The following is a 72,089-nucleotide window of genomic DNA, read 5'->3' as shown; positions in this document are numbered from 1 at the left end:
GTTTATTCTCATGTCTCCTTTCACTCAAGAATGCAATGAGGGCAACTGTTGAGAATCATGAAACGAGCAGGACGCTGCCATCAATTAAAGTCATCGTGGCCCTAGGCACAGAGGACCTGTCAATCAAGGTGAGTGAGCCAAGGTTTAAATACTTGCGATAGGATTTACATGGTGCCAATTTGTGCATTTCAGCACTTTGCTGCAGTACTTTTCATGTTCTCTTAACTTCTTAAAATTCCATCTTTTCATGATTTAAACTGAAATTTCGCCTAAAAAACCGACATTCTACAATCCTTTTCTATACACATAGTAACAAAACACACATTTGGCCACCTATCTCAACCTTTAACCTATAGAACTGTTAATTATGAGGTCATGCAACCACCGTTTGAGTCATACTTTCCAAACCCTTCTCTCCCTCTCATTCTACCTTTTCATTGTTCTCCTGCCCTAGATCCAGAGATCACTGATAATAATGTTATATAAACTGTTCTAAAGATTAATTCTTACCGCCCTTGATCAAGCATCAAATTAATCAGATTACTGCATCATTTGTTACCATAAATGGAAAACCAGCGTTGCCCTTGTATTACTACATTGTTAATCTTTGTCCTGCTGTGGGCAAGAGAGCACAACAAAGCAGCCATAATTACTGTATATCCATGCTACGGAGACCTGTTTCCCTGGGTTTTCTGTAAGAGAAAATTAAGCTTCTTATTCACAGGCCTATACAAGAGTCCTGGCCTTTTCACACAAAACAAGTTTTTTCAGTCACTGTCTGAATATTCTTTAAATATTCACTTTTGTGTGTTCCAGATTAGTGACAGGGGTGGTGGTGTTCCATTCAGGAAGATTGATAGACTTTTCAGCTACATGTATTCGACAGCGCCCAGACCAACTCTTGGTGACCATCAACGGACCCCAATGGTAAGATTATGACTCAACATTCTTAACATACACTCAACAAATTAAGGTCTATATTTTGGTCCGTAATGTAAAGTCAATTGTTCATATAAAGCTGCAAGTCAAACCACCACTATTGAATTATTTTTTTTTTATTCCTCTTTATTGCCTCAGGCTGGTTTTGGTTATGGTCTTCCCATCTCCCGTCTGTACGCACGCTACTTTCAAGGTGATCTCCAGCTTTATCCAATGGAGGGCTATGGAACAGATGCTGTAATTCAGCTCAAAGTAAGGAGATCCTTAATTTAGTGTTAGTTCTCCCAACAATGAAAAAAATTTGGTCATCCATTACTCACTTTTTAAGAGGAACACAAAAGGACAAGTTTAGCAGAATGTTAACGTAGCTCTTTTCCGTACAATGAAAGCATACAGTGACCTCATGCTGTCAAGCTCTCAAAGGCTTTGGAAGACTTAAGGCCAAAGTATACTTCGGTTTTCCGCATTGCTGATCGGAACGCACAGTATGCGTGACACAAATTTCATCATCGGCACATCCTGTGCTGGCTGTCCGCATGCGGGCCAGATTTTTCTCAACAAGCAGACAGTTCTCGTCTGTGCGCATTGTCAGTGCATGCACGTGCCGTTGATTTTACTAAAAGAGTGTCACAAAGAGTAATGCACCAAACGGTTTGTATTTGCTCATGGTCAAAAGAGTATACTTTGAAAGGCCGAGCGCTCGACTGTGAGTGAGACGACCCACAACGCGGAAAAATGAAATTATACCCGAGCCTTTAGAATTTTGTGTCATATTGACTATTTTTATGGTGCTTTTTGTCATTTTTGGATGCTTTTTTCACATGGAAAAAGCTGTGTCGACATTCTGCATTCTAGTGCCAAAATGTCTCCTTTTGAACTCCTCTGGATTATTCACACAAGCAAGTAAATAAATTGCTAATTTAAGAAAACTGCCAATGTAATTTCTTAGATGTCCAGACCAAAATATGCGGTCCAGCATGAAAAAGCATGCTAAAAAAAATCATCTGAAATATGTTATCGACTATTGATAGTGATGAAACCTGATACTTCTTTGAAAAGGGGAGGATGACACCCTGATTGAGTTTAGTCCACTCGGAGGCCTATATATTCTATGAAACAATGGGGGTGGCACGTGAACTTAAAATTAGATTGATTGTCTATAGACGGGCACATCTGTGAGGGCTAAAATGTGTTAGAGCGCCACCTACATTTCAGATCGCCATTTTGTGATGGAAGGTGATTTCTAGTACTTGCTGCCATCTATATATATATACATACAGGTGCTGGTCATATAATTAGAATATCATCAAAAAGTTGATTTATTTCACTAATTCCATTCAAAAAGTGAAACTTGTATATTATATTCATTCATTACACACAGACTGATATATTTCAAATGTTTATTTCTTTTAATTTTGATGATTATAACTGACAACTAAGGAAAATCCCAAATTCAGTATCTCAGAAAATTAGAATATTACTTAAGACCAATACAAAGAAAGGATTTTTAGAAATCTTGGCCAACTGAAAAGTATGAACATGAAAAGTATGAGCATGTACAGCACTCAATACTTAGTTGGGGCTCCTTTTGCCTGAATTACTGCAGCAATGCGGCGTGGCATGGAGTCGATCAGTCTGTGGCACTGTTCAGGTGTTATGAGAGCCCAGGTTGCTCTGATAGTGGCCTTCAGCTCTTCTGCATTGTTGGGTCTGGCATAATCGCATCTTCCTCTTCACAATACCCCATAGATTTTCTATGGGGTTAAGGTCAGGCAAGTTTGCTGGCCAATTAAGAACAGGAATACCATGGTCCTTAGACCAGATACTGGTTGCTTTGGCACTGTGTGCAGGTGCCAAGTCCTGTTGGAAAATGAAATCTGCATCTCCATAAAGTTGGTCAGCAGCAGGAAGCATGAAGTGCTCTAAAACTTCCTGGTATACGGCTGCGTTGACCTTGGACCTCAGAAAACAGTGGACCAACACCAGCAGATGACATGGCACCCCAAACCATCACTGACTGTGGAAACTTTACACTGGACCTCAAGCAACGTGGATTGTGTGCCTCTCCTCTCTTCCTCCAGACTCTGGGACCCTGATTTCCAAAGGAAATGCAAAATTTACTTTCATCAGAGAACATAACTTTGGACCACTCAGCAGCAGTCCAGTCCTTTTTGTCTTTAGCCCAGGCGAGACGCTTCTGACGCTGTCTGTTGTTCAAGAGTGGCTTGACACAAGGAATGCGACAGCTGAAACCCATGTCTTGCATACGTCTGTGCGTAGTGGTTCTTGAAGCACTGACTCCAGCTGCAGTCCACTCTTTGTGAATCTCCCCCACATTTTTGAATGGGTTTTGTTTCACAATCCTCTCCAGGGTGCGGTTATCCCTATTGCTTGTACACTTTTTTTCTACCACATCTTTTCCTTCCCTTCGCCTCTCTATTAATGTGCTTGGACACAGAGCTCTGTGAACAGCCAGCCTCTTTTGCAATGACCTTTTGTGTCTTGCCCTCCTTGTGCAACGTGTCAATGGTCGTCTTTTGGAGAACTGTCAAGTCAGCAGTCTTCCCCATGATTGTGTAGCATACAGAACTAGACTGAGAGACCATTTAAAGGCCTTTGCAGGTGTTTTGAGTTAATTAGCTGATTAGAGTGTGGCACCAGATGTCTTCAATATTGAACCTTTTCACAATATTCTAATTTTCTGAGATACTGAATTTGGGATTTTCCTTAGTTGTCAGTTATAATCATCAACATTAAAAGAAATAAACATTTGAAATATCAGTCTGTGTGTAATGAATGAATATAATATACAAGTTTCACTTTTTGAATGGAATTAGTGAAATCAACTTTTTGATGATATTCTAATTATATGACCAGCACCTGTGTGTGTGTGTGTATATGTGTGTGTATATATATATTCTGAAAAAAATAAATTTTTTGGCAATAAGTCCGCAGTATGTATAAATGGTGAGCTTTTAAACTTGAGTGTGAAAAATTGCAGGCGGCAGCCCAAAAATGCCCCAGAGGTTGAACAAGTTACAAGATCCCATATATTTTTTATTTATGGGTTTCACTTCCCTAACCTTATTTGTTAAGCTTGTTTGATAACTTTGGACATTACATCTGTCAGTCTTCAAATCATTACTTTTTTCTGTCCACAGGCCCTGTCCACAGACTCAATAGAGAAGCTTCCCGTCTTTAATAAGACTGCCCTGCGCCACTACAAAGTCAACCAGGAAGCCGATGACTGGTGTGTGCCTAGCAAGGAACCACTGAACTTAGCTGTGTACAAGGCTGCAAAATGAACCACCCGTCTTGGTTGCCTCAAAGATTTAAAGGCCACTGTCAAGAAATTGCCATTATAGGCCACCATAGTAAATGCTTGCATTCCTTGCTGGGCTGGGGTCCAACTACAGGATCTCCCAAGTATTTTGGGAGTATTGTTGTGTGGGAACAATTAATTTTGGCACTAACTTGTGGCCTGAATAAAATATGCCAAAGTGTAGGGTCCTTAGTGTAAAAGTAAGTAATTACTGTGGTGCTGCAGAAGTGTTTTTCAGGAAAGCTCGGGCTTGAAGAGAATCTCGGATGTGAGTGCATGACATGTTATTAGATGCATGTGACCCTGCTTGAAGCAGAGTTAATAGATGGAGGTCTAGAAACAGCGAAAGAGCTATGGAGTAGAGCTTTGTGTGTGTGCATGTTGACGAGGGAGTGAAACACTGAAGGTAGAAGAAATGTGTTGGAATCAGATATTTCAATTATGAGAAGACATTTAAGTGTCAAATGTGAATTGTTAAATGTGGTGTACATTTTTGTTTAGCCCTTAAAAGGGAGGTTGTGGCCAAAGATTTTTCCTCTTAAAAGAGGCTGGCAATTGTTTTCAAATCACACTTGAAGCAGGGTTTAAAGCATATTCAGGACTATAACAAAAGTGACTATGCCTTATTGTTTCAGTGCATTATAAATGACCACAAACTTTCCTATATTCACAATATTGTGTTCACAATATGTATCGCCATTGAAAGGACCTTGTTGTGTGTTTATTTTTTATTTATAAACAAAATAAATCTGACAGTTTTTCATCAAGCTGCATAATCTGCTGTTATTTCAAACAATTTGGGGGAGTATTGTAGTTGTAAGAACATATTAACTAATTCCTAGCAGGTTCCTCTTTCTGATTATGTAACCAGGAGTATGAAGTACATGTAAACAACTTTTGCACAGGGTTTTGCAAACTGTAAGAAACAAGCTAAAGTTATTGGTTTCAATTCAGAATACACATATCATAAAGAACAGATATAGAGCAATATTTGAACATGTGTCTTAGAATGCACAACACCTCAAACCCTGAGGCGGATGGCTTATAACAGCAGAAGACCATGTTGGGCACTTTATTAGGACCATAGTGTTTCTGATAAAGTGCTCAGTGAGTATATATGTACATATTAAAATTCCACTAGTATTCATGAAAATGGCCATTTTTGTAGTACTTTGATTATATGTTCCATATACATTATGAACAAGTATTTTACTTTTTGTTATATCAGTAAAAAACACGTTTTATAAATGTTGCCATGTACAGGTATTAGATTGCTGTATGGGTTGACTAAACTGGTTGAGACTACTAATCTATATACTTGTATAATCTATATATTTACACCATATATAAAGCAGCTAGACTCATGCAAAGGATTACTAGCCCTTCTTGCCCAAGCGTACAGTACACTACCAATCAAAAGTTTACACACAAATATATATATATATATATTTTGTATTATTCTTATATACCTTTTAAGAATGATAGTAAATTAATCAAAACATTTAAATAACACAACAGGAATAATTAAGAAAACAGGGTTTTTACAGCACTGTTTTCCCTTCACGGTTCAGCTAGCAACACAGTACATGTAGCCTACGTGCTGTTTTAGGTCTGACCTGACATTTGTTGGACTATGGTAAAATGTTTGAAAAAAAGATTAATCCAAGGTCAGTGCCAGCCCAGCACTCTAGGTGCTGATCTATCTAAAATAGGTACTTTGATAAGACTGATGCCCTCATTACCTGGTACATAATACCCGCCGTATACAATCAGACAAGCCTCTACGATAAAAAAAAAGTTGTATGGGACAAGAGAGGACTAATCACGACCTGACATGACCTGGCACTCATACACGCATCTTACATAAATGCTAACATTCAGCCTGCAGGACTAGACAGGACAAGGCCACAATCAGGCCTTCTTTTGTGTGCCAAAAAGTGAGACACAAAGTAGATAGATAAACAGGTTTTAGATGTTGTTTGTATTACTTTCCAAAGATTTTTTTTTTCCTTTGACTTTTGAGTTGTAGCCTAGTTAGTCTAAGTAGCAGTTTGAGCTAGTATAGTTTGGTTGGCCTACATTAATCTTGACTAAACTGATACCCATAGCCAAATTCTACGTTTATTTTCAACAAGGATATTCGCTTAAAGTTATCATTTTCTAATGTTTGCGGTTATGGGGAGCACTTTTCTGAAGTCTCCCTTTTCGCTGGAGGAAAATGCAGTTCCAGTGTGACAGAGAGACGTTAACGTACCGAAATAAATGCGTTTTCAAATGAAAACAGATTAGTGTGGACGTGCCTAAGATAGTATTTAGTGAATATTTACATAGCGGGTTAAATCGAGGCTCAGAGAGACTCGTTATGTTGACCTTTTTATGACTGATTGTTAAAGGAACGCTCCAGGTTCAATACAAGTTAAGCTCAATCAACAGCATTTGTGGCATAATGTTGATTACCATAAAAAATAATTTAGACTCGTCCATCCTTTTAAAAAAACAAAAAAACAAAAATGGAGTTTACAGTGAGGCACTTACAATGGAAGTGAATGGGGTTAATTATTGTTGGGTTTAAATGCAGAAATGTGAAGCTTATCATTTTATAAAAGCTCTTACATTAAATATTCTGTTAAAACTCATGTATTATTTGAGCTGTAAAGTTGTTTAAATTGTCATTTTTAGTCATTTTAGGGTTTGTTGACATTACATCGTTGTCATGTAAGTTGTACGAAGTTGCAAAATCGCCTATAACTTTAAACAGAAAAGGTTAGTAAGCGATTTCATCACACTAAAATCATGTTAACACACATATTGTTTACATCTTGCGTCTATACTTTTGAAACAGTGAGTACTTTAACGTTTACAGATTGGCCCCATTCACTTCCGTTGTAAGTGCCTCATTGGAACTCAGTTTTTTGCTTTTTTAAAGAAAAGGAGGGGCAAGTCAAAATTCATTTTTGTGGTATTCAGTATTATGCCACAAATGCTGTCGATTGAGTTTAACACATATTGAACCTGGAATATTCCTTTAAGGCTATGATTGAAGGAAGGATTTTATGATGCAAACTTTGAGATTCAGTGATTATTTATTAACATCATTGTGGGATTAAAGAGTTCACTTTTAGTATTAACATAGCCTATCAAAATCTACAAATCAAATATGAAAAGAGATAGAAAAAAAAAGGGGTTTGAATGGCCCATTCACACCTGTTGATGGTATCAATACTGACCGCTAGTGAATAAAAGAGGAATTACTGTCAGATGCCTGATTTTATTTAATTTATTTATTTGGCTGAAAATTTGTATTAATAAAATGTAATTTATAGTTAATATTACATTATTATTTTCCATTACAATAGTTATACTTGTTTAGAAAAAGAAGACACAAAAACTGTTTTACACAAAAACATGTTATTTTATGCAAACAGAGCCACATATTTGTCTGAATCAACAAGATCTGTAAGTAAGTTTTGTTTGTGATTACAAACTATATATATATTTTGTATAATATTCAAGTAGTAAAATAATTGTCTGAACAGAAAAAAAGCAGTATTGTTAACACATTACATCCAAAGATCCTGAAATGCATATATTGTTATTAGATTAAAAGAAACAGCTGACTGTTCTTGACCCACGACTGCTGCCACTTCATCAGTCAGTTGTGTTTTTTTTTTTTTTTGTATACTTTTAATTATTTTAAGTTTAAAACCCTGAGACCAGGTATACAGCCAAAACACACCCTCAAGTTACACACCATGAACGTCTGTTGATGATGGTGGTGAAGATGATGATCAAGAGGACTCAGTAGCCTCCTTCTCACAGATCCAAGGCCTGGACATGTAACAGGGTGCATCATACCAACTCTTTGTGGCCACACGACTTAAAACCTCTGTTTTCACCATGTAGCCACAGTCTTCTTTAATATGGTTGTTGGGCTCACCATCTTCCCAGAAACTATGGAGAAAAAAGAGGGTGTTTTTAAAGGTGTTATTCAGCTGTAAAGCAGTTAATTTGAGCCAGATAGCCTGGTTACATTAGAGTCAGCTGGCTTTTAACATGTAGATGTTGCATTGTGGATGTTTAAAAAAACCCACACACACAAAAAAGAGGCCATGACAAATAAAGATGGTGCCAAACAAATATAATTAATACACTGGTTAATGAAAATGTGGAGGGAAGTGTTTAGTTTGCAAGCATGAGTTGATTATATTTCATTATAACCAGGGCCATATTAATGCACGGGCTTACCGGGGCTTAAGCCCCAGGACCCCGGAGCACCTTAATACGGCACTGATTATAACTTGTCTCCCATTTAAAGAGCATTGTTTGATCTTGTGAAGGCAAAATTTGCATTTTTAATGGGACATTAAAAACTACCCTAATCTACTTTTGCAGCTATTTATTTTTTCCCTGTACAAATGGTCGTAATTTAGGGTACGTTTACACGACAACGATGTACTAAAAATGGAAACATTTCTCCTTTGCGATTTTGAAAAGTTTGGCGTACAGACGACAACGTTGTCGAAACGATCCCCGTTCACACGGATCCGCGAAAACGACTAAAAACGCTGTATTATGCATGCCAGGCCAGTAGTTGGCGATGTCCCTTTGTAAAGAAACACTATGCGCCTGCGCACATAAGCATTCTTCCACAGAGCGGTGAATACAAACAATGAAGATGGCGATCGCTGGTCCTTTTAGTGATGCAGTATATCTACACTTTGCTGGAGAAGCGTCAATAAACTCAAAATCTTGAGCAGCACAAACACAGTCCTGTAGTCCGCCATTGTATTGAAGTACTCGCGCGCATGCCTATAGACTGAACACGTAATACACGTGCGCATGACGTCATCGTTTTCACAAATTCATGTTTTTGTATGTTTACACGGAGATGATAATGGCATCATTTTCAAAAATGTGCACTCTGAAACCCTTTTTCAAAAATTTACATTTTCAGGCCCCAAAACGCCATTGTCGTGTAAACGAACAGCCAAAACGTATAAAAACTTTTCCGTTTTTAGTTGAAAACGTTGTCGTGTAAATGGCCCCTTAGTTTTCATGACAATTGTCCACCCTCTTACTGACCCTTAGATTAAACAGGCTGTTTTTGCTACTGTACCTTTAAGAATTCTATATGTAAATGACTTTTGTTACAACTGGCTACATTGTTTGTGTTTATAAAAACTATCCTCATAGTTCCCAGTGTTGTTCAATTAATTCTTTCACTTTAAAAGAGCAAGGAAAATCCTGTTTTCCAAGATATGCCTTTTTAATAACCGTTCATTTAATTTGCACTCTGTGTAAATAGCAAAGTACAAATAGTGTTAGATGCTATTTGCACTCCTAATTAAATACTAGCATACAGTATCACTGCTGTGAGTTTATTGTGTTTATTTAGAGTCCCACAGACACCCTACTGCACTAACCCCTACCCCTAACCCTAACCTTACCTTACAAAAATTGACCACAGTTTTTCTTCATTAACCATAGTATCACCATGTTATTTTGTAGTAAAATCATAGAAACCACAAAATTAAACATGGTTACTATATAAAAACCATATTACTGTAGTAACACCATGGTTAACTGCATTAAAACTATGGCGTCAGCCAAAAAACATAGTAAAACCATGGTTAATTTTACCTGGATCAAGCCTTTCTCTCAACTCCCTGACCTTCACTGTGACCAAATCACTTTTAGGCAATCAATTTATACTAGTTTTTATGTACTATTATAACTAGTATTAAAGGAACTATTAAGAGTGGAGATGGGAAACATGATGAGGAAAGGTGGGACAAAATCAGATTAGAACCTGGGTCCATCTGCATGAAAAAAAGGACATCACACCATGTTTACAAACTTTTTGTTCACAAAGTAGAAGAAAGACAGGAAGAGTGAAACCATGAAAACAGAAACCATGTATCCAAAATAAAGAGAAAAAAAGGAAATTATTCAGTATTTTTATAAACTCCTTGTGAAATATGTCATTTTGAACTGAATCATTCTGGAGAAGCTGTTGAGACTTCTAAGCTGTTAAAGCTTGTTAAACTTGTTTCCACTCACCCTCCAACCAGTTTGGTTCCATCCACCCAGTACCAGTCTCCTTCTTCTTTTTCATCACTTATGCCAAACCAGTAAGCGTTCCAGTGGCCACGAGGCAGCAGGTCCCATATAAAAGACTTCATCAAGTCAAGAGGTAATATGTGATTGGAAATGGATGTTAATCACTTAGAAATCTGTTTTATTAGATTTCTTGAATCAGCTTACAGTTGTGCTCAAAAGTTTGCATACCCTTGGAGAAATGGTAAAATATGTACCATTTTTAAAGAAAACATGAGTGAGCAGGCAAAACACATTTATTTTATTTCTTATGGGATTCATATTCAACTGTAGGTTATAAAAGAATGGCACAATCATAAAACAAAATATGGCAACAATAAAAAAAATGAAATGACCCCTTTTCAAAAGTCTGCATACCCTTAGTTCTTAATACTGTGTATTGCTCCCTTTAGCATCAATGACAGTGTTCAGTCTTTTGTAATAGTTGTCTATGAGGAGACTGTGATGGCCACTCCAGAACCTTCACCTTTTTCTGCTGTAACCACTGGAGGGTCAACTTGGCCTTGTGCTTAAGGTCATTGTCGTGCTGGAAAGTCCAAGAGCGTCCCATGCGCAGCTTTCGTGCAGAAGAATGCAAATTGTCTGCCAGTACTTTCTGATAACATGCTCCATTCATCTCGCCATCAATTTTCACAAGATTCCCCGTGCCTTTAGAGCTCACACACCCCAAAAACATCAGTGAGCCACCACCATGCTTCACAGTGGGGATGGTATTCTTTTCACTATAGGCCTTGTTGACCCCTCTCCAAACATAGCGCTTATGGTTGTGACCATAAAGCTCTATTTTGGTCTCGTCACTCCAAATTACAGTGTGCCAGAAGCTGTGAGGTATGTCAAGGTGTTGTCGGGCATATTGTAACCGGGTTTTTTTGTGGCATTGGCGCAGTAAAGGCTTCTTTCTGGCAACTCGACCATGCAGCTCATTTTTGTTCAAGTATCGTTGTATTGTGCTCCTTGAAACAACCACACTGTCTTTTTCCAGAGCAGCCTGTATTTCTCCTGAGGTTACCTGTGGGTTTTTCTTTGTATCCCGAACAATTCTTCTGGCAGTTGTGGCTGAAATCTTTCTTGGTCTACCTGACCTTGGCTTGGTATCAAGAGATCCCCGAATTTTCCACTTCTTAATAAGTGATTGAACAGTACTGACTGGCATTTTCAAGGCTTTGGATATCTTTTTATATCCTTTTCCATCTTTATAAAGTTCCATTACCTTGTTACACAGGTCTTTTGACAGTTCTTTTCTGCTCCCCATGGCTCAGTATCTAGCCTGCTCAGTGCATCCACGTGAGAGCTAACAAACTCATTGACTATTTATACACAGACACTAATTGCAATTTAAATAGCCACAGGTGTGGGAAATTAACCTTTAATTGCCATTTAAACCTGTGTGTGTCACCTTGTGTGTCTGTAAGAAGGCCAAACATTCAAGGGTATGTAAACTTTTTATCAGGGCCATTTGGGTGATTTCTGTTACCATTATGATTTAAAAAGGAGCCAAACAACTATGTGTTGATAAATGGCTTCATATGATCACTATCCTTAAATAAAAATCTTTTTTATTTTTTTTGCATGACTGTCCCAAGCTGGGCTAGAACCCAAGTCACTGGTGTGGTGGTTGAGAGATCTACCACTGAACCACAGGAGTGTAGCTTTATTTAAAAAGAAAAAAAAAAAAGGTTCTTGCAAAAATGAATCAACAAAAGTTCTTCTCAGACCGATGTATAAACCACATAAACAAAAAACAATGGGCAAAACCAAAGGAGAAAATAAAACTCCACGAGGGGAGAAAACAAAGCCAGTGAACAATTACAATCAGTGAAAGGAACTCAGGATATCCTACTTGGGGTAGCTAGAGAGGCTTTAGCGAGACAAGGCGGGAAACACAGGGCAGAGACTCAAAAACCGAGTGAAGAACCAAGGGAAAAAAAAACACAACTTAAATACACTGGGGGAAACAAGGCACAGGTGAGCTGGATAATGCTAACAAGGCCACACGAGGAAGAACTAAGGTAGAGGAGAACACAGGGGACCTCTAGAGGCATGGAGACAAACTACAGGAGGTAGGATGCTGACAATGATCAGTCATGTTTTCAAAATCAATGCCAAAATTTCAATTTCTGCCAGGGTATGCAAACGTTTGAGCACAACTATATATCCCTTCCTCATTTGCATTGCAGGCCAGCAGTTTCTGTTCTTTTAATCATAAAATTGTGAAATCAGGGCTACTTCAGGTCATTTAATGTAAAGCAGTATATGCATACACACACTCATAATATAAATGCTGATTTAAAGGGATATTTCACCCAAAAATGAAAAATCTTCAGTTCTTAGTGACAATATCTGCTCTTAAAAGGACAAAAAAAAGCACCATAAAGTAGCCATTTGAAGCCATTTGATTGCTTAGTGTGGAACAGACCAAATTTTAAGTCGTTTTTTCACTAATAATCTTCCCCGTCTAGCTCATGTTTGCTTCCAGATTAAAAAAATGGTGTGACACTGTCATCTTTGTCACAGTGGCATTGGTTCTTGCATGTATTGTAACCAAACTTATGTTCTGAATACAAAGATGGGCTAACATTAATGGACAGGAAGATTACCAGTGAATAACAACTTAATTTTCTGTCTGTTCCTCATGCAAAGCTATTTTTGACTACTTTTATGGTGATTTATGTCCGTGATGTTTTGAAGCTTGACAGACGTGGTCACACTGAACTGTTTCTATAGTATATGGAAAGAGCTGCATGAACTTTCTTCAAATAAAAATGGGTGAACTATTCCTTTAAGAATAGTAAGATACACAGCTCTTGCACTTCTTTACCTGTTCCTCAGGGGTGTGGATGATGGCCAGGTGTCCTCCTTTCTGTTTGCAGTAAGACTGACTTTCTAGCCAGCTCCTGCTGAAGACAGAGATAAAGTAACAACTGCTCTTAAAGAGCATCCAACCCTTCGGGCAGGAATTCTTTGCTGTCACTTGTGCTGGAGTGGTTCGTGGTGTAAGGATTGCCTCTGAAAAGACAGAGACGGCCTGAAACCCATGTACATTTTTTTTTTTTTTTAAATCAGTCTTAAGCATGCATTCAAGTGAATGTTAATACAAGTGTTTATTAATTGATATATACAGTACATGCATTTACCTTTTGTCTCTTTTTGTTTTTGTTATTGTTTTTATTTCTTTAAAAATATAAAATACAAATATGTAAAAAGACAAGAAACATTTTGACGTCATGGAAAGCAACACTCATTTTTCTAGTACTTATTCTTATTTGTTACTAACACAAATGCACACAGTTGCACTTCACTAACCTAGCTCAGCAATTTTGGCCTTCAAATGCGAACTCTCTTTCTCCAGATCATTCTTCTCTTTCTTCAGCATCTGCAATTCTGCAGTCAGATCAGTTACATTAATACAGGCCTTCTGTTTGTGAGCTTCAGCAGAGCTAGAGGGAGAATCCTGACCAGCTGATTCTTGGACAGCAATACTTCCCTTATCTAAAAAACAAGGAAGGGAAAAAAAGGTAGTTAAGGATTAGAAGACGTAAAGAGGAACATAAGGGGTTTTGAGAAATAAACAATAAAGGAGAAAAAAAGTCGTTAAGGTTCTTCAAAAATTCTCCCCTTCTGTTCCACGGAAAACATAACAGTATACGGATTTGGAACGACTAAGTGTCTTAATAATGACAGAATTTTCATTTTTGAGCAAGCTCAGATGAGCCCCCGAGAAAAAAATTAAATATTAAAATATTACAGCCTTGACCAACACAAAATAGGTATCATTTGAAAGCTTAGAAGCTCTACTTTACAATATATGAGGGCATTATGACAAAAATTGAACAAGTGCTTTGGAATTTGCAGACAAATCAAGTGTTCTGTTTTGAAAATTATTTAAAAACAATTGCACTGCACATATTATTGTAATTGGTAAAAACATCAAACTGATCAAATAGCCATGTGTCATATGTTGTTGGAAAGCGCTCAAAGAGTAGAATACAACCAGCATATTTTTTTACCCACAGACAAAAATATACCTGAATAATAGCTAAGTATATATCTTTGACATACATGTTACATTCAAACAGTTATTGCTTGATTGTCACATTTTCACTTATAACTTCACATAAAATATCACATAAAACTACTTAGAGGAGGTGATTATCTTTAAAACGAGTCCACGCACAATGTAATCGGATGCAAAAATCATTAGATAATCCACACGAAACACAATGTGCATGCAGAACATAACATGTTATCTGGCTAAAAACACGTTAGCTTTCCTGGATCAGATGACTTTGTCGGAAATGATGTAGTACGTTGTACTATGGAATGCTAAACCAATTGCATTAGGATACAGATCGCTGCAACCAGAGGTGGAATTCATCCAAATATGGGCAGAGAGGATCGTTCACTCTAATTACATATGGCCACCAGGATATGGTGCCAATTACATGACACAGACTCAATGATGGCTCAAATGACACAGAATTTAACTGAATGAGGTCTCGTTACTCATGCCTGCATGCTTTGGAGAGAGAGCATACATTTAGTCATTGTTGTATTTGCATGTGTAATTAGTTCTTATGTACAATTATTATGTTTTATTTGTTTGGAGATGTTTTTGGATACAAGGATAAATTATTTTTGTAATGCTATAACTTTTGATTGCTTTGTTGTATCAACACAAAATTACTTATTGATACTGACGTACAGGTAACATGATTGGGAACAAAACAAAAGCAGTTTTTCTGAGCTACCTTATTTACAGCCTGAGATATACAATGTCAAATCAGAAAAATAAGAAAAAACTTTTTTGGCTCAAGTTTGTTTGTGATTTTTGAGCAGTTTCTTTGGCTGAGAGTCTCAGAATTGATCATAATCTATATCATTATTTTTTTTTATAAAGTTTTCTTTACAATGATACCAACAACCTGACCCTCCTTGTATTTTCCCCCTGAGTTATAAGCCTTTAATTTCGTGTATGCCGCTGAAACAGAAAACCTTTAAAAACACCTTCGGAGCTTAAAGGGTTAACTACTTCTTGAAAAGTAGAAGTACTACTATAGTAACATTGTTTTCACCAATATTCAGAGTTTATACTAATTTGCACCTGCAAGCAAACTCTTCTAGTTTTTGCTTTGCTCTGACAGAGTTTAAAGAAAGAATTGCATCATCATGAATAGTTACCACAAACTGGTTGACAGCCACAAGTTCTATTAGTAAGACAAAAGAAGTACTCACTGTGAATACTTATGACCATCACAACCATGAGTAAGATGAGACAGATGGCAGCTAGGCATGCTGTTGCCACCTTGAAGGGCTCTTGGCAAAATGATCGCTTACCCTTGCTTTGTGGGCTCACAAAAACTGTGAAGACAAAATGAAAGAGCAAAAGAAAGAAAGGGACAGTTATTGTGGAGTTCAAATTGCACAATTTTGCAAAAAAGTGATGAATGTTCAAGTAACTTCGACTGGTGACTTATCTCAGGAGTCTTGGTCAATAATAAAATTGAAAATTGTATTACCTACCAGAGAAGAAGGTAAGGGGCTGTTCAGATTTAATGCATGCTTGTGACAAAAAGCTAGATGCAGCGTGACGCATAGGTATAGCAGAAAACAAGTGTCTCAAGTTGTTAGAAGTTGACGTTCTTATTTACTGTACCTGACACGTAAAAAACGCGGCACTCCAAAACATCTGAACATTGCGCAACGGTCAAAGACGTCCATCTAACACGTTTACTCAAATAATAATAATAAGACCTGAAAACAGTGCAGACGGACACAAAAACGAGTCTGGTGTGAACTGGGATTTGGGAACAAGTCAGTGCCAAGAATATGCAGTTGGGTCATTGACAAATAAGGTTGTCCGAATTAAACAGGTGTCAAGTTCGTAGAAATTTAATATTTGGTCCAACAGTGTTTCATACATTTTTGAAAAACACTTATAGCTTTTTCTAAAATAATAATTATTTTCATACGGTGTAACCATTGAGTATTAAAGTATTGAAATATTAAAGTACTTTCCTTGCACCTTAAACACATGAGTGTACATAATGAACTTAATCATACATTTTGATTCTCAGATTACAGGCATATTTCTGTCCCTGGGATGTATTTCTAGGAAAAACACATTTCACACAACTATTTTAAATGTCCATAGTCAGTTTAGACAGACAGATCTAAAACATTTTAATTGTGTCTCAAGATAATTATTTTAGTATATTTTATTTGTGTTTTATGGTTGAAAATGCATGTTTTTGAGGGAGTCACTTGACACCATGCGAGTGATGTGGACAGGTGGGCTTTGTTACATTTATTTATGATTGGGAAGTTTAATGTTATTAAAATGAATTGTATTCCACAATTCAACTACCTGCTACAATCTCTCCTTATAGATGTCCCCCTCTCTTATTTCAAGCAATCTGATAGCTTAGCGAAGTCCTTCATTTGGAATGGTAAGCTTGTCAGATTACATTTCAATAAGTTACATAGGCCGACTGACAAAGGTGGGCTAGGCCTAACCAAAATTTTGTTTTATTATTATGCATTCGGTCTCAGACATTTGGCTTATTGGTCGCTTCCACCTGAGAGAGCCCCTCCCTGGTTTTGTATTGAACAGGAAGTTCTTGCCCCTATTTCACCTTTGCAAAGCCTTTCTATCAAACTAACCAGAGAAGTTAAGTTACACCCCGTTATCTCACATTTGCACACGGTATGGACAAAAGTGTCCAGAGTGTTTAATTCAGACATTTATTTAAATGTTGCCTCGAGCTTATGGCAGAACCCAAACTTATGTATTAATAAGTCCCCTTTCTACTGGACAGAGTGGATTCTGAGGGAGGTTAATACGCTCAGTGACCTATATGAGAGTGGAGTGTTGAGATCCTTTGAAAATATGGTTCAACATTTTGGGATTCCCAGATCTCAGTTCTTTAGGTATTTACAGCTGCGCCACCTGATCTGTACTGTTTTTGGGAGTAGCATACACCCCCCTAAAGCGGCAGATACTCTGGGAGAGGTGATAACTGCTTTTGGAAAAGGTCATGAGGCATCAGTGTATTACTCCCTGTTAATTCAGAGTCTGGGGGACGGAGCTTTAACATCTATCAAGAGATTATGGGAGAAAGATTTAAACTTGATATTGGAGGAGGGAGTGTGGGCTAGGATTCTAAAAAACATCAAGTCTACATCTAGAGATGCAAGGGTACGCCTTATGCAATTTAAGATTTTACATCGATTCTATTGGACCCCCTCTAGATTACACACACCCACCTGCAGGCGATGCCAATCAGAAGATGGGGACACAACCCATGTTTTTTGATGGTGTGTTAAGACCAAAGAATTTTGGTTGAGGGTCCAGAGTTTTATGTGTGACGTATTGGGCACTCAAATTTCATTTTGAACCAGACTCTGTATTTTAGGCGATGGGGTGGTCATTAATATAGGGAAAAAATACGTAAAAAATAGGGTCTTAGCCAGTGTTATGATCGGCAGACAGGTCATTCTAAGGGGATGGAAGTCGACTGGAGCGCCCTCATTTCAAGAGTGGTACACAGAGATGGGCAGGGTAGCGGCATTTGAAGAAATGTCATATAGAAGGCTAGGCAAATGGGATTTATTTAATAAAATATGGGGCAGCTATTTAGCCTTTTTAGAAGGCTCTCGGGAGGGGCAGTGGAGAGAGATGTGTAGTTTTAAATGTGTGTGATTATTTTATTTATTTTTTTATATTTTGTGTGTGTGTGTGTGTGTGTGTGCATACTCAAGCTTTGACCACAGGGATATTTGTTGAGGATCAGGGTGGGGTTGGAGATTGGGAGGGGGAAAGGATATAATGGGGGATAAAAGTTGATTCTGTGCATATATGTTTTGCTTTTCTGTTTCATTTGTGTGAATCAATAAAAAGTGTTAATCGGAAAATTCATGTTTTGGTGTTGTCCCCCAACCCTGAGTTTCAAATATAATGCCATATTTAAATTAAGATTTCCTACAAACTTTTGCGATGTTTAGTGTATTTTAATTCAACATTGTTTAAGTTAGCATATTATTATCAAATTTTAAGTATACATCTGGATTTTGTCCTTTATTTACTTTCATTTATACATGCCCCTTAATGTATCTGTCATTACCAACACACTCTATATAATGCACTGAAATAAAGTTTTTTTCAACATCAAGTTCATTTGGTAGCTATGGTAATTTGAGATCCTAGTGGAGCGCATGTCTGTCAAGAAAGAAGTCTGGTGTTTTGATGTCCAGAAAGGTAAGAAAATGTACTCTTTATTCTTAGTGATAGGCAGTACACTTATTACATCTCATCACCAAACAAGGGATATTTTTGTTAACTTAGAAAAGAAGTAAAAAGTCATCAAAATAATTTATTTAATTTACTGCACTTTACATGCAGGTAGACTTGCTAGTTATTCATGAGGCTAGGTCTTTTTTTTTTTTTTTTGCAAAAATGGCAAAGATGTCATCACAAGCACAGTCATCATCAGCACGTTACAGCTTGTGATAGTGATTATGGGACGTGGTGGTAATGACGACACCCAAAATTCCATCAACCCAATTCTGCCTCTATTCTGAGAAATACCCATTTATATACACTCACTGAGCACTTAGGAACACCTGTAAACCTTCTTATCCATGCAATTATCTAATTAGCCAATCGTGTGGCAGCAGTGCAATGCATAAATTCAGGCAGATACGGGTCAGGAGCTGCAGCTAATGTTCATGTCAACCATCATAGTGGGGAAAAAATTTGATCTCAGGGATTTTGACTGTGGCATGATTGTTGGTGCAAGACAGGCTGGTTTAAGTATTTCTGTTACTGCTGATCTCATGGGATTTTCACACACAACAGTCTACTCAGAATGGTGCCCAAAAAAAAAACATCCATTGAGTGTCAGTTCTGCGGATGGAAATGCCTTGCTGATGAGAGAGGTCAACAGAGAATGGCCAGACTGGTGTGAGCTACAGTAACTCAGATAACCCCTCTGTACAATTGTAGTGTGCAGAAAAGCATCTCAGAATGTGCTTTGATTAATGGCATTAAGATGCCGTTATAGTAATACATTGATACATGATTAATCATTTACGCCGACATCACCCAGGAAAAGAGACGGAGGTGAGCCGAAACTGCACACACTCCCTTCCATTTTTAAGCAGTGCTAATTCAGACAGATATGAAACAATAAATAAAGCACTTGGGGTGTGTTTATGTGGGATTTCCATGTATGATTATAATACTCAAGCAGCATTATCACAACATCCCTTCTAGTATGCATTCTAATAGCAAGGTTATTCCTTTTATAGTGATGTACAGCTTCCGAATATTGAATATGTTGAGATGAGTTTGAAGTGCACTTTATGTTGATGCATGTAGCGTATTAGTGCAGGTATTAAGTTCAAATGTTGATTTAGTAATTAGATTTTTTTTGTTTTTTTTGTTTTGTTTTTGGTTTAGTTAAGGACCCTGACAAAAATGAACCATGGTTTTAATATAGTAATATTGTAGTAACCATGACTGCTGTCACTGTGGTTTTCTGAGCAGAAATCATGGTTTTGATACAATTAACCATGGTTTTATAACAGTAATACTGTAGTTTCTATATAGTAACCATGATTTTACTATATACTGTAACCATGACAGTAACCATGTTTATTTTGTGGTTACTATGATTTTACTACAAATGGCATGGTTAAACTATGGTTACTGTTGTAAAACAATGATTGTTATTTAAGGGCAAACCTGTTGAAGTGTTTACCAAATACATTATATATATATTTTTTTTTATTTATTTTTTTTAACAAAGCAAATACTTAACCGTACAGAAACCGTGACCCTTAAACTGTGATACAAACTGAACCATGAGAAATTCGAACCATTACACCCCTAATATATATATATATATATATATATATATATATATATATATATATATATATATATATATATATATATATATATATATACTACCGGTCAAAAGGTTTGAAACACTTGACTGAAATGTTTCTCATGATCTTAAAAATCTTTTTAAGGCTTATGCTTAAATATTTGAAATTAGTTTTGTAGACAAAAATATAATTGTGCCACCATATTAATTTATTTCATTACAAAACTAAAATTTAATTATAATAATTAAAAAAAAGTTTCTGAAATTGATGACTTGGACCAAATAATAAAGAAAAACAGCCACTAAGTGCCCAGCATAGATGGGAACTCCTTCAATACTGTTTAAAAAGCATCCCAGGGTGATACCTCAAGAAATTGGTTGAGAAAATGTCAAGAGTACATGTCTGCAAATTCTAGGCAAAGGGTGACTACTTTAAAGATGCTAAAATATAACACAGTTTTGGATTATTTTGGATTTTGTTTAGTCACAACATAATTCCCATAGTTCCATTTATGTTATTCCTTAGTTTTGATGACTTTACTATTATTCTAAAATGTGAAGAAAAAAATAAAAAATAAATACATTATAATAAAGAATGAGTAAGTGTTTCAAAACTTTTGACTGGTAATGTGTGTGTATATATATATATACTGAATATTACAACCATCAAGGATTTTTAAATCAAGAATATAAAAAATTATTTACAGGGTTACACCAAATGTCAAAATATCAGATATATATTTTTTAAACTTCATACTTAAGAGATCTTCTCTGTTTTTTTTTGTTTGTTTGTTTGTTTGTTTGTTTTTTTTTGTAGACTTACCAGAATGGCTGTTGCACAACATGACTTTGATTTGGTGGACAAGTTTTTAAAATATTAATAATAAAGTACAAAAGAAATAATAAAAAATCTATTCTTTCACTGTTTTTTAAAAATATTAGCTCATGCCAATATTTCTTTTTCAAGGAATGCCATCTTTTAATGAGACTTTGATTTTATTTACTGTCTCTGCACTGTTACACCACATATCATAACATTTTAGACTTTAAGAAAACATTTTTTTAAATGACTTTGAACTCAGAAACTGAAAACATGTTCATCATAGAAAGGTTGTGTTGGTTGTATTCAAATAATTGGTTTGTGTGAATTGCATTTTTATGTATTTTTGAAAAATTTAATAATTGGGGGGTCACTCATCGAAACTTTTTTCCATGACTTTCAGAAAACCAAACATTATCAAGTCATTTTAGTTTTTAATTGTAATGAGAAGTTATAGTCTACTTTCACGTTGAGTTTTACAATATCACTGACAATTAGAAGACCGAGGAAAATCTTGACAGTCACATCAGGAATAACCAAATGTTTTTATTTGTTTGTTTAACTGAATTAGTCACGTGCATTTGCCATATACCAGAATATGACTAACAACTGAGCAGGAACACGCCTCTATTACACAAAAACGCAATCATTAACGGATTTAGGAATGCACTGTTTCTCATACCTGAATATCGTACCTCTGAACTATGGCTGTCATCGTGAGTGTAAGAGTCAGGGCCATCGATAAGATGTGTGTCCATTCCTTCTGTGTTCGTTGACATTGCACAAGTTAACAGACATGAAACACACAGTTTGAAAACATAGATTGAAATACACTGGAGTAGATATAGGCTGCTACATCTCAGCCCACAATGGAGGCGGATTCCCATGTGTTGAACGCAATGGATTGGTTGAGATTGCAGTTCTCTTTATGTCGTCATAATGGCGTTCCAGATGTTTGCAGCACAGTTGCACAATAATCCAGCCAGCGCAGTTTCCCGAAAGTGCAAAGGGAGGGATATGCGCACTTTTGGAATTGGAAATCACTGTAATTAATCGTTTTGATCATAAACAAACATTAGTTTTAATTATTAAACACACACTTAAATATTGATCTGTTGGCCAAAGATTTTTTTTTAATCTTTTTAGTCTTTTCTTGTGATAAGCTAAATGTTTCTTATATGCAACATGAATGTTAAAAGTTAAGTAGGCTAGTATACGGGTAAAATGAGGGAATGTTACAGACTCCTTTCCACAGATATGTCAAAAACCAACAATGCGTTAAAAACAAGAAATGAGAAATCAGAGGCATTCACTCAGCAGCCTAAAGTGTTGGAAAATATAGAAGATCCAGTAAGGACCATATAAAGAACAAGATGATAGGCATAGTCCAAGTTATTGAGGCATTAGCCGAAAGAAAAGCTTTATGGACATTGTTTAATACTGTACGTTTTATTTCATAATTTAAAATATTCAGCAACTTAACCACTAGGTGGCAGCATCTGCTACTTCATCCAAACTGGTGAAAGCCTGTAACAGCAAAGCTGAACTTAAACTTGTTATCTTATTAAAGTTTCACTCAATAATTGAACAGTTGAACCCCAGTGTGAACTTTCAAGAGTAATGAAACAGCTTTGTTTTCTAATGGACAAGTGTGGCTTAAAGGAATGTTCCGGGTTCAATACAAGTTAAGCTCAACTGACAGCATATGTGGCATAATGTTGATTGCCACAAAATTAATTTTGACTTGCCCCTCCATTTCTTTAAAAAAGCAAAAATCTGGGTTACAGTGAGGCACTTACAATGGAAGTGAATGGGGCAAATCCATAAATGATAAAATCAGTTTCAAAAGTACAGCCACAAGACATAAAGGATATGTGTGTAAATATGATTTTATTGTGATAAAATTGCTAACTAACCTTTTCTGTGTAAAGTTATATCCAATTTTACAACTTCATTACATATTCATACTCATTTACTATGACTGTAAAATGATGATTTAAACAACTTTACAGCTCAAATTATCCAATTTCTTTTGCAGAAGAATTAATGTAAGTGGTTTCATAAAATTAGTAGCTTCATATTTCTGCAGATGTCATTATAAATACCCACCGTGTAGCAATTTTCACAGAAAACCCACATAATCTCAATAATAAGAGTCCAAAAACTTTTAACTATGAAAGAATGGTCATATCAAATAAAAGTAATTACACATACAGTAGAGTGAGCACTACGAATAGCCTTGGCTAAATGGGCATTGGCGAAAAAAAAGTTAATGGAAATAACAATGTATCATGTCATTAAACAACTTTACCACTAGATATAGCATTTACATTATCATGGCCAACCATAGAGCTTCTGACAGCAGAGTTGAGTCTATCAAATTTAGCCTGTTATCTTATTCATGGCTAATGCCACAGCAACATTATGGATACATTTGTTCTAGGAATATAATAATAAAAAAGTGCACATATTCAAAAATTAATGAGATGAAAGTCTTTTGTTGAATGAATGGCTTAGATTTGATTTGCATAAAATATATAGTTATTTAATGCAGCAATCCTAAATGTCATTGTAATTGTAATAGGCATTGAAATTAATAGATTTAATGGCCATTAAATTCATTCATATTTCTCATAAGCTTTCATTCTGTCCTTTTGCAGTATAACTTTTCACTGAAATTCTGTTGGTATTCCAGTGTCCTGAAACAACATTAAAAAAATATAAATATATATTCTTTATATTCTTACAATAATTTGAGTGCAATTATACTGACTTTACGAGTTGTTTGGGATGACAATATTAAAAGCATAAAAACTTGCATAGTTTGCTTAAAGATTTTAACAGTTGTTGTTGTTGAAAATGCAATGTAAAATATATATTTTAGCCTTATGTAGATGTGTTTCTGTTACCTTTGACTCTGGCTGTTTTGCCAAAATATCTTCGTTGTTCATGCATGTGTACTTTTCTAACAGATATGAATGATTGTTTGTACTTTAGGGCACATAATAAGAGGAGGTGTGGTATCTTGGGCCTTTATAAACACTCATATTACTTTTAGTCTTCGTATCAGAGTTGTTCTATCTGAAGGACAGATCATGAGTTTAGCAAATGTGACTGTTAGCATCATTATGACGAAGTTTTTGTGTCTGTTTTCATTATGGCAAGAGGAGGAGGTACCAAATTGTTCTCAAATGATAACCAATGAAGATACTGGCTCACAAAGTAAAGATTGAAAAGCATCACAATCTAAATGGCGAAAACTGCTTTGATCTGTTATTAAAGGAATATTCCGGGTTCAATACAGGTTACCTCAATCGACAGCATTTATGGCATAATGCTGATTACCATACAAATTATTTTCGACTTGTCTCTACTTTTCTTAAAAAAAGCAAAAATCTGGGTTCCAGTGAGGCACTTACAATGGAAGTGAATGGGGTCAGTCTGTAAATGTTAAAATACTCTCTGTTTCAAAAGTATAGCCACAACACGTAAACATGTTAACATGATTTTAGTGTGATAAAATCACTTACTAACCTTTTCTGTGCAAAGTTATAGCCAAATTAACTACTTCATTGCCATGATGATGTAACGACGTAAACCCTAGAATGACCATAAAAATGATGATTTAAACAACTTTACAGCTCAAATTATTATAAGTTTTAACAGAAGAATTGATGTATGCTTTTATAAAATTATAAGCTTCACATTTTTGCCTTTAAATCCTCTAAAAATTGACCCCATTCACTTCTATTGTAAGTGCCTCACTGTAATCTCGACTTTTGTTCTTTTTATGCAAAAGGAGGGACGAGTCGAAATTATTTGTATTGAACCTGGTATGTTCCTGTAAGAAATAACACAGGTGTGGTCACTTAAAATCCAGAAGAATGAATGGTTGTACTGTACATTAAGAATAAATGGAAATTGTAGAGTAAAAATATATCAATTTATCATACTTCAGGTTCAAAATTTGAACAAACCCGAGTTAGCCCAAAATACTTTGTTTAGTTTAGATCCTTAACCCCATGTATGACCAATAATAACAGTGATCTTAATGGTGTCTTAGCAAGTGCCACTAAAAATAAACAAATCACAAAGAGCAAAATAAGTGCTGACCATTAGAGCCTGCAGGGGTTGCTGTTGTAGCCTCTTGGGAGTTTCCAGTCTTTAAAACCAGCCTAAAACACTACTCCCTACAGACACACACATGCATCACAGTAAACTTAGCCATTACAGTGTGAAGCTTATGATTGTGGACAAAGCCTATCCACTTAGCACTTGAGACTTGAGGCTCAGCGTTTCTGCTTGATGAATGAAAGGTTACAGTAATACCATACGTTTGACAAAAAACCTCAACACTGAAATAAGTGAGCACTATAAGTTGGTATAAGTGACCATACTCTAAATGCTCTGATGGATGCTAACATCAGACCCTCATTAAGCATTAATTTAACATCACAACCATAGTCAAAGCAATCAAAAGCTGTCTGGCATGTGGGCAGTGTACCTGTTCGAAATTCAGCCTCTTAAATGTCAAAACCATCTTTACCAATATGGAAATTTCCCACCACCATTTTGTCGTACATTTGATCAATCACAAACATCTACAGAAAGCAACGTGTTGCCAACCTGTGGGTTCTAATTCCTCTGACTCACAATATATAACTGGGTCAAACCAAAGTTTCACTTTTATTATAAGTGTTTTGCTTTCTCACCAGTAAACCACAGTTTACTGACACTAGCACAGACAGTGATGTCAGACCAAGGCTTATCAGGAAAGACATTTGTGGGTAGCCGGCCTGCAGTGGAGGAAGCTATGATTTGGCACATGCTACAAGCCACACATGAGACATGGAAATCATGAGACACAACAGCTAGTTTTCTATAAACCAATGTTAAGTTGGACTATAATTTTGGAGTCGTGCCAGGTTTATCCAGCAAATCTCTTGAGTGAAGGAACAGTTCACCCAAAAATGAACATCTTATCATTATTTACTCTCCCCCATGATGTTCTGACCCTGTATTATCATTATCATTATTTTTTTATTATTTATACGGCCAAATCCAATGAATCTGTTAAAAAGGATCCATACTTTAGGACATTCAGTCTATGATTTTTCCTGAACTCTAAACAACACCTGTACCTTTCTCCGTTTTTACTATTCTACAGTAGCTTAATTTTAAAACTAGGCATTGTGCTACTGCAAGAATTGTTGCCAATTTAATTACAAATTCCTTGTGATTTTCCTTGTTTGTAAGTCGCTTTGGATATAAGTGTCTGCTAAATGATTAAAATCATTTATAATGGAAATACACTGATGAGCCAAAACATTATGACCATCTTACTCTATATTCTGTTGGTCCTGTGCATGCCGCCCAAACCAGGCCAATCTGCATGGACTCTAGAAGACATCTGAAGGTGTCCTGTGGTATCTGGCGCCAAGACATTAGTAGCAGATCCTTCAAGTCCTGTAAGTTGTGAGGTGGAGCAGCCGTGGATCAGACTTGTTGGTCCAGCACATCCCACAGATGCTCAATCGGACTGAGATCTGGGGAATTTGGAGGCCAGGGCAACACCTTGAATTCTTCATCATGTTCCTCAAATCATTCCTGAACAATAAGTGCAGTGTGGAAGGGCGCATTATCCTGCTGAAAGAGGCCACTGCCATCAGGGAATACCATTGCCATGAAGGGGTGTACCTAGTCTGCAACAATGTAGGTGGCATGTGTCAAATTGACGTCTACATTAATGGCCAGACCCTGGGTTTCCCAGCAGAACATTGCCCAGAGCATCACACTCCCTCCACCAGCTTGTCGTCTACCCACAATGCATCCTGGTGCCATCACTTCCCCAGGTAAACGGCGCACACGTACATGGCCGTTAATATGATGTAAAAGAAAATGTGACTCATCGGACCAGGTGACCTTCTTCCAATGCTCCAAGGTCAAGTTCTGACACTCGTGGCCAGTTGTAGGTGCTTTCAACGGTGGACAGGGGTCATCGTGGGCACTCTGACCAATCTGCCGCTACACAGCCCCATACGCAGCAGGGTGCGATGCACTGTGTTGTGACACATTCCTCCAGTAACATCATTAAAATTTGTGCCACAGAAGACCTGCCATGAGCTCGAACCAGACGGTATAGCCTTAGTTGCCCTAAGGCAATATCTCAATATGTTAAATAACCATAATGTTAATTAAGACTTTATTATTACAACTGTAATACAATAATACATATACAGAACAACCACTTTTAGTGTTTGAATCAATCATATCTCTCACTAAACACTGTGTGAAATGTTTATTTTTGCCTTATTTTATTCAGTTGGGATGTAGTAGTTGATAACAGTTTGCTTAATAATCTCATTCCATATCTGGATAATTGCTGCAATATCATAGAGGATAAATTTTCATCCTCTATGATATTGCATTATATTAGTTTTGTACAGTAGCTCGATGGTGCGAGGAACTGGACGGCGGGAAAAAAACAAATGTTCAGTGAAAAATCAAAAGAAGATCGCAATGTATGTAATTGCAACTATATCAGATATTATGAATAAAACACAGGAACTCGTTGCGTGGGCATTTATTGCCCCCATATTTTGAAATTCGGGGATATTTTTGACAATTTCGGTGGCATCTTTGCCCCGAGTCCCCGTACATTTCCGACACTATTGGCATTGTATCTTTCTAAGGTATATAAAAAGTTTGTTTTAGACATATAGTAGCAAGTAAACAAGATATCCCCACATATATGTCAAACTACATTGTGTTAATGTTTGACACAGCTAAAACATTGCCTACCTTAAAAACAAGTGAACTTTGATCAGTAGTTAAACGTGTTCAGATGATTCCCTCGTACCTGAATGAACAGCTCCTTTCCAGAATAAAATGAAATATGCAGAAAATCACAGTATTACAGTTCTTGCATAGCAACAGGGCAGAAAGTCTTGAAGAAGCAAGAGAAGAGAGGACACCGGCGGCAGTTTATGCAAGCTGCTGTGCACATGATGATGCTGTGCCCAGTAGGCTTCTGTCATGCCGCACACAGCGCATTTTAGTTTAGTTTAGTTTAGATTTAGCGCGTATAACTTTCTTCCTCCCAAAAATTCAGAAACAGTTTTTTTTTTTAACTGTGTAATTGTGGTGAAAAATAATTGCAGTACTTCATTTTTAATCAACTTGAAAAATTTGACAAATTTACTCAAGTACTGTAACGAGAGTAGTTGTAATTCGTTACTTTCCACCTCTGATTACAATCTTTGATTTGAAGCAAAAAAGTACTTGAAAATCGGACAAAAACAAAACAAAGGTACAAGGCAGTGTACAGTACTTAACGTCTTTAATGAGGGAATGAACAACAATCCCATGAAACATAGCGAATGATGTAATGCAGTGCAATCCTACCTATTAAGCAACATAAGCGGCTGCACAGTGCCCCGCGACCACCAGGGGGCCCCTTACCACGGGATTAGTATAGACAAATAATTATTTGCACTAGTGTAAAATAGTACTGGCCTCACAGCCCAGCTATATGCACAAGAATAGTCTAATGGAACCTGTCAAAACCATGGAAAAATATAATATAAGCGTTGAAGAAAAGGCATGACCTCATGGCAGCGATACTCAGATATTTACAAATACATAAGCAGGTGAGAGTGTAGGAGGACTGACACAATTGCATCATAGACAGTTTTGACAGGTTCTTTAACTCTCTTCTTGTGTATTATGGAAGTTTGTGGTCGCTGCTGAGCTTGTCAGCATGATTTTCTCATCCTAGTCTCATAGAATAAATGTTACTATAACTACATTTTTGCAAATCTTGTTTTATGTGCCATGTTCTACATTTGACCACAGCTTCCTGGTGAAATGAACACTAGAGGCACTAAAACAACTGTGCATTTTATTCACTTTCACACAAATCACGATTACAATGGCTGATTATGACTTAATAAACACTTATTTTTATTACTCTTTTACTCACACACTGCTATGTTATGATATTGAAACACTTTTACTCTAAAGCATCATTTGAAAAACTATACATTTTAACATTTCTATGACAGACACACCTACGTTTACACACTTGTTCAAGTGTGATTAGCTTCCGCAGTAATTCACCTGATAGAATGCTGGACTTTGTACTCGGAAGACCGCGGCTCGAGACCACTCAAGCACAAAAGCTGACATGTTGGACAAAAGTGTCATAGAAGTGTCACGAAATGACATGTTTGCTTCAGAAAATGTGCTTTTTAGGTTGCATTTGCGACAAGAACACTATTGGTTAGGCTGGTTTAGGTGTTGGTTTAGGGCAAGAATGTGTTTTGTCACCTCTCATTTATCTTTTAGGACACAACTGGTTAGGTTTTGTTAAAGTTTTAGATTAGGAAAGTGCATTTTACACATTAAAACCTCCATCTAAAATTCACCTTAAAAGTCTTGTCTGATTACAACACCATTTCACTCGCTTTTGGCGCCCCACGCTGGACATTTCACTGGGAAACTGCAGCCAAACGCATAATACAGCATGTAATTTTGGTTTGCAAAAATGGTGTCATGGTTACGTAAATTTCAGAAGATCAGGCTATATTTTCTGATTGGTGCATGTTTATCTTCTGTAATGTAGTTTCACAGGAGCATATACCATCAATTCACCATCTTTTAGAGCTCACATTAGGTCTGTCTTTAAAGGTTTATAAGTTATCTTTAAAAAATGTATTAGCCTATGCAAAAAATGAATGGGATCATTACTTCCGAAACCCGGCTGTTGTGCTATATAGGCGTAGCATATGGGACGTCTTATTTTCGGCCAAAATATGGGACATCACAACTAATACCGGACAGTTGGCAACCCCTAATGTCAGGTAAATTATGCAAATATGTATCTCTCTATGAATCTGTTGAACTTTTGTTGAACTTATATTGTTAACTGGCATATGCTGCGCATGCTCTAGGAAACTGTACTAAACTTTTGAGGATGAGAAACACATTTCATCCACACTGATATAAAAAATAACAGTATTACTTCTCTGCATTGACTACTTTGATTATATCTTTTTTTGGGTCTGAGTGCACAGTTGAAAAGCAGTTCATGACCTAGACCTCCCTAACTTCACCTGCTTCATTGAGTACTGTTCAGCCTACAGCAAATGTGTCATAGTTGACTGCCTTGACTCGTGATGTTGTGTTTCAGCCGAATATTAGTGTTGTCAGTTTTCTGTGACATTTCCTATCCGCTTCAGTGCAGTGCTTGAATCTTGCAACACAAATACTGCACATACCGAGTAAATATATGGCAAAGAAAGAAAAAAAAAACATTCTGTGTGTCATTAGGGTGTGAGTCAATGCAGCAGCCAGGAAACATTATGCAATAATGTTAAAAGCTGTTGAAAGCATTTACCTGTCAAATTACTGTATTATACCTGCTATTTACTGTACATGACTTTGCAGTAAAGTCATGGTGTTCATGTAAGATAGTTACTACCTAGTTTAACAAACAATATTATTTTTTTCTTTAGAATCCTTGACATTGAGGTGAGTGTCATATAATATCCGCTGGAATTATCACACAAGAGGAAATTGTCTACATACTGTACGTCTTGACCACAAATAAAAAGATGCTGATAATTTCACCATTCTCCATCAATCACATTTAGAGTACATTTGTCTGTGCAATGCTTATGAAAGATCGGCAAATTTTCTTCAGCCTACCTGCTGGTATAATAAAGATAGTTGTTTTTGTGTTGAGTTTAATGTAAACAGCTGAGGAAAAACACCTAAAAGGGGACTGGGTTTGTGTGCTTTTCCAGTTCCCGTTTACATGCACTGTATATTACTCCCGTATACATGTGACTCAGTCAGTAAGCAGCTTTCTCCTCAGCAACGTAATTTACTCTACAGAGAGGAGGTGCACACTCTGACACACTGGTGTCAGGAGCACAACCTCTCCCTCAACGTCAGTAAGACAAAGGAGCTTGTGGTGGACTTCAGGAAAAGAGATAGAGAACACAGTAGGTGCTCCATCACCATCAATGGAGCACCAGTGGAGAGAGTCAGCAGCTTCAAGTTCCTGGGTGTCCACATCACATTTACATTTACATTTATGCATTTGGCAGACGCTTTTATCCAAAGCGACTTACAGTGCACTTATTACAGGGACAATCCCCCCGGAGCAACCTGGAGTTAAGTGCCTTACTCAAGGACACAATGGTGGTGGCTGTGGGGATTGAACCAGCAACCTTATGATTACCAGTTATGTGCTTTAGCCCACTACCCCATCACATCACTGAGGAACTCACATGGTCCATCCACACTGAAGCCGTTGTGAAGAAGGCTCATCAGCGCCTCTTCTTCCTGAGACAGCTGAGGAAGTTTGGAATGAACCGCCACATCCTTACACGGTTCTACACCTGCACTGTAGAGAGCATCCTGACTGGCTGCATCTCCGCCTGGTACGGCAATAGCACTGCCCACAACTGCAAAGCACTGTAAAGGGTGGTGCGAACTGCCAGACACATCATCAGAGGTGAGCTTCCCTCCCTCCAGGACATATATACCAGGCGGTGTGTGAAAAAAGCTCGGAGGATCGTCAGAGACTCCAGCCACTCGAGCCATGGGCTGCTCTCACTGCTACCATCAGGCAGGTGGTATCGCAGCATCAGGACCCGCACCAGCCGACTCCATGATAGCTTCTTCCCGCAAGCAGTCAGACTTTTGAACTCTTGATCTCCCACGATCAAAATACATCAGCACTGCATTTTATTACTCTTACTCTTATATCTCACACCGGACTGTCATAAATTATATTATTATTATATTATATTCTCTCTTAACAACACACTGGCAATTTACTATCAACCGACAGCCTGAATGTCAATACAGTACAATACAACCTACTGTACATTTTATATATTCTATATATATACTTTTTTATTGTATAATGTGTATTCTATATTGTGTGTATTGTATACTGTACATTGTATGTTATTATTTGTATATTGTGTTGTGTGTAATTATGTGTATATTAGATTTTAAATTGTGTTGTGTTAATCTGATGTTTATTGTAAATCGGTATATGTCTCATCACTGTCACAACTACTATGTTGCTCGGAACTGCACCCAAGAATTTCACACACCATTGCACTTGTGTATATGGTTGTGTGACAATAAAAGTGATTTGATTTTGATTTGATTTTCCTGCAATGCTTGTGTAAACTATAATGTACTAGCAACTAGCAACAATGTAGTTCAAAAAGTAACTTGCAACAGAGTATACGGTGAAATCACACAAAACTGTCCGAGCGGTATGGCTAACTTTCACCAGTTTATGAACTTGTGTAGGCACATAAAAACCTTGGAATATTCCACTACAGCCTGATCTGAGGGGGAAAGAGGTTGCTTGCATTGATAGTGCTGAAAATAACAGCAATATCAATCATATCGGTATTGAACAGTGATATTTAAAATTTCAGCACGTTATTTAGTATTAATGATAATAACAAAGCATATTATTCGTATTTTTAGGGGGCCCTTGGCTTTTGGCTGCCATAGGTGGATGCCTGTCTTTGCCTAGTGCTAAGTCCACCCCTGAGAGAGCTGCTTGTACTCTGTACTATTGCATTCCTTTGTAATTACCTACAGCATGTCCTGTCCTGTTGATGTCTGTAAAACACTCGAATGCTCTTATAGAAAAGATGCTCTATCCATATTTAGGTTTCATACACTCGGTGAGAGATTAATTAAATTGGTCATAGGGTTTTAACAGCATGTAAAACCAGTATGCATACATTAACAATGATCGCGTACACTAATAAACCTACTCAAACCAATGTGATAATAAGGCACATGTGAATATGCAAACACCTCAAATACCTCAATAGGTGAAGAAATGTGTGGAACATATATCACAACAAAATCAAAGGAAACAAAGACATTTTGCATAAAATAAAATGAATCCTATTTTTAGGGCTATTGCTTTTATTGGCATGCATTGTTACATTATTTTAATGAAGATGCATTTTCAAGCAGATTATATATTTTTTTATTTTTTATGCATTTAGATTTCACATTTATATAAATTTCTCCCTGAATTATTACCGTAATGTGAAAAAATATCATTCTCATTATTAATGTATGTACTACACATGTACTACATAACAAATAATACAAGATGAATAAATACTTTACCATTTAAATCATATAGACAAACATACAGTGTGCATATATATATATATATATATATATATATATATATATATATATATATATATATATATATATATATACACACACACACACATGTCCTCGTAAACCACCCAAACCCACCCACACAAACACAAACACACACACATATATATATAAACACAGCAAAAAAAGAAATGTCCTCTCACTTTCAACTGCTTTTATTTTCAGCAAACTTTACATGTGTACAAATTTGTAGGAACATAAAAAGATTCAACAACTAAGACATAAACTGAACAAGTTTCACACCGCGACTCGTCAGTGACGAACACTTTTTGCCAGTCCTGTCTGGTCCAGCGAAGGTGGGTTTGTGCCCATAGGCGATGTTGTTGCTGGTGATGTCTGGTAAGGACCTGCCTTACAACAGGCCTACAAGCCCTCAGTCCAGCCTCTCTCAGCCTATTGCGGACAATCTGAGTACTGATGGAGGGATTGTGCGGTCCTGGTGTAACTCGGGCAGTTGTTGTTGCCATACTGTACCTGTCCCACTGGTGTGATATTCAGATGTACCGATCCTGTGCAGGTGTTGTTACATGTGGTCTGCCACTGCGAGGACAATCAGCTGTCCTTCATGTCTCCCAGTAGCGCTGTCTTAGGCGTCTCACAGTACAGACATTGCAATTTATTGCCCTGGCCACATCTGCAGTCCTCATGCCTCCATGCAGCATGCCTAAGGCATGTTCACGCAAATGAGCAGGGACCCTGGGCATCTTTCTTTAGGTGTTTTTCAGAGTCAGTAGAAAGGTCTGTTTAGTGTCTTTAAGTTTTTATAACTGTGACCTTACCCTTGGTAAATGTGAAGGCTGAGAAAAAAAATCTGCATTGTTTATACTTTTGATCTTTCATTCAAAGAAATTCACAAAAATCTAACCTTTAATTGAAGTAAAACAATTGAAAGAGGGGAAATATCTAATTATTAAATACATATTTTTCTCCAAAACACATTGGCCACAATTATTGGCACCCCTAGAAATTCTTATGAGTCAAATATTTCTGAAGTATATTCCCATTCATATTTTAAATATTTTAGTGCACCTGGGTGAATAGGAACATGAAATTGTTCAGCCATGACTTCCTGTTTCACAGGGGTATAAATATGAGGTAACACAAAGGCCAAATTCACTTAATCATCAATAACAGTGGGTAAGACCAAAGAATAAAGTTCTGATGTGCGGTAAAAGGTTGTTGAGATTCACAAAATGGGAAGTGGCTTTAAGAAAATAGCCAAAGCATTGCAAATGTCTATTTACACCATCAGGGCAATAATTAACCAATTCCAATCAACTGGATATGTTAAGAATTGTCCTGGAAAAAGATGTGTGTCTATATTGTCTCTATGCTTGGTGAGGAGGATGGTTCACGTGGCCAAAGAATCTCCAAGGATCACAGCTGGAGAATTGCAGAAATTAGTTGGGTCTTGGGGTTAGAAAGTCTGAAAAAAATATCAGACATCACCTACATCATCACAAGTTGTTTGGGAGGGTTTCAAGAAAAAAAGCCTCTGCTCTCATCCAACAACAAAATCAATGCAAAAATGGTTCACTGACCACAAAAATCAAGGTTCTGCCATGGCCATCCCAGTCCTCTGACCTGAACCCCATAGAAACTTTGTAGGGTGAACTGAAGAGGAGAGTCCACCAACATGGACCTCTGAATTTGAAGGATCTGTAAAGATTCTGTATGGACGAATAATCTCAGATCCCTTGCCAGGTGTTCTCCAACCTCATTAGGCATTATAAGAGAAGACTCAGAACTGTTATCTTGGCAAAGGGAGGTTGCAAAAAGTATTGAATAATAGGGAGCCAATAATTATGGCCAATGCATTTTGGAGAAATATATTTATTTAATAATGAGATAACTGTTTTACTTCAATTAAAGTTTAGATTTTTGTGATTTGAATGAAAGATCAAAAGGATAAACAATGCACATTTATTCTTCCACAGCCTTCTTTGCTCATATTTATCATGGGTGCCAATATATATATATATATATACACACAAAAAGTTTGGAATAATGTACAGATTTTGCACTTATGGACAGAAATTGGTACTTTTATTCACCAAAGTGTCATTCAGCTGATCACAATGTATAGTCAGGACATTAATAACATGAAAAATTACTATTACAATTTGAAAAAAAAAAAAAAAAATGTTCAGAAATTTTTAAACTACTTCAAAGAGTTCTCATCAAACAATCCTCCACGTGCAACACTTCTCACGCACCTTACAGTCCAGCTGATCCCACAAAAGCTCAATGGGGTTAAGATCCATAACACTCTTTTCCAATTATCTGTTGTCCAATGTCTGTGTTTCTTTGCCCACTCTAACCTTTTATTTTTGTTTTTCAGTTTCAAAAGTGGCTTTTTCTTTGCAATTCTTCCCATAAGGCCTGCACCCCTGAGTCTTCTCTTTACTGTTGTTCATGAAACTGGTGTTGAGCGGGTAGAATTCAATGAAGCTGTCAGCTGAGGACATGTGAGATGTCTATTTCTCAAACTAGAGACTCTGATGTACTTATCCTCTTGTTTAGTTGTACATCTGGCCTTCCACATCTCTTTCTGTCCTTGTTAGAGCCAGTTGTCCTTTATCTTTGAAGACTGTAGTGTACACCTTTGTATGAAATCTTCAGTTTTTTGGCAATTTCAAGCATTGTATAGCCTTCAGTCCTCAAAACAATGATTGAATGATGAGTTTCTAGAGAAAGCTGTTTCTTTTTTTTTTTTTTTTTTGCCATTTTTGACCTAATATTGATCTTAAGTCATGCCAGTCTATTGCATACTGTGGCAACTCAAAAACAAACACAAAGACAATGTTAAGCTTCATTTAATAAACCAAATAGCTTTTAACTGTGTTTGATATAATGTCAAGTGATTTTCTAGTACCAAATTAGCAATTTTGCATGATTACTCAAGGATAAGGATTAATGCAAATAAACTATGTGCATGAAGTAAGCAGGTGATATTCTTGTTTTGAAAATCAGTATTCACTGTTTTCTTAGAGCTGTCACAATCATACTGAGAGGCCTCACTTCAGTGCAACTCAACAACAAAATTGTTTGAATAGTGGCTTTAGAGTACTAAAACACAAAAAACCACATAATTCTTAGAAGATTTTTGAGAGATGATCATTTGGCATGATCCACCAACCTTTTAAAAAACAAAAAAGCCTCAGAAGTTCCTCCCTAAGCCAAAAAGACCATTTATTGAAAATAAGCTCATTCCGAACTTTTTGATGTAAAACTGGCTCGCCCAGTCATAGTGAGGTATATTTTATAATTAAATTAACAATATGTCCTAAAGGTCTATAGAGGACTGACCCTAAAACTGAACCCACTGACATAAGACATGCTCTATGTGTTTACAACTATGATCCTCACATTAGTGACTTCTATTGAAGATGGTGTTTTTTGTGTGTGTTTGTGTGGCTATTATGTTTTTTCTATGAACCCGAACTCAAAATGTACTGTTGGACTGATATTTCATGAAAAATTAGTCTAATTTTACTCTAATTTAGCTATTCTTGCAATCAGATGATTGAAAAGGACTCTGACTAATACAAATGGTTTTTGGTTTAAAGGATGTATACTGGTCTTTGACCTTATATTGACACTAAGCGTAAATGCTGTCTTAACCTCATGTGAGTGTGAGTCATTTTTAACATAAGTCATATGCAACTTTTTCAAAGAGGAAACAATACTGAGTGTACCTTTAATACACATGCTGAAGATTTATTGTTCCTGACTTGATGCTAACAAACTGATGTAAAGGTGAACATGTGTGTCTTTACAATTAGTTCACTCTTCCATGCTCCCGCTCACTGTTACGCTCCAGATAGAATGGGATGTCAATGCATGTTCAAACAAATTACCTGCTGTATATCATACAGTGATCAAATACATATAAGGAGGGCCTACAATGCTAGCACAAACCCGCCAAAGGTTTCAACAGCTGAAAATATGTTGTCCCCACAGTCAAGAGAGCATCCCCGAATAACCCAGATGGATAATTCTGCCAGTTAAAGCTAGGCTACACACTGACTGTTGATCTTCCAACAAAGCAAGATATTCTTTGTCCAGTTGCTCTTATATACTCATTTATGAACTGTTTTAGATAGCAATGGAGACAGAGGGCTCTATTTTTGACCATGCTCTACATCTTATCCAATTTTCGTGAGAGCACAAAGCGCAAGTGGGCATGAGTGGGAGTGTTTGCGCTATCTGTGGGTGTGTGCGTGCAAACTGTGGGTGCATTTCATAGTAATGAAGAGGTGCAAAGCGAAAATTGCTAATTTCCTGAGAAATAGGTCATTGCGCTAAGACGTTTCAATACCACATCTGTTTTCAGCGCTAAGTCCAAATTCAGTTCCTGCATTTGCAGTTTGGTGATTCCACCATCAGGTGGTAATAAAGTTCATGTCCAAACTCTGAAAATACAGGGGAACATCAAATTATGTCCATGACAATCACAGTTATGAAACAAATATTTATGAAATTTGTGTTAAACTATCATGGTCATGGTTTATTTTTCAATTATTATTATTATGTTTATGTTATATTTACAATTGTACTTATAATCTAATTTGTATTGGTATATTTCCATCGTTGTCATAGAGTGATTTTTCAATCACTGCAAAAGGGGCCAGTGGACGAAGTTGGAGAGGGTAAAATGTTTGGATTTGGTATGTTTTTTTTTTTGTTGTTTTTTTTTTACCCGTTTATTATTTTGGTTATATTTTCATTTCGTTTGACGTGTAATTTGAATTTAAAAATATTTTTGGTTACATTTTTTCGTGTTTCAATAAATGAATTTAATTGTTCAAAATCAAAACTGACCGGTAGAAATGAAGTGCATGCAAAAATCCCTCGATCCACAGCCTATCCTGAAAGGCCGATACAATCACTGTTAATACTAGCCATGATCTGTGTGTCAGTAGATGAAAATGATGAATAATATAGTAATATAATAATATAGAAACACTCTTTGGAACATTTTCAATTTAGACTGGGATAACATGGATCATCTGGTTTTGTACAAACTTGTAGAGTTCATGCCAGCTGGCATGCCTGCTGTCATTAAAGCAAAAGGGGGACATACCAAATACTGAGAAATTCTGAAATTTATGTACATTTTTTCAATGTAACTTTTCACTCAATTTTATATGCTTATAATTTAACTTGTAATGCAAAAATAAATAAATAAATAAATAAAAAATAATATATATATATATATATATATATATATATATATATATATATATATATAATTATAAAAATGCAAAACAAATTGACTGGACCCCACTCTATCAAAGCACAAAGATGAGATGCTCTTTGAAGCCTACCCAATTTAACCCCTTCAGTCAAATAACTAATAATTCAAACAACTATTATTTAGATAACACTTATTTAGGTGTCTGGTCAAAGAAGTTTAATAATCCAAGGATTTATTGGGTGTTTCAATAGGAGAAAAGTATGTACAGTATGCGGTTATGTACAAAGAAAACTAAAGCCTAGGCATTCACCGAAGGTAATGACATCTTTCGGACTTGCATAAGCAAGTTGGTGAAATATTTGGACAGTGGAATTCAAAAAACACACACAACAACACTGTCTTGCCCCCCTCCTTGCTCTTTTTCACACATACTCTATGGTTTAAATTAAACTACAGGTAAATTACTGGTTAGCGCATTTACACAAAATACTGTAGGCAAACCGGTTTGTAGCTAAATGGCAGGAGATCTGAAATCTCCTCCCCTAAAAGCTTGAACAAAACAAAAAGACTGATACTGTCGAAAGACAATGAGTGAGATGTAAAGTGTGTTGGAGAGGGGAGCTATTGTATGAGACTGTGGACGAGTGAGGGGCGAAAAAGCAAAAACTTGAAAGTCCTCATTCTGTGTCCTCAGGCTGTTTACTGAATGAGGTGGGCTGTTAAAATATGCTCACCACAAAAAACAACAAATCAAAACAAAACATGAGCAGACCACACACATAAAGTTAACTAATCCATACTGTACAATTTCCACAGAATGTGATTTGTGTTTTTGTTTAACTCGACCAGTGAACATTTGTAAATTCACTTTAGGACACTGAGATTCGTGGAGACTTTAGAGCAGGCAACACCCCTTTTAAACATGTGCCAAGATAACCATTGCTTCTGCAATAGCACTGTAGTTACTCCAGATCTAGTTACTTCTGTAAAATCAATTAAAAGCAAATCAATCAAAATCCAAAAATTAGGATCTCCTTTAAACAGTGTGAAAAGCTTTTAGCGACTTTCATTTGCATATATGCGTTTGGCAGACACTTCAATCCAAAGCAACAATGCGTTCAAGCTGCACATTTCATCAGTTTGTTTGTTTCCTGGGATTCGAACCTATGACACATAGTTTATACAGATCTACCTGTAGTTACTGCTGTATAATCATACTAAATTAGGAACTCCTTCAAACAGTGTAACAAACGTTCAAAATCTTTCATTTACACATTTGGCAGATGCTTTTATCTAAAGCGACTTACAGTGTATTCAAGTTAACATTTTGACAGTTTGTGCGCTCCCTAGGATTCGAACCCCTGACACCACTACAGATCTAGTTATAGCTGTAAAATCATAATAACTGGGATATCCTTCAAACAGCATAAGAAGCTTTTAAAATCTTTAATTTTCATTTGCCGGATGCTTTTATCCCAAGAGACTTACAGTGTATTTAAGCTACACATTTTGCCGGTTTGTGTTTCCTGGGATTCTAACCCATGACATCATGAATACTACAGACCTAGTTACTAGTGTAGAATATAATAAATTGAGATCTCCTTAAAGCAGCGCAAGAAGCTTTAAAAAAATCTTCCATTTACATATTTGGAAATGTTTTTATCCAAAGAGACTTACAATGCATTCATTTTGCCATTTTATGTGTTTCCTGGGATTCGAACACATGGCACCATAGTTACTACAGATCTAGTTACTACTTTGAAATCATACTTAATTGGGATCTCCTTCATACAGTATAAGAAGCTTTCAAAATATTTCATTTAAAATTTGGACAGATGCTTTTATCCAAAGTATCTGCTCGTGCAACCCAGTCTCATGATAAGTCATAATTATAGTATGAGATGGCAAAATTCTAGGAAAGGAATTCTACGAGTTGACTCATTCAAAAACGTACAACTTCTGCTCCCATAGTGAAAAATAAATGTACCAACGATAAATTACATTGCAAATTTTTCCTAAGTTTAACCCATAACCCAAAACTAAAGCTAACTATAAAGTCTACCCCTAACCCAAAATCTAAACCTAACCATGATTTTAATAAGAACTATTATGTTTCATGAAGATAGAAAACATTAGAGACGAGGGAATCATATTACATGTTTTTGGGATACGTCAGTCATTTGTATTGCATAACCTAAATAATATGGAATGAGTAGCCAAATTTGTTCAGACGTTTCCTTTCTTAAAATCAGTGGCGGGCCGTGCATTTAAAGTCTAGGCCTTCAGTGTGATTCATGCCATTATAAAACACAGTTTCACAATGAATAAGACACCCTATGCCTTTGGGCATCATACATTATGTCGCAGCTAACTAATAATAACCAATTGTCATTTTAAAAACACGTCCACGCACAAAAGCCAGAACTTGAAACGACACTTAATGCTCAAGCAAGCCTAATTTTAACTGCAGCATGCCTGTTTTGTGAAATGAACGTCTCCCGAACAGACATTCAAAAATCATAATTTTTCATATGAATCTACCAAGGAGGTCTATAATACCTGGAAAAATATATCTAATAATATTTGCGATTTAAATGTTGCTTGCAATAAATTTCATTTCGTCAGGGTACACAGTTATGCTGCGTTCCAATCAAGTTGGATGAGGGATATTCCTACTTGATATCTCCGACCATAAATGCATTCCATTCCACGATATTCAGAACTGCAACGCTCCTGTTAGCTTAGCAGGGGTTTGACTCTCATCAGAGATGTCTCCTAGCAACCCAACTGATAAACAATGCTGCAGCACTAGCATCTGTGCTTCAGGTGTACGATTATCAAAAGAGATTATAATGTTTTATACACCTGTTTCTGCAGGCATTAGTTAAACAAGCTTTAATATCATGTAATGTGGAAACAAACTCATTTATCGATATTACTTAATAAAGTGAATGTTTATCACTTACTATGTATATCTCCCTGAGTGTCGACATGTTTGTGTGACATCATGCCCCTGCATCTCGGCGAAATCGGAGTTGAGAATTTCTGCACGAGCCTACAAGTTGTAATTCTGACTTCAAGATGCATTCCATTGCACTTTTCCTTGTAGGAAGATGTAAAATCCGACTTTCCGAGTTGAATGGAACGCAGCAGTACTTTTCAAAACTTGATCCAACACTGAATGCTCAAGCAGCCTAATTTACACTTAGAAAACTCCTGATGTTGCTATAACAATGCAAAAAGCACTTACCAATTTATTTGAAGTGAAAATCAGTCCTCCTTTCATGATTAATAAATAAAGCAATCACATGGTCATGCAGAACATCGTGTTTTTAAATCCATAAGGATCTCTTTCTCAAAAATATCAGCAGTAATGACAGTCGACTCATCAGCAAGATCTCGCGCTCTTCGCTTTCAAATTACGTACATCACTTAAAGCGAGATTGCATCACTCAAGGCCAGCTAGAAGGCCTCGACCAGGACATATCCTAAAGATCACACCCACCAAGAACAAATAAATCAATCTGATTGGCTGATGAATCTGACAATCTGACTTTAGTTGCTCATTCATTTGCACTGTTGAGGGATTCTGTAGAAATTCTGAAGGCCTGGGGGGGTGGAGCTCAAACTCACACGCTGCTTTGGGCATGTGATTTGTAAAACAGTTGTCACACTTCGCTTGTAAGCATCAAGGAATAAATTCTGACTGGATAAACTTTTCATTTTTCTCTATTTGTTTGTAGACTAATTAAGAGTGGAAATCGATTCAAAATACCTAGGCAAAAAGGTGACTGAGAATGAAAGGATGAAAAATATTTATATGGCATGTTAGGCCAGCAGAGAAGGCTTTGTTGGCTCTGAGAATTCGCCACTGCTTAAAATAAAGTGTTGAATAGGAGGCTGGCTAAAAGATAATGTCCTTATCGTATTAATTAATATTTGGTCTAAAAGTCGTACCTTTTTGTACAAACCAAGTCATTCGATTTATTACGAGTTGTCATTAGACTATGTTGGCAAGCTCCATGCTCTACCAGTTGTGCTACAGGAACACAAATCTCATTTTGTTTCTTTTTCTTTGGTGATATTAGTTGCTACATTTATATTAAGCTACTGCAGTTTTTTGTAATAACAATGACTGTAGTAACTATGGCATCTTGCCTGAGGTACATTTCTGTAAGGGTCACAGAATGAATAAGAAACCTATGCATGCAAGATACAAATACAGACTGTGACAGATTGTGTTTTATGGCTCTTAAGACCAGATAGAAACCATTCGTGCATACTTTAGGTTAAACCACACTTGCAGTATATCAGTTAAACAGTATTGGAGTAAAACCAAAAGCCTCCATTGAATGAAGGGTGTGGCGCTTACAGTTCAGAATGGGCTACAGTCCATCTTGACAGTGACATGTCCTTTTTTGACATGTACATTTATTGAATGGTTGCACACATTCACATATAGTCTGGGTATTATCTACACCCAGTGCCCCTTGGCTTTAAGGATCTATGTATTGACTTAAGGCCAATCAACTTGCTAAACTGGTCAAGTCTAAAAGGAGACCTGTACGCTTCAACACAGCTCCTTCACACCTACCCATGCATTTGTTAACATCCATAAAGCAGTCTTTAATAGTAAAAACTAAACTGCAAAATACAATTCTATATGCTCAATTGTGTTCAAAGTATTGAACTTAAAGAGACAGCTCACACAAAAATGAAAATTCTGTCATCATTTACTCAATGAAAGTGAATGGTGACTGAGGCTAATACTCTGCCCAACATTTCTTTTTGTGTTCCACAAAAGAAAGCAAGTGTAACTGCTTTGGAAACACATGAGGTTGAGTAAATGAATGATTTTCATTTTAGGTGAACTGCCTCTTTAAGGCACTGCTGTTTTAAATCTAAAAGCATACGCTATATTTTGAGTTAGTGGTAATTCAGATTTTTTGGTTAAGCTTATTTTCTTTATTTGTACCGCAAAATGAGGTCTCTATCTTTACAGTACCTCCATTCTCAGAGCACAAATATATGTGCAAATATACGTACTCAAAAATGCTTTCACGAGGCATCATTTACTGTATTATTTGGAGGCCTTTGAGTGTTTTCTAAAACAAATTTGAAAATGCAACCAATTAAATTATTTAAAATGTAATTTAATCCATCCTCTTCCATACAAAATTTACAAACTTGTCAATGTACCGTATGTCTTAAAGCAATCCTTTATCTTGTCAAAGAATAATACAAAAAAGTGGGGTGGTTCAATGTTTAACATATAACAGATAACAGTTACATAAAGGCAAAACATTTGAAAATAAATTACAATAAAAGCAACATTGAGACTATAAAACATGGCTGCACTGTTAATTTTGAGATAATATAAACACCCTGTAAACAACCTAGGAACATTTCACAAATGACGGATGTTGTTCGGAATACACCACTTTGTGCATATACTGTAAAAACAGTACTGTACTTTACCCACAAATGTTCAGTGCGCTATAGAGTCCATTTTGGTGACTTTTAATTTAAATTACTTTCAAGCACTGAACAAAATTTGTTGTGCACAGCAACAAGATTCCTTCTAAAACCCAATTGCATTTCAGTAACCACTTGAATTTCAAAATTCTATCAATACATATTTTACAATTAATACAACACCTAATAATTTCCCATCTAATCCCTGTTAAATTATCACATTCCGTATGGTCAACCCAAGGACGTCTGTCTCAACAATGTGGCGCAATGCAAACTAACTGCTAATTCAGTGTATCTTAGTCAGACTCTTATGATTACTGCTTTCTTCACGCCAACAGCCCAGACCGCTAAAACATGCACAGACTGCCGGGGATAAACTGTCAACAGGTTTGCACATGGTTATAAATCTCAGCATTTTATGCCTTTGTGTGTTTACTGCTAAGAGAAAATACAAATATGTAATAACTGTGTTAGTGTTTTTGCTATGAATTTGGATGTACATACTATACAGTGGCCCCAAAAAGTATTTGGACAACTTGGGACACTTAATTCATACTTTTTAATTTGAGTCATTTTTGCATTTAATTTTAACCAACTGGTCTGAAGGTGATTTGAATTTAACAACCAGAAAGTGTCCAAAGTATTTATTATTTGAAACCTAATAAACGTATTTTTGTGAAATGTTTTGCTTGAAAAGTTTGCTTTATTTCTTTAAAATAAATGCCACTTGATTTGATAATATGTTAGATAATGCAAAGACCTTCATACATTTTTAAGCATGGCTTCAGTCTCCAAATACATTTTGGGGCCACTGTATATGCTATATGTATATGTAATATGCTATGAAGGCCATGTCTGACCCTTACGTACAACTAAAGACAAACAAAGACAAGCTCAGATCCTTACAGTTTCAGTAAAATAGATACATCTCAAGCTAGATACAAGTGCATGTAAAGATCCAAGCAATATCAAACAGATAATCACAAGATCTTTAAAATCACTGCTTAAGCTTTGTGTATCCATATAGGGTCAAAGATCTACAGTCAAAAAAACAAAACAAAACAAAAAATCTGAAAAAAAAAGAAAGAATCAGGATCAGATATCGCTTGATAAGAAAAAAGAAATGTCTCACTTTCAACAAATACTCAGTGTGTTCAGTTTTAAACTTCAGACATTTTTGTGTGTCAGCCCAAGTCAAGGTGATTTTTAAAATGGGCCTGTTTTAGACTTTAAATCTGTTGGAATTCTGATTACAGCAGAATGAATCTTTGTGGGACGCCCAAGGACAGAGTAGCAATTTCGCTGCAAAACTGTGGTATGTCGCTGTCCGCAGAAATGCATTTTTTCCCCCCCGGTTTTCAGTTTGTGCATGTTGGAGCTTGCTTTAATCTCAAAATTCAATGTGTAAGGCTCACTCTGAAACACAAATCAAATGATGTGATTTTGAAGATTAAAAAAAAAAGTATGAAAAGTAAAGAATGGTCAAACCGGCAAAGGTGGTAAGAAGCTTGAAGCGCATGTTTTTTGTGCTGTAAGGCATGTATTATGTTGGAATGATTTCCGTCACAATTCTGAGGTGCCTTTGGCTTCAAGTTAGTCAGTCCTGTTCTTCATTGCCTTGGGACGTCCAAGCATGTTGAACAGGTCTTAAAATCTTGATGTTTCAGTGCCTAGTGGGTGCGTTGAGATCTCAGTCATGAAGTCTCATCACCCCTCAGTGCATTTGAAAGTGCATTTCATCACCCAGTGTAGAGCTCTTTCAGATGGACTTCTGAGATGTCAAACCGTGACGGTCCATTGTTTGAGGGTTGGGTGAAAGATTGAGGAGGTGATGGAAGCTGTATCATGTTTCTTGAGGAACAAAGAAAGCTGTCCACTTCAGCCAAGGGAAGGAAGTGATGGGGTCCAAATGCAGATAAAGGCGGGAATAAAGCTTTGAGGTAAACAGTCTCGCTTCTTACCCGCCATCCCATATCATGTCCTTAAGATCAGGGTCCGTTTTCACAGGGTAATTGGGTACACAAAAGAGAAACAATGGAGAGGGATGGATATATACATACAGGCTTTCTGGACTTTGGTTAAGCTGTTAAAACAGCCAACACTGCAGTTGTATTTCACATGTGAGGGCAGTTTTTCCAGTTGCCTTGTTAGAAGGCTTTTGCAGATTAAAAGACTGATAAGTTACTGAAGAGTTGGTCTTGAAGATTCTGAGGAAAAGATATAGTTGAAGTCAGAAGTTTACATACACTTAGGTTGATGTCATTAAAATAAATTTTTTAACCACTCCACAGATTTAATGTTAGCAAACTATAGTTTTGGCAGGTCGTTTAGGACATCTACTTTGTGCATGACACAATTAAGTTTTCCAGCAATTGTTTACAGACAGATTGTTTCACTTTTTTCACAATTCCAGTGGGTCAGACATTTACATAACACTAAGCTTACTGTGCGTTTAAGCAGCTTGGAAAATTCCAGAAAATGATATCAAGCCTTTAGACAATTTTTCAACTAGCTTTTGATAGGAGGTGTACTGAATTGGAAGTGTACCTGTGGATGTATTTTAAGGCCTACCCTCAATCTCAGTGCCTCTTTGCCTGACATCATGGGAAAATCAAAAGAAATCAGCCAAGACCTCAGAAAACAAAATTGTGGATCTCCACAAGTCTGGTTCATCCTTGGGAGCAATTTCCAAACACCTGAAGGTACCACGTTCATCTGTACAAACAATAGTACGCAAGTTTAAACACCATGGGACCAAGCAGCCATTATACCACTCTGGAAGATGATGCATTCTTTCTCCTAGAGATGAACGTAGTTTGGTGCAAAAAGTGCAAATCAATCCCAGAACAACAGCAAAGGACCTTGTGAAGATGCTGGATAAAACAAGTAGACATGTATCTATATCCACAGTAAAACTAATCCTCTATCGACATAACCTGAAGGGCTGCTCAGCAAGGAAGAAGCCACTGCTCCAAAACTGCCATAAAAAATCCAGACTACAGTTTGCAACTGTGGGACTGGGGACAAAGATCTTACTTTTTGGAGAAATGTCCTCTGGTCTAATGAAACAAAAAAAATGTTGTTTGGCCAAAATTACCATCGTTATGTTTGGAGGAAAAAGGGTGAGGCTTACAAGCTGAAGAACACCATCCCAACCGTGAAGCACGGGGGTGGCAGCATCATGTTGTGGGGGTGCTTTGCTGCAGGAGGGTCTGGTGCACTTCACAAAATAGATGACATCATGAGGAAATTATGTGGATATTTTGAAGCAACATCTCAAGACATCAGCCAGGAAGTTAAAGCTTGGTCGCAAATGGGTCTTCCAAATGGACTATGACCCCAAGCATCCCTCCAAAGTTGTGGCAAAGTGGTTTAAGGACAACAAAGTCAAGGTATTGGAGTGGCCATCACAAAGCCCTGACCTCAATCCGATAGAAAATTTGTGGACAGAACTGAAAAAGCATGTGCGAGCCAGGAGGTCTTCAAACCTGACTCAGTTACACCAGTTCTGTCTGGAGGAATGGGCCAAAATTCCAGCAACATATTGTGAGAAGCGTGTGAAAGGCTACCCAAAATGTTTGACCCAGGTTAAACAATTTAAAGTCAATGCTACCAAATACTAACAAAGTGTATGTAAACTTCTGACCCACTGGGAATTTGATGAAAAAATAAAAGCTGAAATAAATCATTCTCTGTACTATTATTCTGACATTTCACATTCTTAAAATAAAGTAGTGATCCTAACTGACCTAAGACAGGGAATGTTTTCTATGATTAAATGTCAGGAATTGTGAAAAACTGAGTTTATATGTATTTGGCTAAGGTTTATGTAAACTTCTGACTTCAACTGTACATGATTTATGGTTATCTACTAAATGGATTTCTCACTACAAACAAAGATAGTATACACTACCAGTTGGACACACTTTGACAATACTATACTCTGTAAAAATTGGTATCCTGTAATTGTTATCGTTAGACATTATGTCTGCTCAATTTAACCCTTAAATTACTTTTATTAGTGTAACCTAATGTAGTCCAGTTGATTTAGGCATATTAAACCATAATTTGATTTAAACTAGTTAATTTAGATGTTACTACATTAAGCACATTTTTAGGTTCTCTAACAAAATTTTTTTTACAATACTAAAATATACTATACTATGCTATAGTATACTATGTTATGCTATACCTTACTAGACTACACTAGAATATACTAAACTAAACCTTACTAGACTATACTGTACAAGCCTAGACCATAATATACTAAATACATTATATATATATATATATATATATATATATATATATATATATATATATATATATATATATATATATATACACACACGCAATATAGTCTGTACTATACTCTACTAGACTATACCTTAATAGACTGTACTATACTAGATTATACCGTTCAGTACTTCACTATACTATATATACCTTACTAGACTATACTGTAATAGATTAACTTTACCCTGTATTAGATAAAACTATACTATATATACACTATACTATACCTTACTACAATGTACTACATTATACCTTTCTGTACTACACTATACTATATATACAATACCTTACTTGACTAGACTAGACTAGACTATACTAGATCATATTACACTAGACTATACTGTATTAGACTAGTCTATACGATATATACAGTATACTATACACTACTAGACTATACAAGACTAATATACTATACTATACTATATCAAACTAGAGCATACTAGACTATATTATACTGTACTATATTATACCTTACTAGGCTATACTACACTTTACTATCCTATCCTATCCTATCCTATATTATACTATACTAGATTAGACTATACTATAAATTAAATTAAAAATTGTAGCTTCTTCAAAGTCTCCACTCTTTAGATTCCATCCCTGCACAGTCTGGTTATTCTCTCAAGCCAACTTAAAGAGATGCATACTGAGATGCTTTTTAAACACTATGGCCCTGATTTACTAAGATCTCAAATAACAGGTGCTAATTTGCTTGTGCAATCTATGAAATTGCGTGTGCGCATCGTGGGCGTTTTGCGGATGATTTACTGAGAAAGCTCGTGCAAATAACTACACGTGCAAATATGTTGGACACATCCTCCAAAAGGAGGCTTTTGCTTGTTGTACTTGCACCAAATGCAGTTACAGGACAGCTCTCACTAAATACCATTTTATTTTTGTTCAGTATGGCATTTATATGTTTATTTCTAAGGTTGTATGATATCATTGTAAAATCCCTGCTATTTAACAAGTGTAAGAGTAGTGGATGAGAATGCACATGACAGTCTACACTTAAAATGTTCATAATTCACAAAGAAAATACAATATTATGTGTACGTTAAGCCACCGCACCACTTATGTATACTTAAATGAAATCTGAATTTCAAACCGCTATTATCTTGACCATGGCAAAGTTAGCTGCGCACGAGAGAGACACGGGAAGATGCACAGTACAGAACTTGCGCTCCCTGTTCGTTTCACGGGCTCAAGACGAAACCTGTTTGGCATTCAGGTGCGTATCGGCCTGCCTACTGGAAAGAACCGGCACTTAAAATATTTCGGCAGATAAAAACAATGTTTAAAACATTGAAGTATAACATAATTTGGGCATCAATTGTTAGCAGACTTATGATGTTATCAGTTATGATATCGAGTTTTATAATAATCAAATAAAATATTTTTCATGAGTATTAATTTAATTTCACATTTATGTGTATCAATGAAGGGTGTTCTACATATGATCTGTTTTCAAAGTCTCATTTTTGTCACAATGACAGCATAATGTACATTGCAAATCAGATTAATACCTGCCTTTCATTCAAATTAATTTGTTCTCATAGTTTCTGATTCTGAACTGACTTTCAGGCTTTATAAATCACTTTGCAGGTACAATATGATTCATCTGCATCTAGACCGCCCTTTATTATGCGCATTTGGAGGCCCCCCTCTAAATGGCATATTCATTTCGGGGAACATGCAAAAATTGCCAGGACGTGCTATTTTGCGCATCTGAAAGACGCAATCTTTAAAAGAATACGTTAGTAGATCAGCTCTGACCTAGATTGCACATATTTTTATACATGTAAACCTTTAGTAAATTGGGGCCTATGTGTTCCTATTTGTGCTGGAAAATTTTTTATACAAATTTTTGTATAAAAGTCACAATTTATATTTGTCAAAAAAACTAATTTCAAGTATTTAAGAAATATACATTGAGTCAAGTGTGTCCAAATTTGTAACTGGTAGTTTACATGAGTGACAATTTTGGGGCTTACCCAGCCATATCTTTGAGACCAAAAGTATCAAATACAACTTCACACATTAAAATAAAGGTAATATTCGCCATTTGCCATTAAAATAATTCCATGCTAAGAGTAAAACTGGCTCCCATTGCAGAAAGAAACCCACACCCAATAAAAAGAAGTGAAAACTAGTTTTCTTAAAACAGTAGAGCCACTCTTTTGTTAGTCCTTCAGACTGAAGTCTATCGCTCCTTTCTCCTTTAAAGGAACGTCAAGCATATCTTTGCTAAATGGCAAAGAGCTAGGTCAGACATTAATCAGCATGCTGGGAGTCACTCTCGATACCAAAACCAATACTTATTTCTGATAAAGAGGGCTTTTTGAAAGTTAGGCCGGAAGCATCATGCAGGTTAGAGAAAAGCTGGTGTCAAAAGCCTGAAGTTTGTAATGCATATAGCTTCCTTGAGAAAAAAAAAAAAAAAAAAACACGAAGAAAGCAAGCCAAATAAATAATGCCAGCCTGCTATGGCCATCAGAGTAAGACTTACCAGTTCACCTCATCGTAAGGTCTTGCTCTAATATGGCGATGGAATGCTAAAAGAAGAAATAGGGAACATAAATCAGTCATAGTCATTAAAGGGCACTTATTTCAATGTATTTGAATGTATACAAATTGGATGGGACACCTTGGCATGATTAAGATGGAATTAATTATTTTGTATATGGAGAAATAAATGACAATTATACCATCAGGTAAAAACCACAAAAAAAGGCAACTATGGATCAGCCTGAGACTAAAAGGCTAGTGAAAGAATGGGGTGTAGTCAACATCAATGTAAACATAAGAACAATGGCAGCATCCCAACTTAAACAGAACCTCATCTGCAGGCCCACACAGAATTAGAACACTCTATCTATATAGACAACAACTTTGCGTGCCACACAAATAGCACTCATCACAAGAAGCACTCGGAAGACTCAAATTGGTTCCAATAGATTTTAATGCTGGCATGTTGCTAAGCTAAAAAAAACAATTCTCCAATAAGCATAAAAATTCATAGCACATACAGATGTAATGTGCAAAGTAGTCTAATATAAATAGATTTAAAGGAATAGTTCACCCAAAAATTCTCTCATCGTTTACTCACCCTCTTGACATCCCAGATGTGTATGACTTAATTTCTTCTGCAGAACTCAAATGAATATTTTTAGAAGAATAGGGCCATACAATGCAAGTGAATGGGTACCAAAATTGTGATGCTTCAAAAAGCACATAAAGGCAGCATAAAATTATTCATATAACTCCAGTGGAAATAGTATTAATTAACATTAGTTAATGCACTATTAACTAACATGAACTAACAATGAACAGTTGTATTTTTATCAACTAACTTTAGCAAAGATTAAAGGTGCTGTAAGCAATTTTTTTCATGGAAAGGTATGCAAAATATTTAACTACTCCCTGAAAGATATTGAAATAAGTGTTTTGAGATATCTCACCAGTCTCTGTGACAGATCTAGACTCTGTAAACAGCAAACAAAAATGTGTCTGCGGGCCACAGACAATGATGCTTTCTGCCTGTCAATCATTTTGCATATTCTGTAGGCCTATTGTAGTTGCAGCGAAATATTGAGGCTTAATGCCATTTCTATGCCATGTTGCTCATAACATTTGTCAGTTGAGGGCGCTATTTTACTGCTGTTGTTTTTGACAACCGTTTCTGCTCATGTCGGTCTCAATAAAGATAATTTGGTATCTTTGGGGTGTGGGTTTTGGAAAAAATGGGGCGTGGCTAATCAAACAGATCAGCTTTACAGCTTGTGGAAATTCTAGAATGGCTAAAATCGCTTACAGCACCTTTAATAAATGCTGTAAAAATATATTGTTGATGCCTTAAAATGCTGTCTGTGAATGCAGCTCACTAGCTTTTGGAACAGAGCCAAATGTTTACTCATTTGCATTTGTTGTTTCAAGTCCTGTTAGTTACAATCAAATTATACATTATATTGTACTTTTAAAATATTGTGCTGTTTTCTGGATTCAAACTGCCATTACAAAGCAAACCACATGTTAGTGAACCAATACATTTCTACTCTAGTAACAAAAATATCTGAAAAATTCATACTATGGCAAACAGGTCAAATGCACATGGTATTTGTGCAATTTCATTGACTTGCACAACATATAACAGAGTGAAATAAGCAAGGGACAGAAAGTCAGTCATGCCAGGCTGAAACTGCAACAGAAACCATCATACGAGTAAGACAGTGAGACAGCGTGAGTAAGAGAGAGACTTGTGGACATGACTAACATTCCAACTATATTCCTCAAAGAGATCTCCATTTTGATTTTGGAGATTTTGATCACATTTTCCATTTGATCTCCATACAATGAAAGTAAATGGGAACAAGGGGCTGTCAAGCTCCAAAAAAGGATAATTAAGCACCATAAAAACAATAAAAAAATTTTTTTTTTTAAATCCATATAACCTGTGTGCCTTATTCCAATACTTCTGAAGCCATATAATAGCTTTGTGTGAGAAATGTTGCCTTGAAAATATTGGTCACCTTTCACTTTCAATGTTTGGAAAAGAGCAGCTATAATATTCTGCTAAAAATTATCAATTTGTGGGTGAATTTTTCCATTTGAAAACAAGAGAGATTATTATAAAAGGATTGAGGATAATTGCAGATATTTCTGTCAAGTCTATGTATACCCCCCCCCCCCCCGATGATTGTATTCAAATGTAGCTTATTTATAACTATCATCTGTTGTCAAAGCCAAACAAAATAACCTATTAATAAAGATGACAAAACAACACTTGCAGGTTATCGAAGAGGAAATGAACTGAGGTTAGTTGTTATCTATGACAGACATCAAAAAACAAATGAAGGAGAGTCAGTCTTCTCACCCTCCGGGAAGCAATTTGACACAGGTGAACAACTCGACATACACTCTCAAAAAAGAAACCAGTTGTAGAGGATCTGATAAGTTTTTCTAAAAAAACTCTGTATATTTCTTCACAAAAACTTTAGTTCTTAAAAAGTATCTGAAGTTGAAAAGAAACTACAGTGAACTGTGACATGAGATCATTGATTTGACACACCTATATATGGTTTGCATACAGTCTGTGAGTGTGTGTGTTTGTAGTTCTGTGAGTGGGTTCAAGGTAACTGTACAGGTGATGCTAGATTCCTATCAAATAAACATATCTCTCTGTTAGACTTAACCCAGTTGGTCTGTGCACTTACATTTGATATCCCTTCAAGCTTTGTTTTACGTTCCAGTATTTCCTGTACTATTCTTTGTTTCCCTGGCAGAATAGTGAACAAAATTGCTATCAGAACCCATTTATATAGGAAACTTATTTCATAGATATTGAAGCCTTTTCCTTATTTTTTGCCAGACATTTACTATACGTACAAGACAAACTTTTTCAACACTGGTATCGCCCATCTGATAAAATCAATGATAAATATCAACGCTTAGCTTTTTCAAAATTGTCAGCTTTTTCCAAACTAAAACTACATTTACAAAAGATTCAATTTTTTTCAGAATCAGTCTTTGCTCTTGTTTGTTCGTCTCTGTTGCTTAGGTAGAAAATCCATGCTGTCATATGCAGTCAATAACAGGTGTAGACAAATGAGGCGTGAAAAGCCTCTAAGAAGCAGGCTTGGCAAACAGACCTGACCACTTTGAGAATTTGGTGGAAGAGAATAAAAAGGTTCAGTCCTTAAAGGTATAGTTCACCTAAAAATAAAAATTATATCATTGTATCAACAAAAGCCTTCAACAGCAAACTAACAAAGGACAATGTATCTATGTAAACGTCTGCAGTTAATTCAGGATGAACTTCAAAGACATTAGTCATTAATCTTAAAGTTAATAAAAAAAATATATATATATATTTTTAAAACACAGGACCTTAACGCTTACTTAATTTACAAATTTAAAACCATGACTTGCACTGCACATAAATAAGTAATATTGTCATTATATTCATGATGTTAGCCAGAGGGGAACTGGCCCCCACAGTGAGCCTGGTTTCTCCCAAGGTTATTTTTCTCCATTAACCAACATCTTATGGAGTTTTGTGTTCCTTGGCACAGTTGCCTTCAGCTTGCTCACAGGGGTTCTAAATACAATTATTATTTAATTATTTAATTTCTATACACATTTTACAATCATATTTAATCAAACTACACAATGATCACTTTAAGACATTATAGATATTAGTTTCATTTTTGTGTGTGTGTGTGTGTGTTTATGCATGCTTTTCTGTAAAGCTGATTTGAAACGATGTGTGTTGTGAAAAGCGCTATACAAATAAAAATGACTTGACTTGACTTGTTTACTCACCCTCATGTCATTCTAAACCCATATGCATGCTGTTATTTTTTCCATGGAACACAAAAGGAGAATTCAAAGCGCATTCCAAGTTTTCTAAAGCCGTATAGTTATGCATGAGGAACAGGCTGAAATTTACAGATTTTTTTTGTTATTTACAGAAAAACATAAATCTCATTCTCAGTCCAGCATATTCAATGTAGCGCATCACATTCTGTCTCGATACATCCGAGAACCAATGCCGTTTTGCCATTAACATGGTCAAACCTACCACAACGCATTGGCATGCCATTTTTAAATCTGAAAGCAAATGTGAATCAGATTTCAGGCACACCAATACGCTTATTACTCTCTAAAATCAGCTTATTTAAAAAATCTGACAAGGCAAGAAATCCACGTTTACATGACATTTGAAATAATCGCGTTATTCTCTACATCTGACGTCAAACCGCGAAGAGGCATGCGCTAAACACGTGCGCGCATTGGATGAGCCGGTTAGAATACCGGGTAAGGTGTTTACATGGCACGCGAAATTGGCGTAATGGGCAAAAATCTACCCGTGTCGATCGGGTTATTCATAAGCCGTTTATGGCCTTTACGCTGATAAAGGAACGCAGTTTATTGTGTTTACATGACTGCATGCGTTTTCGGCTTATTAAGCACAATCGTTGCAAGAACGTGCACGTAAACGTTTTCATTGTATGGAAAAGAGCAGCATAAACATTCTTCCAAATATTTCCTTTTGTGTTCCACAGAAAACAATTACAGAATACATAATTTTTTTTTGCAAGAACTATTCCTTTAACAGTACAAATAATCCTTGAAAACTGGCCAAGTTTATGCATACTACTTGTGATAACATTATCAAATAAAACCCTTATCAAAATTCTGCATTACATATCACGATTAAGACTGAATAATACTGCAACATTTTTAGCACTCTGCCACCACATTAACACCACTATAAAACACTGAAGTTTTGAAAGAACAATCAACCAGCGTTTTCTGGCTAAACAGAAAAAGAGAAGCTTTACTTTGTGTTAAGGTGGCCAACCTTTTTCCAGTGAATCACAGTGACTGGAAAGAATTAGTACCTGGTGCAGTGCATCATATCCTTCATGAGAGTCACCTACAATATTACAACATATGTGAGCTGTGTGTAGGTGTACTGAATGAAATATTCATGTCATGTCAGAACCACCCCCATATCCTGTGAAGTCAACATGTTAAGTGTTGAAGGTACAGTATTGAAATGTACAGAACTGTCACTGCCTAATGACAATGTTGGCATGTCTGAGGATGAAGAAAAATGAGAAGAATGAGACATGAGCATAGAGGACAGAATGCTCTGAAACTGCAGAGAGAGCAAGAGAGAGAGATGTTTTCTTAAAGGTTAAGTGTGTCATTTCTGTGCCTGTAAAGTAAAGCACAATAATGCTTGTTTTCAAACTATGCTTCTAACGGCTATGTCAAACTAGGGTGCGTTTCCCAAAAGCATCGTTAGCCAGCTATGGTCGAAAGTTCCATCGTTACCAACATAGTTTTGGTGTTTCCCGAAACCGTAGTTCCAATGAACATTCGCAAACAGTAACAGACACAAAGTTGCATGGTTGCAACTACAGCTCTCCACAACTGGTTAGAAGCATTGTTCCCTGTTAGTTTTCTGTGTGGACATCATTTGACTTCACTGAGGCTTTATATATTTTATTCCACATATTTCTTTCATTTGGTCAAGACTTTGACACCGTTTACATGCACTTAAGCTTAATCTGGGGTTTTGCAGAAATGTGGCATTCTGAAACGTCACGTAAACGCGAATGCAGGCATTTAAGGTATTAAAGGCTGTTTAGAGAAAGAGCTTTAACACATATATGGCTTCTGTCAAGGAACACAGCTTATGTGTCCATGCAGCATTTTTATAGTTTTTAAAGAGTGTGCATGAGCGAATGCGCTCAAGTGCATTGGGGGAACCCCAAAGTCTGATGTAAAGGGAGACCTCACTATTGCAGCGTAATGATCTATTGCATTACATGCACGCAGTGCACACAGCTTTCGTGTCTTCAGCAGCTTTCACGCATTAAACAGCTTTCTGTAGTATGTGTAAATAAGCTATTATAATTTGATATTCGCAGACTTTATTACTCCATCCAACGTCATTAACTAAAGCTCTTAATTGTTGCAACAACATGGTTCGGATGATGGATGTACGACATATTTATTACAGTTTCAGGAAACAGTCGTCACTAGCTAGTTAATTTCTCCAATGATGCATCATACTTTGGTGGTTAAGCAGTGAGCTACATAGCTATATGGGAAACACCCCTGGTTGGGATGCTCAAACAAACAGAGCAATGCAAACAGTGTTTAAACATTTTGGGTGGAATCAACCAATTACTTATAGTTGTCTCTGCATAGAGCTGGCATAGGTGAAAGTATTTTAACATCAAACATTTTTTGCACTTCACCTTTATTTATTTATTTATTTATTTACTTATTGCACAAGCAGAAGTTCATCCACATGATTTTCTATGGAAATCTATATTATGTCAAATGTTGTTGACAAAGCTTAAGCTTAACTTGAACCTGGAACATTCCTTAAGTAGACTGATAATTGAAAAGCAAAGTTCAAATCACACCCAAATAAACAAAAGAAGAAAACAATTGCTTTAAACCATGGCAGTGGCCTGTAGGCAAAAATGCATTAACATTGTTATCAATGCATGTTTTGTAGAGGTGTATAAATGCATCGATACGACAAAGAAATTTCAATGCATCGAATACGGAATTTAATAATCGATTATCATTACTATATTAATACCCAATGTGATACAGTCACTGTATCACAGATTAAACAAGTCTTCTCTCAACAGATGTGGAACACGCCAGATTAAAGGGAAAAAGGAGCACTTTAAATCCAATCGAATCATGACTAAATTTCAGATTTCACGATGCATCATAATTGTTAGATATACAATCTTAATCATCTCAAAACTTTGTCATTTACACCCCTAATGTGTTGGATACTGGGATTGCTAAATCATCTTAAACATCATTAGAAAGATGAGGAAGAGAGAGAAATTAATTTTAGACTCACTCTGGAGTTTTTCTCTTGCGGATTACGATACAAGTGATGATGATTATAGCCACGATCACACCAATTATAATTCCAGCAATAGCTCCCCCAGAAAGGCTATTGTCTACCTGACCAAGCTCTGAAAAACATGATGAGGTATATAGTTAGACCAAAACATACATAAACTGCACATACAGCAATTGAAAACCACACAGGTCTACATAAACAGTACTACAACAACATAACTAATACTCATTATTCTAATACTCTTTTAAAACCTGGTAGTTATAATATAGTCAATATCAGTGGTCAACTGATTTTTCATGGCCAATGAGTTGAGAACAACATGACTGAAATTAAAATTCATTTACACAATATCTACTCTAATTCACTAAAAGGGATAGTTCACCCAAAAATGAAAATTCTTTCATCATTTACTTACCCTCATGCCATCCAAGATATGTATGACTTTCTTCTTCTGAACACAGAAAAGATTTTTAGAAGAATATGTCAGCTCTGAAGGTCCATACAATGCAAGTAAATGGTGGCCAGAACTTTGAAGGTCCAAAAATCACATAAAGGCAGCATCAAATTAATCCATATGACTCCACTGGTTAAATTCATATCTTCAGAACCGATATGATAGGTGTGGGTGAGAAACAGATCAAAATTTAAATCCTTTTTTTCCTCTAAATATCCACTTTCACATTCGTATTCTTTGTTTTTGGCGATTTGCATTCTTCATGCATATCGCCACCTACTGGGTAGGGAGGAGAATTTATAATTTACATAAATACTGATCTGTTTCTTACCCACACCTATCACATCACTTCTGAAGATATGGATTTAATCACTGGAGTCTTGTGGATTACTTTTATACTGCCTTTATGTGCTTTTTTGACCTTCAAGTTCTGGCCACCATTTACTTGCATTGTATGGACCTACATAGCTGACATATTCTTCTAAAAATCCTTATTTGTGTTCAGAAGAACAAATAAAGTAATACACATCTTGAATGGCATGGGGGTGAGAAAATGATGAGAGAATTTTCATTTTTGGATAATCTATTCCTTTAAAAAATTATGCATTGTTGGCAGATTTTGGAACTGAACCATTCTGTTATTTGAAGGGCGCATTTATAGGCTGATGCTGATAATCTCAAAATCGGCATGGCTGATACAGTATATTGGTCTTTTACTAATCAGAATATGAATTTCCATTCAAAACTGGCATTAATCAGCAAGCACACTTATTTAAAAAATTGCCTATACTCTCCAAATAGCTAAATATCGGCCAATTAATCAGCCTGAGCAATATATCGATCTATCACTTGTCAGTATATGAACTTCATGAATTGGCATGTGAAATTTGAGTTTTAAAAGTCAAGAACAAGAATGCATTTTTGAACAAAAAATGCTTAATTTGCCACGTTTACCTGTCACTGCGAGTTTGTGCGTCATTTTCATCGTCATTCCAGTTAAGGGGTTGCGAGCCTCACATGTGTACGTCCCACTGTCTTTGAGACTGGCCTTTTCGATGTGCAAGCTTGCCAGGCTGAAGTCCATCATCGTTTCGTTGAGTTTCCATGTGTAGATGCTGGCGGGAACAGAGTCTGCAGAGCAGGATATATCTATGGCCTCATCAAACTTCACTGCATTCTTTCCGTTCACCTTCACATTCTCTGGACCATCTGACATCAGAGAGATCAGCTCAGTCATTTATATACAGTATTAGAGTAAACACAAAGAAACCGGCCAGAACAATACAAAAGTAAGCTAACCACTGCCATCTGCAAACAATTGAGGCCAACGTTTAGACAAGACAAGAAAGGAGAGCTGACACACAAATCAGGGTGACTAACACTGTCCTAACCGAGCACAATACAACAAGTTTCTAGCATCAAGTAATGTTTCTGTCTTCACTGACAGTGGAAATGCAGAGTAAAGTGACCAAATCCAAGCCAATCAGAACATAATTGATGTTTAGTATACAGTGCAAAAGGATTTTCGACCATTGAGGCTGGATCAACAAAATTTCACTACAAAGTGACTTTACTACCAATGCACCAAGGGATCAACAATATGTCTTGTTGCAGTTGTGGTTTTTAGCAAGAGAACTACAGATCCAATGAAGTTGTTTTGTTTTTTAAGACCAATTCTGATAAAAAGTGTAACTGAAATTAATTACCGTTTTATTTTTCCAATTAACAAATTAATAATTAAGTAATATATTTGCATAATTATGCAAACAATACATGAAATATGAGAGTTTTTTTAACTGTTGTTTGGATGCTATTATTTTTTTATTTTTAATTATCCATTGATTGGCAGACTTGGTACTCAAGAACCGATAACTGACTGAACTGATAACTGATTAAATAGAAAAGTGTGAATATTGGCAAAAATATCAGACAAATCGATTATTGGTCTAACTCAAACAAAGACTCTGATTATCATGAAAGAAGTGTATAGCTTTGTCGCTAGAGCACTGCGCTTGGTTGGGACACAGTGTAAGTTACCTACATAGAGGAGATAAAATAATCACACCCTATAAGACACTCAAAGAAAGAGAAGAGGATGCACATTGTAAAGAGCAGTTCATACAGACAGTATTTCAACAAAAGTATACATTTTTCTACACTTACAATTGATCACCATCTTATAGGTGGCTTCATCTTTGTTCACTTGGTTTTTCAGTTGGCACTTGTACTCGCCGGCGTCCTCTTTAACAACTTTAACAATGGTCACAGTCCTCTTGTCCGCTGAGAGAATGACACGCTCGCCAGGAGTGAGAGGTTTGCCATCCTTCAACCATTCCACAGTTTCAGCTTTGCCAGCCGCTGCTGCGCAGGTGAGGTTGACCGTGCTATTGCCAGCAATGAGAAGAGAGCCAGGGCTGGTGATATTTGTTCCACTTAAGGGCTCTACCAGAACAGAGCAAAACAGAAGATGAATAATCAATAATGGTTTTAGGATATGAACCCTTAATGACAGCACATTTCCAACATTTTTGACACATTACCAGCCTCGTTGTGCGATTTCTCATGACAAGGTTGTTGAACTATTGTATGGGACCACAGTGATAGTCTCAGCCTCAGATAGCACACCCACAGACCACACACAATCTGCTAAATGAGCAGCTGATGCATATTGCACACACAACTGACAAGAGCTGGCTAAAATTGTAAGTTTCAATCTGATTGGTTAGTGCAATGCATCTTTTGAGGAAGAACTAATCACTGGATGCGTTTTCCACGTTCGTGGTACCAATTTTTGAAAGATCTTTGAGTTTTGTGGTACTTAGTAGCAAGAAAACTAGATATCCATAAGCAAAATTGTATTCCAAGTTAAGTCTGTGAAAAAATCTGTACTCACTGTATTACTTTTGGACTGGCAGAAAGTCTGATTACAAAGTCTACACATCTTTAATTTTCTCTGTTTTCTGTGCAGTTGTTCGCAGACCAACACTGCTGTCCAATTATTTACATTTGTTTTTTCCAAGCTAGTCTATTACTGTGGAAATCAATTATTTAAGATAAATTTGTCCTTAAAAGGCATGTAAAACCAAAAAACTGTCAGTCAGACAGTGTCTTCTTGTATAGAATGCAACGTTCTACAGCAATTTTTTTCAGGCGTCTTGATTTCAGCCATATTTTTCCCTTTAATTTTTTTCCATAGGGATTTCATTAAAGTCTTCATAAAAGCATTCTAAGCCATGAACCAAACCAACCAGCTCCAAGGTGAATCACAAGATTGCAGTTTTTGTTTTAAAGTAAAAATGTTTTTGAAAATCTGAAAAAAAGACAAAAGTACAAGACCGTGTACTTAACGTCATTAATAAGGGAATGAAGTACAGTCCCATGAAGCATTACGAATGGCATTATAATGATGGAAATATATCAAACTATTAATTTCAATTTGTTGATTATAAGTATAGGAACAGTATACTTGAAGTTTATTACAAGATATTCAGATATGTACAAATATACAAGTAGTTTGAAAGTGTAGGGAGACAGAAACGGTTGCGTCACTAGCTGGGTTTCCATCAAAATATTTCGCATTTTTTTAAGTGCATTTCTAAATATTCAAAAGTCATGCGCATTATCTTGACAGAGCCACCTTGTCATGATAGAGCAGCTGAATGGCCTCTTTGCTTCAAGGAGAGTTTTATTTGCAGGATTGGAGCAATTGTACCTAGTTTTATTAAATGCTGCCAGGAGACACCGCAGAATAAGTGTAATATCTGATATAATGAGGGCTGAAATGGCTGCGATGCCCATACGCCGCCAGCCTCTGTATACCTGGGAGCACCCATGCTCAAAACTGTTCTGGGCTGCATTTCCCAAAAGCATCGTAAGCCTAAGTAGATCATAGAAAACACTGGCGCCAATGGTGGATTATGAGGACCCACTTTAACGACCAAGAATCGTTCCAAGAATCGTGTTCGAAGAATTGTGTGCCAAGGTCTGTCCTTTCGTTGAGCCAGTCAAATTAAACTATTGCACATAACACATGCAGGAATGGTCAAAACACATCTTTTTGCGAATAAACTGTTTCCATCACCTTAATGCGCATTTTAACCAATGCAAAACCCTACAAAATCCACCTCCTCCAAGTGCATTAAATTATAAGCATATTTTGAGAGTTTATTCGCATATCAAGCGTTTCCATTCAGGATTTCTTATGCACAATTTCTAAACGTACATAAAAATAGTTGGATGGAAACCCAGCTATTCATAGTGCATCATGGGAGTAGGCGGTCACTGCAGAGCTCATTTGCTGTGGCTGGTTTGCCGTGACTCTAAATTGTGAATCTTTCTCTTTGGGATTCACAGGTAGATTCAACAGAAGCATATACCATCGATTTGCCTCGGAGCTTAAGGTAGGTCTGTCTTTAAAGATTTGTAAGTTATTGTTAAAAATGAATTATCCTATGGAAAAAATGAATGGTATGAAATGGAATTATTTTTACTACTGTAATCAGACTGTTGTGCTCTATAGTCTGTGATGTGGAACAGACTTTATGCTGGTTGTCAAAAGTGTGGCTATGTAAAACTATCACAATGATTATCTCTTTCACCACAGCACTTAACAATTTCCGATCAACATCCCCCACCCCACCACCCCCACCCCTCTCTTTCATTTGTACAGACATCATTACTGTGGAATGCACCAGGATGAATCAGAGTTCAAACTGTGCTCATTGAACTGCATTCACCAAATACTTGCAACATCATTGTTGAGCACACCTCGTCTTCCTCCTCACTGCCTATGTGTTTGCATTTAGTTTCGAAAAAGCTGCAAATGAATTATTTTCATTCATCTCTCGATCAGCAGTTCTCAACTGGGTTTGCCTCATCAACAACAAAAGATATCAAAAGGGGTTTCTCCCTTTTAAACATTGATAAGCCTATTTATGTTGCTGTCCTTGCACGACTTGCATTTAGCATTGTTATTTCCCTGCTGTCCACAACTGCTCCAAACCAGACCTGCGACTTATTTTTGGTCTAGACAATCTCTTCTCCTTGTTTGCTCTTTTGCTTTTTTTTAAGAAATGCAATTCTACCCCAAGAGAATTATTCATATTATCTCTCATTAAAGCTGCTTTTTTGCATGAACGGATTAGCATTAAAATATTATACAAAATCAACAACACAAAATTGCATTACATTTGAGTAATAAACCACCAAATGAATTTAGAACTCAAGTTTCACAAATCTCACCCAGCACAGACAGATCAATCAAAGCAGAAGTCAGTTTTCTAAGCCTTGGACCTTATCCGAGTGGTACTTGCCCAACATGTATGTGACGTCAGACAGTGTGTGACAATCTGTTTTCTTTTACGTGCTGGTTTCACACACATCGAAATACCTCAGGGGAAGACACTGTTCTTTACAAAGACACAGAGCCTGACACCACAGGATCAGAAGCTTTGCAGAAATCAATTTACCTTTAATCGAAAAGCAGAACATGCCAGAAAACTTCTACCCACTTACATGAGCTGAGAGAAGCCTCAGAGTACAGAAACTCAATTACAGGAAGCCATTTTAAATAAGACAGATACAGACGGACTTTTAAAAATATAAATATTCTTATTTTCTGGTACAAATATCTAAGCATCATTATAAGTATTAAGAATTAGGTATTAAGTGTTGTTTTCAGAGAAATCTTTATTTATAGGGCATTATGCTTAAAACAAGAAAAAAAGATTTGCCAATAATTTAATACAAATAATCTTGTTTCCTCTTTAAACAAGTAAAAAAAAAAAATCTTGTTAGAAGCATAAACCCCACAAAAAAAATTTTTTTCTCTGAAAACAAATACAAAATATCTTATATCTTTGCTTCTCAAGTAAATCTTTTTTTAGAAGATTTGTAGAGAATGTGGAATTTTTTGGTTCTAATTGGAACCTTAATTTTTAAGAGTGTACAAAGTATGCATTTGCATTTATTCTAACTACTAGAGAAACAATGTACACTTTTTGGAACTTCCATGTAAAACTCAAAAACCTCTTTAGACTTTCAAAGCATTTGTACAGGACTTTAAGTTTCTAACTCACCCAGAATAGATACCACAGCAACCTGTGAGTCAACTTTGCCATTGGTCTTAGTGTTGTAAGCCACACAGCTGTAGTTGCCACTGTGTTTTTCCTCTGCATTGGTGATGGTCATGGTGGCCATCGGGGATTGCAGCTCCTCCCCATTAAACATCCAAAGAAGTTGAGCAGGAGGATCTGAGTTAGCTGAACAAGTGAATGTTAAGTTTGAGCCTTTCTTAAGGAAGGGTTCGGCTGGAATCCGCTTCATGACAATGCTTTCTGGGCCATCTAGATAGACAAGGAAAAAGAAGATATTGTAAGGAGTACTAATAAGGCAGCACTGTATTGAAGTCATTCATATTTCTTTTCCTTCCTTCTCTAAACACTTTTCCACTATTAATTTACTGCTTAATGTCAAGGCCCCAATCAAACTTTTTTATATATAGATGATTTCAGTCCAAGGTGTGCTATATATTTTAGTGATTTTTTTACTTTATACTTTTTAAATACATTTAAGTTTTAAAATCTCAAATTAACTTGGGGCCATTCAGTCCAAACACGTTCATGCACTAGGAAAAGCAAGACGCTGCACAATGAATAAAACAGAACTCAGGTGTTTCGAAACACGTTTTTAAAAGTTAAAGTGCTTTTGAACTTGTCTAAAAAAACGTGGTGCTTCAGTCAAAAATGTCACATATTTACATGAATTTACGTGAAAAACAGCGCAGATGGACACGTAAACCAGTTCGGTGTGATTCACCCCTTACACTGATAGAAAATGAAACTGTCATCAATGATGTCATAATGGCCTTAGGATACCTGGCTTGCCTGCTTCAGCTGCCAATGTTTGTTGTCTTGCAAACACTGAACACTGGTATTTCTTTCAGAAAAAGGTAATTCAAGTTTTCGAAACTAATTTGCCAGTATTGACAAGAAATATGCCGGAGTGCAGTTTTATTATTAGAAATACAACATTATGGCATGCTTTGTGACGCTGAAAGCCCAGTCTTTGCAGGAACTTTAGACTCAACAGTTTTCCAATGCATCCTTGAATTTATCAAGATACTGGAAATGTTATCTTTAAGAATGCATCAGAATGTGGCTTTAGACAAGAACCTGTAAAATTTTAGGCCAAATAGATTATATTACAGGTCAAAAAATTGTTTAGAAAGCAGTGATGGGCTAAGTCCTTGTAATGCATTTACTGTAAGTCCAAGCAATCCACAATGTTGGCAAAATCTTACCCACACACGTCACAGGCACATCAACAAGCACAGTTTATCTAATCTGAGCCTGCATTTTCTTTTTCCCTGCACCTGCACTGGAACCTGTCTGAACTAGACAGTGTATTTAGATCCCTGCAGTCATGTTTGCTTTCCAGTGCACACTATCTGCAGAGACGAAGTCTACAAACATTAAAACAATAAGACAGTATCCACCAATCTCCAGTATGTCCAGTACTGCTGCAGCATCGTTCAAAGCCAAGAATGTTGATTATTTATTGAAAGTTTGGAATTAACTAATTCTAAAAGTTAGTGTGTGTGATTCTGTAAAAAAGTACTATAGCAAAATTGGCAACATTACAAAAACAGTTTCACCGTTCATGCCTTAAATGGGCTGTAAGCCCAATTTTGGGAATACCATGCATGAAATGTCCCTACTACCAGACAGATATCACTGAAAAAGTTGTTTAGCCAATCAGAATATTAGCCAATCAGAAACGCTCTCTGTCTGTGAATCATTTTGCACGTTCGGATTTGCTAACATTCTTTTAAGGGCAGGGTCTGGGAGAGGGCGTGTCATTGAATAAAAAACAAAAATGGCATACGTTTTCAAAACGGCTGAAATTGCTTACATCACTTATAAATGAATGTTCTAGGTTCAATACAAGTTAAGCTCAATCGACAGCATTTGTTGCATAATGTTGATTAGCACAAAAAAATTACTTTGACTTGTCTCTCGTTTTTAAAATACAACAATGTAGCCACAAGGCACAAATATAAAAAATGTTGTAAAATCATGTTGTAAAATGTAAAATCATGTTAACATATATAATGTAGGGATGCACTGATATGAACATATTTGGCTGATACCGATTTTTTAAAAAAAAACATAGGCCGATACGGATTTTTTGCCACTTACCTTATTTTGTCATCAGATCACTTTTTTTTTACATAGGAATGCTTAAAAAATGTATAAAGAGGTACAAAAGCTAATTTCCAATGAAAAGCGCTATACAAATAAAAATGACTTTACTTGACTTAATGTTAATGGACTGGCCCCATTCACTTAAATTTTAAGTGTCTTACAGTAACTGTATTTTTGCTTTAAAAAAATAAAAACAAGGGATGAAATATTTTAATGTGGTAATGTGGTAATCAACATTATGCTACAAACGCTCTCAATTGAGCTTAACTTGTACTGAGCCCAGAATATTCCTTTAAGTCAATGCGTTTGTGTATTTTGTTCTCAGAATATGCATGTTTATTTGCAAATGTATTTGTGTTTTTGTGTGTGTAATCAGATAGGGTACTTACAGCTCACAGTAAGATTAAATGGAGCACTCTTCCCTGACTCCAGTGCGTTCTCTGCGATGCAGTAGATGGGTCCACGCAGATCTGTACGGAGAACTTGACTAATTGTTAGCTCATTGCCATTTGGGTTCAGCTTTATGTGTGCACCTTCCGGCACTACTGGAACCGAACCATTTATCCACTTATATGTAAAGGAGCCTTTGGCGGAGCAGGTCAAAACCACTGTGCTATTGAACTCTACTGCTTCAGGGAGACTGGACAGAATCTTGACGTCAGACACGGGCTCTGGAGAGAAGAGAACATTGGATCAGTACTTCTTTGAAGCTTTGTTCATTTAGAATCTGGGAAGAGATTCATGTATGTATTCATCTGATAACTTTCCCAAGTGTTATCCAATCAGAATGGAAGACTGAATGGTGATTTCTCATAGCTTGCTGCTTGTGAACTAACAACCTTGAGATTAGCTGGGGTTGAACTACTAAACTACACCACCATCCATGGCCGGGTTAAAGGGGGATTGGCCCATAAATTACCGCGAAATTAAAGTTGCCCAGCCTAAAGATCACAATGATCATCCCAAAGATCGCATCCTAGTAATGGTCTTGCCAACATGTATGATAAGTAAATTAAATCTGAATGATCTTTGATATAAGTGTTTGTTAATTGCTATCAAGTCGTCTGCAACTCATGGTGACCCTATAAGTAACAGAACGAAATGTTGCCCGATCCAGCGCCATTTTCCTGATTGTTGTTGTGTTTGTTTCCATTGTTGCGGCTATTGTGTCAATCGAGAGTTTCCCTCGTTTTTGTTGACCGTTGACTTTACCAAACATGATGTCCTTTTTTAGCGATCTGTCTTTCATAATGACATGTCCAAAGTATGAGAGCTGAAGTCTCACATCCTAGCTTCTAAGGAACATTCTGGTTGTATTTATTCTAGGACAGTTTTGTTTGTACTTTTAGCAGTCCACGGTATCTTCAGTATTCTTCGGCAACACCACAATTAGAATGCATCAATGTGTTTGTATCTGGAAGACGTATTTGTTTACGTTGTTTGCTCATCTGCTATACGTCTATAAGACACATGTCTATATTTAGGCTACTGTATGTCTCAGATGTCAATAAGACATTCAGCAGATGTTTTTGAGATGTTTATGATTTAGAATGTTTGTAAATCTGATCTTTTTAATATGTTTAGTAGACAGGACCGGCCCATGGGTTTGTTTTTTTGGCTTACTCAGAGTTTGTGTAGGAGTCAGTGTTCTGCTGGGAGCCGGATGTTTGCTGGATTCCATCTCTAAGATAACGTTACCTAGTGTTGCAGTGTGTTGTCTCTGTTGAATAGCAGAAGAGAAGCACTGAGGCAAGGCTTTCGGGAGCACGCATAAACGTCACATCCTTTGGATTTTCCCGGCAAAACCGACCCGTTCCCTTCACGTGAAAATCAGTCTACAGGCTTTAATAGGCAACCTAGGAAGTCCGGGAAGGGCTAATTTTTTAAGTTGCATTACAAGCCATTCACATATTGGCAAAAAAAAGATGAATATTACATGAAAATTGTTACATATTGCACCTTTAAGTATTGTTCATTGTTAGTTCATGTTAACTAATGTTAACAAATACAACCATAAGTGTTACACATTAAAGTTACACAAAATAAGAAAATGCTGTTTAAAATAATTTTAATAGAATAGGACACTGCTGACAATGCTTGAAATTCCATTTCAACTACCCACATATGTGTAAATGTTTATTTAGAGCTACAAAATCACTGAAACAAAAAGTTGGCCAAAATGTGTGCAGAAGTGAATAGAAGTTAAAACATCAGGGAAAATCAGGTAATTACAGCAATAAAATTACATATTTTAAAAAGGGCCTATAAACACAACACCTCGAAATATATATTTGTAAACAAATGCAAAGAATAAACGCATACCTTTTAGGGCGTACTCACACTAGGCCCGGTTGCCTTGTACTGTGCCCAAGCACGATTATCCCTCCTCCCCAATCCCCCGCTGGCCTGCACTCACATTGCACTTAACGTTCCGGGCCTGAGCACGCTTACGTCATTACGATGCAACTTTTTGTTTAGAAGAAAACAGGAAGAAAAGTGTTTTCGCACAGCACAATGGAGTCCATCATTCTAACATTACTTTGTGGCTTATTTGGAGTTGTTTGGGGTGCGGTGACACACGGCCCTCTCACATGCCTAATTGTTGACAGCATCGTACCACTGGAATTTATCCTTTTCGTCCAATGAGCTGCCAGATTTACCTTCAGATTCAGAACCTGCAGTTTTTTCAGCTTGTCACAACATTGCTCAATGGTCCTTTGGTATCCATGAGCACGAAGATAGTCGTGAATTTTACCAAATATCTCTGAGTTCTTGTGTGTTGTATCCAGTTGTTCCTGCATACTCTCGTTGGCCCTGCACCTCTGCCGTAGACCAAAGAGATCCTTTTGCCACCATGTTTGTTAAATGGAACAGTCACATCATTGACGTCATGTTTCGAGTTCCATGCTCGACCACGGTTAGCAATCACACTAGATGCGTACTATGCCTGAGCCAGCTGAACCGTGCCCGAGCCCACCTCTTCAAGTGGGCCAATGCATGGTTCAGCGGACCGTGCCCGGGCATGGTACGGAGCGATCACACTAGTCAAATGAACTGAACTGTGGGAGTCAAACATGCTCGGGCACGGTAAAGATCGCCTAGTGTGAGTACACCCTTAGAGAGCAGAGATCTTTGCAGATAGGATGGTTTGGTTTTTTTCCAGATTAATTGCTCATATGTTCACTTTTTTGCATCTTTATATTGACAGTGTCTGAATTCCTTCAGATTATTCTTGAGAAAACGTGTAAAGCCCTAATCATTTGAAAAGCGTTGTTTCTGCTATCCTTAAAATAAGACTCAAAGACTCAAAAAGCCACAAATCAATATTTTTCAAAACTTATTGCCTGCGTTTCTGTCAGGCTTGACCATTAGTCAGAAAGTTGTGCAATCTGTGTATAATAATACTGTTATAAGAAGCTGCGCTCCATTTTCCCTGCAATGCTTTGCGTTATGAATATATTATGCAGATTAGTGTGTACTGCTTAGCTTTACTTCTTGCCGATTTTAGATCTACAGCTATTTTATTTGTTTTAACTTTCAGTTATTTGTCTTTTAGTGATAATTCATCAGTCATCAATGTCATCAATGTTTCTTAATCTTATGACCTGTTAATTTATTCTGCACGTGTTTGCATCTTCATGGGCGTCCCCTCAGGCACATGGGGGCCCTAGGCGGTGGCCTGTTTAGCCTGTAGGACGGGCCGCTTTGTTAGCAGATGTTAATTAGATTGTAATGCTTTCCAGATGAAGAGATCTAAAAACAGATATCTCAGAGATGCTTTTGGGGTAGAAGTTATTAAAAAGATGTACAATAGGCTTATCTCTGTGCAGAGTTTTCCTCTAAACACTGTTTGAATGAGATGAACTCTCCCTAAACCTCACCTGTTGTGGGTCTATAAGCCTTTTTTATTTTAGATTTAATTTAAACACATTTGTGCAGGACTTGAACCGGTTATAACTACACCACCCCAGCTTCTTTTCTCCAGTCATACACTTGGAATTTTTGCTTTATAATGAATCACTGAGGTGACTAAAGGCTACTTACCAAGAACCTCAAGAAGGACTTTTCCTGCTATTTGCTTTCCAAGTCGGGTCACTATTGCGAGACCATATTCCCCTTCATCCTCCTCCACCAACGAGATGAGCTGAAGCTCGCACGTCGTCTTATTATATTTGACTCTTCCTACGTATTTGTCATCCACGCTTTCGGTGTTCTCCAAGGGAAGGCTCGTGATAATAGGAAAGGTATCTTTACCTTTATTGAAATTCCATATGACGGTAATAAAATCCTCCTTCGCGGTGATTGTCGTTTTGAAGGTCACATTTTTACCTATGACACCGTTTGTTTTTTCGTTTAAAAGTGGGCTGCCCTCAGAACAGCATCCTGTGGGGGAGAGATTTAGAGTTAGGGCAAGGGTGTATGTTATGAATATTAAAATACAACTGCATATTATGTATGTTGTAGGCCTAGGAAGACTTTAACCCTCTGACACCAAAGTATTAATGTTTTATTTTCGTTTTTTCCTCCTTGAAAGTGTGTTTAGGAAGCTACTGACTAAAAATCTTCCTTTTTAAGCATACATTGGCAAGCTGGGACATTCAATAGCCTATGCATTTTTCCTTCATGGTACAGTTCGTGTGTCAGCTACTGTTATGTGAAGATTTTACCGTTTTCAATAATAATAATAATCATCATAATAAAACTATTATTTAATTTCTTTAAACAAACGTCTCTGAGGGTTAGATATAGGCTACTGTACATAATGTTATTTTGAAGTAACACATTTTTCTTTAAAATTATATATATATATATATATATATATATATATATATATATATATATATATATATATATATACTTACCAAGAGCGGCCAAAAATAGCAAAGGCAGTCTAAAGTAATAGAAATCCATTGGGAGAGATGTAAGTCCCTGGAGCTACAGACAGGAGTGTGCGACGGTGTGACTGCACTGTAAGAACTTGACAAAGTTAAAGCCGACACACCCGAGGAATGCATCTAGAATATCCGCCCAGTTTTCAACCTGTACTGTTCCCTTCTATGATGTCATCATGCCTTTGGGTTTTAGGTGCATGCATTGGAGACATGCGTTTATTGTGTATCCACTGTGGCCCCAAAAAAGTATCTAGACTCTCAAGCCACACTTAAAGTGAATGAATTGCATTGTATTAGAGAGCCAACAGTGAACCAAGAGTCGTCTAAACAAATGATGCAAGACCTTTTCTCACAGTCAGCCTCACTATTCTTAGCCATTTGTGCAACTGCCCAAATGGTCCCAAGGTCATTTTAATGGATGTATGAAGCCAGTTCTACTTAAAATCATACAGGTGCCCTTGTAGAGTTCCACTAAATTTGACCATATAGAAGTTATCATGTTCCAAGTGATTATGTTTTTTTTTGTTTTTTGCCTTTACTGACACCTAGTGTCAAGATTAGATGCTTTATGATTTCGTGTTAAAGGAATAGTTCATCCCAGATGTGTATGTCTTACTTTCTTCTGCTGAACACAAAGATTTTTAGAAGAATTGATCATATATGTAGGTCCACACAGTGCAAGTGAGTGGTGGTCCAAAAAGCACATAAAGGCAGCATAAAAGTAATCTAGATGTCTCCTCTCCAGTGGTTAAATCCATATCTTCAGAAGTGATAGGGTAGGTGTGGGTGAGAAACAGATCAGTATTTAAGATCTCCACTTTCACTTCC

General features: G+C 36.6%; 3 protein-coding genes across 3 annotated transcripts in view; 1 reads left to right on the top strand and 2 right to left on the bottom strand.

Annotated features, from left to right (window-relative positions):
* LOC127425054 (pyruvate dehydrogenase (acetyl-transferring) kinase isozyme 2, mitochondrial-like) overlaps window positions 1-5,028 on the top strand; it is a 10,822-nt gene extending 5,794 nt beyond the window's left edge. Inside the window, exons 8-11 of the mRNA XM_051670678.1 lie at window positions 30-128; window positions 817-927; window positions 1,078-1,191; window positions 4,101-5,028. Coding sequence (XP_051526638.1) covers window positions 30-128; window positions 817-927; window positions 1,078-1,191; window positions 4,101-4,244 — 468 coding nt within the window. The 3' untranslated portion in view covers window positions 4,245-5,028. The remainder of the gene's footprint in view (window positions 1-29; window positions 129-816; window positions 928-1,077; window positions 1,192-4,100) is intronic.
* A 2,889-nt stretch (window positions 5,029-7,917) lies between these two features.
* Window positions 7,918-21,942, bottom strand: LOC127425059 (CD209 antigen-like protein C). Its single transcript, XM_051670688.1, has 6 exons — window positions 21,768-21,942; window positions 15,611-15,736; window positions 13,682-13,867; window positions 13,197-13,384; window positions 10,322-10,437; window positions 7,918-8,212 (listed from the first exon to the last, which is right to left on the bottom strand). Exons 1-6 carry the CDS (start codon window positions 21,862-21,864, stop codon window positions 8,050-8,052), a joined length of 876 nt encoding a protein of 291 aa, XP_051526648.1. The 5' UTR covers window positions 21,865-21,942; the 3' UTR covers window positions 7,918-8,049.
* A 21,718-nt stretch (window positions 21,943-43,660) lies between these two features.
* LOC127425044 (carcinoembryonic antigen-related cell adhesion molecule 1-like) lies at window positions 43,661-71,367 on the bottom strand. The gene is made up of 9 exons (XM_051670663.1): window positions 71,232-71,367; window positions 70,414-70,752; window positions 66,759-67,040; window positions 64,243-64,509; window positions 60,329-60,607; window positions 59,120-59,374; window positions 57,706-57,823; window positions 50,812-50,857; window positions 43,661-46,210 (listed from the first exon to the last, which is right to left on the bottom strand). Exons 1-8 carry the CDS (start codon window positions 71,278-71,280, stop codon window positions 50,839-50,841), a joined length of 1,608 nt encoding a protein of 535 aa, XP_051526623.1. The 5' UTR covers window positions 71,281-71,367; the 3' UTR covers window positions 43,661-46,210; window positions 50,812-50,838.
* Window positions 71,368-72,089: the final 722 nt, after the last annotated feature.

Source organism: Myxocyprinus asiaticus, chromosome 34 (genome assembly GCF_019703515.2).
Source record: "Myxocyprinus asiaticus isolate MX2 ecotype Aquarium Trade chromosome 34, UBuf_Myxa_2, whole genome shotgun sequence".
Taxonomy (NCBI): Eukaryota; Metazoa; Chordata; class Actinopteri; order Cypriniformes; family Catostomidae; genus Myxocyprinus; species Myxocyprinus asiaticus.
The sequence above is the reverse complement of the archived record's forward strand: the minus strand, read 5'-3'. Positions and strand labels throughout refer to the sequence as shown.

Coding starts and splice junctions, on each gene's coding strand:
- LOC127425059 (XM_051670688.1), bottom strand. CDS start 21,864: ATGTCAACGAACACAGAAGGAATGGACACACATCTTATCGATGGCCCT. Junction 13,385..13,681: donor GGCCAAAATTGCTGAGCTAG/GTTAGTGAAGTG, acceptor CTGTCTTTTCAG/AGGCAATCCTTACACCACGA. Junction 8,213..10,321: donor GGAACCAAACTGGTTGGAGG/GTGAGTGGAAAC, acceptor TTTTCTCCATAG/TTTCTGGGAAGATGGTGAGC.
- LOC127425044 (XM_051670663.1), bottom strand. CDS start 71,280: ATGGATTTCTATTACTTTAGACTGCCTTTGCTATTTTTGGCCGCTCTT. Junction 70,753..71,231: donor GCTATTTTTGGCCGCTCTTG/GTAAGTATATAT, acceptor TCTCCCCCACAG/GATGCTGTTCTGAGGGCAGC. Junction 57,824..59,119: donor GCACAAACTCGCAGTGACAG/GTAAACGTGGCA, acceptor CATGTTTTTCAG/AGCTTGGTCAGGTAGACAAT.